This window comes from Symphodus melops (genome assembly GCF_947650265.1).
Source record: "Symphodus melops genome assembly, chromosome: 10".
Taxonomy (NCBI): domain Eukaryota; kingdom Metazoa; phylum Chordata; class Actinopteri; order Labriformes; family Labridae; genus Symphodus; species Symphodus melops.
Genome location: NC_136700.1, coordinates 26,913,776 through 26,985,698, shown reverse-complemented (window position 1 = coordinate 26,985,698; position 71,923 = coordinate 26,913,776). Strand labels below are relative to the sequence as shown.

General features: G+C 42.3%; 4 protein-coding genes and 2 long non-coding RNA genes across 6 annotated transcripts in view; all 6 read right to left on the bottom strand.

Moving 5' to 3' along the window:
• LOC306830571 (dynein regulatory complex subunit 4-like) overlaps positions 1-1,283 on the bottom strand; it is a gene marked incomplete at both ends in the record, with an annotated part of 1,332 nt that extends 49 nt beyond the window's left edge. Inside the window, 4 exons of the mRNA XM_079354143.1 lie at positions 1-304; positions 393-447; positions 531-737; positions 1,197-1,283. The exon at positions 1-304 is cut by the window's left edge and continues 49 nt beyond it. Coding sequence (XP_079210269.1) covers positions 1-304; positions 393-447; positions 531-737; positions 1,197-1,283 — 653 coding nt within the window. The remainder of the gene's footprint in view (positions 305-392; positions 448-530; positions 738-1,196) is intronic.
• Positions 1,284-1,299: 16 nt separating this feature from the next.
• Positions 1,300-2,344, bottom strand: LOC306830961. The gene is made up of 3 exons (XR_013780040.1): positions 2,302-2,344; positions 2,103-2,198; positions 1,300-1,394 (listed from the first exon to the last, which is right to left on the bottom strand). It is a non-coding gene; the product is annotated as an uncharacterized lncRNA (long non-coding RNA).
• Positions 2,345-23,642: 21,298 nt separating this feature from the next.
• LOC306830833 (dynein regulatory complex subunit 4-like) lies at positions 23,643-24,634 on the bottom strand. Its single transcript, XM_079354537.1, has 3 exons — positions 24,410-24,634; positions 24,126-24,335; positions 23,643-23,795 (listed from the first exon to the last, which is right to left on the bottom strand). Exons 1-3 carry the CDS (start codon positions 24,470-24,472, stop codon positions 23,748-23,750), a joined length of 321 nt encoding a protein of 106 aa, XP_079210663.1. The 5' UTR covers positions 24,473-24,634; the 3' UTR covers positions 23,643-23,747.
• A 734-nt stretch (positions 24,635-25,368) lies between these two features.
• Positions 25,369-26,700, bottom strand: LOC306830570 (dynein regulatory complex subunit 4-like; the record flags this gene model as incomplete). Its single annotated transcript, XM_079354142.1, has 4 exons — positions 25,369-25,721; positions 25,810-25,864; positions 25,948-26,154; positions 26,614-26,700. 4 exons carry the CDS (start codon positions 26,698-26,700, stop codon positions 25,369-25,371), a joined length of 702 nt encoding a protein of 233 aa, XP_079210268.1.
• A 24,253-nt stretch (positions 26,701-50,953) lies between these two features.
• LOC306830972 (dynein regulatory complex subunit 4-like) lies at positions 50,954-51,993 on the bottom strand. Its single transcript, XM_079354770.1, has 3 exons — positions 51,769-51,993; positions 51,485-51,694; positions 50,954-51,106 (listed from the first exon to the last, which is right to left on the bottom strand). Exons 1-3 carry the CDS (start codon positions 51,829-51,831, stop codon positions 51,059-51,061), a joined length of 321 nt encoding a protein of 106 aa, XP_079210896.1. The 5' UTR covers positions 51,832-51,993; the 3' UTR covers positions 50,954-51,058.
• Positions 51,994-54,107: 2,114 nt separating this feature from the next.
• Positions 54,108-55,177, bottom strand: LOC306830847. The gene is made up of 3 exons (XR_013780021.1): positions 55,135-55,177; positions 54,936-55,031; positions 54,108-54,227 (listed from the first exon to the last, which is right to left on the bottom strand). It is a non-coding gene; the product is annotated as an uncharacterized lncRNA (long non-coding RNA).
• Positions 55,178-71,923: the final 16,746 nt, after the last annotated feature.

Genomic DNA, 71,923 nt, shown 5'->3' with positions numbered 1-71,923 from the left:
ATGCTGCTGGATTCTAATAGATAAGAGTCCGTGGTGGATTGTGGGAGATGAGAGCGTGTGGCGTGGGCGGCGTGTTGGGCGGCGTGATGCCTTTGTGTCACCTTGTGTTGCAGCAGCAGGCGCCGTTTCTCCTGAATCTCGGAGAAGATGAGGACGGCCTGTTTACGCTCTCGGTCCTGATCCTCCACCTGAGTGGCGACGCGACTTTTCCATCGCTCGTCCACCTCCTGGATCTCCTCGCTCTTCTCTTTCTCGTGCTCGTCCAGCGCACGCTGCCTTTTCTCGTGAAAGTTCACCGCCATGTCTGTTTGGAGAAAAACACGGGGACGGTTTGACGAGACAGGCCGGGGTTTTTGTTCCCAGCTCAGAAAACAGGATGTGTGCTGGTTCACCTGTGATCCTCCGCTGGTAGTCGTTGTTCAGCTCCATCAGCTCCACCTGATGCTTCTGTCCGGACACGGAGAGACGACACCTTCAGAAATACAACACGCCGCAGGAACCAAAGCGTGACAAACAAAACGCCGCCTCACCAGTTTGAGCTCCTTGATGCGGTTTTCGTCGTCTAACTGCTTCTTCCTGTCGCTGGCCCGCAGGCCGCTCAGCTCCCCCCGCAGACCCACCTCCGTCTGCGTGTTCTGGTTCTGGATCAGCGAGGCGGCCGTGACGGCGTCCACCTTCAGGCCTGACACGATGGCGTGCTGTTCGGCCCGGACGTGCTTCAGCTTCTGCTTGTGCACCTGAAGGGGGCGGCGTTCAGGTGTGACGTTAAGGACTCACCTCTTTGAAAGGAGCGGTAACAAGAGACCATGCTGCGTAAACAGCTGTTTGGATTCGAACCTGCAGCCATCGCCTCTGTTCACGTGGCGTGCATCATAACCGAGGCAATCAGGCTCTGTCAAATTATTCATTTCCCCCCCCCCGCTGAATTTCAACAATTAATCCTGAATAATTCCATTGTTAGTGATTTTATTTTGAAAGGTTGTGCTTTCTTGCTTCACTTTGCTGTCTGATTCAACCCTGCTTTTATTTTGAAATTAAGTAAGGATCTCCTGGTGGAATGAACTGAAAACAGCGACTTTGATGTGACGTTACTTCCTGTTTAAAGAAATGTACTGGTTGCCTGTTCAGACTCCAAACACACTCAAAGATGGTGGAATCACATGTAGCTCAACTGTGTGTCGGTCTGTGCAGCTCACATTGATCTCCACCCGGTGGCGCTCCTTCGCCTCCTCCTTCTCCCTCCGTCTGACCCTCAGCCTCGCCTCCACCTCCTCCAGTCTCATCTTGGAGATTTCCCAGGATGCCTGCATCTTGTCCCTCTCCAGCTGGCAGTAGCTCCTCTCCTCCCGCTCTCTGTCCAGCTCCTCCCGGAGGCGAATGATGTGCTCCTCCAGCTGCCGGGGGGGGGGGGGGAGAGAGAGAGAGAGAGGCGGCCAATCAGAGCAGACTACAAATACTGAGAGTGTGAAGCTCAGAGGGAAGTTCTGGGATCTGTTCACAATGAACCGTGGAGCTGCAGAAGTTCACATCTGCACGGGTTCAATAAAGACAAATAATCAAGTTCTCTTCTCCCCACATGAACCTTCCACTATCACAGCTGCATCTAACCCTAACTGCTGAGGTGCCCTCGAGCAAGGCACCAGAGTGTGTGTGTGTGTGTGTGTGTGTGTGTGTGTGTGTGTAAACAGAATTACCCTCAGGAGTTAAATGAAGTATATCCAAATCTAATCTGCTGTATTTTCTACAAAGACACAGGATGGTTCCTGTTTCTGTCAGGACATCATCAGCGTTCTTTGCTCAGCTTACAAGGAGCTGAATTCAGTTCAGTCTGGTCATTCTAACTTGTGACTGTGACCAACAAATGATAGATACCTAAATTCCTCAAGGTGTCTGCTTTCTTTAAGTGAAGATTTCAAGTGTGCGTGATACTTTTACAAAGTGTGACTTAAAGCATCTTTAGAAGCTGCAGAGAGATGAAGTCAGTGTGAAAGGACTGAAAGAAGCTGCAGAGAGAGGAGTTTGGCGTTTCATGCAACTCTTTAAAACCTAACTCTGAAGAAGATGCTAACGTTAGCTTAGCATGCAGCAGCAGCAGCTCTGACCTGATCTTTGGACATCTCTTTGGTTGAAAGTCCGTCCACCACCGCGGGCTGTTTTCCCTTGGAGGCTTTCTTCTTGCGTTCAGCTTTCTTCGGTGGCTGCAAAATGAAACACAGAGCAGCTAACCGTTAGCTGACTCTGACTGATGCTAAGCTAGCACATTGTAAACGCTATTTCTGTAACTTCTCGAGTTTTTCTCACCATCCTGCGGCTTCGTGGATCCTTGTTGTCACTTTAAATCACGGTATTTAAATCAGCGGAAAGTACGAGCTGCAGCTTCACGACTCTGTTAACTGCAATAAACGAATGGGCGTTGTCATGGCAACGGCGTCTCTTGAAAAATGCTTCTTCTTTATTTTAAACAAAATTAAAGGGAACTATATTGTATAATAATATAATACGATTATGGTAAATAGAAAATAAATAACAATAAGGAATCATTCTGAAATGTAAATTGAAATGAGATTCACGTGTGTAGGAGCAGATTATTAACACAATATGCAGGGTGTGTGTGTGTGTGTGTGTGTGTGTGTGTGTGTGTGTGTGTGTGTGTGTGTGTGTGTGTGTGTGTGTGTGTGTGTGTGTGTGTGTGTGTGTGTGTGTGTGTGTGTGTGTGTGTGTGTGTGTGTGTGTGTGTGTGTGTGTGTGTGTGTGTGTATGTGTGTGCGTCAATTAACGGGTGTCCCACATTTCTATATAAGGTAGGAAGCTTTGTTACTGGTCAGGTGTTCCACCCGGAAGGGCAAAACAGTTTTGGACCGCTAACGCTCAGGGAAAGCACGGTTGCCTGTGGTGATGTTGATCTGTGAAACAAGTGAATGGAGAACTAAATGGATGAAAATAAATCAATGGCATGATCAACAACAATGAATCAAGTGGACTTTAATTCATGAAACAAGGTAACAAAGCAAGCGAGTCAATTAGTAACCCAGGTGCAACACCTCAGTGGCTTAAAGCGTCGGCTTAGCCTCTACAATCAAAGTCAAAAACTGTTAAAACATATTGGGAAGATCTATTATTGCTGGAGCCAAAGACAATTCGTTTCGTGCTATTGGGGCACGCGACAAGGTTGGGAGCTTCAGTGAAAGTTGAATGTTTGGAGCGGTGCATCAGCTGATTGTCAAACTGCACGCCTGAGTTGAGGCCTGCCGAAGAGGAGAGGCTGTGCCGGTAAAGACGTGGAAGAGCTCGTGGCTGTGCCGGTGAGAAGAGCTCGTGGCTGTGCCGGTGAGAAGAGCTCGTGGCTGTGCCGGTGAGAAGAGCTCGTGGCTGTGCCGGTGAGAAGAGCTCGTGGCTGTGCTGGTGAGGACGCGGAGCTGCTCTTGGCTGCCGGTGAGAAGAGCTCGTGGCTGTGCTGGTGAGAAGAGCTCGTGGCTGTGCTGGTGAGGACGCGGAGCTGCTCGTGGCTGCCGGTGAGGACGCGGAGCTGCTCGTGGCTGCCGGTGAGGACGCGGAGCTGCTCTTGGCTGCCGGTGAGGACGCGGAGCTGCTCTTGGCTGCCGGTGAGAACGCGGAGCTGAAGGTGGCTGTGCCAGTGAGGACGCGGAAGAGCTGATCGTGGCTGTTTTGGTTTGATCTTCGGAAATAGGTATGTGTAGCGCTACCAACAATATAGATGGCCATCTGAGTTATAAATGTGTGCACACATAATTGCGTAATTCCAATGCATTGGTCGCGGAAGAGGATAAACATTTAACTTTGTATCAATTGACTTTTTGCGAACTGTCGGACTATTAAATATGGATGAATGTGCGGAGAATGTTGACACACCGACTGGTGTCAATGCGCCGCCTGGTGCCGGCGAACCGGGCCCTGCGGTCAGCTGCAGTGACACACGAACAAGCAAGCGGGTTGTCAAACTTTCTGCTAAAGCTCTTGCTGATAGATTAGACAGATTGCAAACTAGTAGAAAGTCTAAACTTAATAAAGCAAACGGTTTAAAGAAAACGATTCAAGGTTATATGCAATATTATAAAACATCCGAGGTACAAAAATCTATTGTTGGGTTTATTGAATTGTGTGATGAAATACGGTGTGTACATGATTCTATTTTATGTTTATTGCCACTGGAGGAAAAGGAAAGACATGAAACTTGGTTTAAGGCGAAAATGATGTTCAATGATGAATTTATTGACAATGTGGAAGAGGGGGTGAAAACAAGTGGAACATATGTGTCTGAAAATGGTGTTGAAAATGATGATATTGGCCCAAATGATAGTGTGTCTAATGTGGGTAAATATTCAAACAAAAGTTACACCAGTAATAAGTCAAGTACCACTTCTTCTACACAAATAAAAGCAGCAGCAGAAAGAGCTGCACTTGTTGCCCGAATGGAAGCTTTAAAGGAACGACATTCATTGGAGGAACAGGAACAAGAAATAAAAAGGAAAAAGGAAAGGCTTGAGATGGAGACTGAACTGGCTGCATCTAATGCGAAGTTATCAGTTTTGGAAGCTTCGGCTGGACAAGGTCTCTCTCATGCACCAACAGATGGCATGAATTCTTATTTTGAAAAGGAAAAAAGAAGAGTGCAACCAGTCAACACGCTCAACCCTTTGGCCAAAGAATATGAGCATGACGTATGTAAGAGAACACAGAAAAGGGATTGGTCATTACCACAAAGTAAAAAAGAACCATTGGATGCTCGAGCAAAACGACCTGAAAAATGGATGTCAATCTCAAAGCAACATCATGACTCTCATCACTTAAAGCCTTTGGAAAAATCAGAAGTTTGGAAGCCTAATACAACTGTTTGGGCTAATCAAAATAGCATGGATCATCAACAATGTGATCAGATTCCTTCTGGAGATGTTTTAACTATTATGCGTAAACAAAATGAAATAACAGCTGCACTTGTGCACCAACAGTGTTTACTATCTTTGCCACCACGAGAAATTCCTGTGTTTGAAGGAGATCCATTTCAATATAAAGCTTTTGTTAAGGCATTTCAACAAGGAGTAGAGGACAAAGCTTGTAAAGCTGACTGTTTGTACTACCTGGAGCAGTTCACAAGTGGGCAGCCAAAGGAGCTGGTTCTTAGTTGCCAACACATGGACCCTGAACGTGGCTACATTGTGGCAAAGGGACTTCTTCAGGAACACTTTGGGAATGAGTACAAGATTGCAAATGCATATATAGAGAAAGCTTTAGCTTGGCCAACAGTAAAGACAGAGGATGTGAAGTCTTTACAAGCCTATGCTTTATTTCTACGTGGATGCTGTAATGTGATGGAAGAGCTTCATCATATGCAAGAATTGGATATGCCAAGCAACATGAAAGTGGTTGTTTCCAAGTTGCCCTACAAGCTCAGGGAAAGATGGCGAACTATTGCTCATGATATCATGGAAACTAACAATCGAAGAGCTTATTTTGTTGATGTTGTTGTATTTCTGGAGAAACATGTCAGGATTGTGTCTGATCCAATCTTTGGAGATATTGAAGTACATGCACCACAAAATACAAATGCCTTTAGATATCCTAACAAAATCAAGTTACAGGCAAATACATCCAGAGAGAAAAGAAGTAGTTTTGCTACTACAGTAACATCTGATGATTCCTCTGAAATAAAAACTATGACAAACGACTCAAAGAGACCGGAGACTTTGTACTGTCATTGCTGTCAACGTGCGCATTATTTGGAAAAGTGCCAACTATTCCAACGAAAGAAACACAGAGAAAAAATCCGCTTTCTTAAGGAGAAAGGGATGTGCTTCGGATGCTTAGGCATTGGACACATGAGCCGGGATTGCAACAAACGTTTGATCTGTGAGGTATGCAATCAACAACATCCTACAGCACTTCATATCATAAAGGAACATACTGAATCAGAACAAAAAAGTGGGCCACCAGGAGCTAGATTATCAACTTGGTCTCAGACATGTGGGCGTACAGGGGCCGGAAAAGATCGCTGCATTCTCTCCATTGTTCCTGTGCAGGTCAAATCCACAAAAGGAAATGAGGTCATACAGACGTATGCATTTTTGGATCCTGGTAGCACGGCTACTTTTTGTTCAGAACAACTGATGAAAAAATTAAATATTCCAGGTAAAAGAACAAATTTTCTTTTGAAAACAATGGGACAGGAAAAGGTTGTACCAGCACACTCTCTATTTGGTATTGAGGTTTCAGAGCTGCATAGAAATAACTTTTATCCTCTGCCAGAGGTACTCACACAGAAGGAGATGCCAGTCTCTCCAGATGACATTGTCACTGCTGCAGAGTTGGAAAGGTGGCCTTATTTGTCAAAGGTTCATATCCCAACCACAAAGGCCAGTGTAGACTTGCTGATAGGAACCAACGCACCGAGGTTATTGGAACCCTGGGATGTGGTTAACAGCTGTGGAGATGGCCCATACGCTATTAGGACAGTGTTGGGTTGGGTCATCAATGGTCCTTTAAATGGAAGTGGCAGCACTTGTGACGTGGGGATTCCTTCTGTTGCTGTAAATCGAATTTCTGTGTCTAACTTGGAACAAATGCTAATCAATCAGTATAATCATGACTTTAATGAAAGGCCCTCGGAGAACAAAGAGATGTCTAAAGACGACGTCAGATTCATGGAGATCATGGAATCCTCTGCAACTCTACAGGACGGGAGGTATAGCCTTATGTTGCCCTTTAAAAAACCGGATGTAAACCTGCCAAACAGCTTCACAGTGGCAAAGCAGCGGATAATTGGACTGAGGAAAAGACTTGTTAACAACCCACAGTTCCACAAGGAATATTCACAGTGTCTCAATGATGTAATTGAAAAAGGTTACGCAGAGAAAGTTCCACAGGAGTGTTTGCAAGGGAAAAAAGGAAAAGTGTGGTACATACCTCACCACGGTGTCTATCATCCCAGAAAGGGTTCCCTCAGAGTGGTGTTTGACTGTGGAGCAAAGTTTCAAGGCACATCTTTAAACAGTGAATTGTTGCAGGGACCTAATCTCACTAGTTCCCTTCTTGGAGTTCTTACTCGTTTCAGACAGGAGCCTGTGGCTTGCATGGGAGACATACAGGCTATGTTTCACCAGGTGAAGGTTGCAGACCAAGACAGAGACTTTCTGCGCTTTCTCTGGTGGCCAGAAGGAGACCTCAGCAAAGAACTTGCAGAGTACAGGATGACAGTGCACTTGTTTGGAGCAGTTTCATCACCAAGTTGTGCCAGCTACGCACTTAGAAAAACTGCTGATGACAACAAATCAAACTTCTCTGTCGAGTCTGTTCAAGCTGTGAAACAAAACTTTTACGTGGATGACTGTTTGTTAAGTTTAGGCTCTGAAAAGGCGGCCATGCAGCAAGCAAAGGAACTGGGTGCTCTATGTAAAAAAGGTGGTTTCATTTTGGAGAAATGGGTGAGCAGCAGTCGGGCAGTGTTGCAGACAATTGCAGAAGAGCAGCGGGCAAAGAACATTAAGGAGCTTGATCTGGATAGTGAGGATCTTCCAATGGAAAGAGCTTTAGGTCTGCTTTGGTGTGTCGAGTCAGACTCCTTTAAATTCAAAATGGAAGTAAAGCAGCAGTCACTAACCAGACGCGGGATGTTATCCACAACTAGCTCAGTGTATGATCCTTTAGGATTTTTGTCACCAGTTACTCTGACTGCTAAGATGTTGCAACAGGAGCTGTGCAGAAGAAACTGCGAGTGGGATGATGCAATACCAGCAGACATATTAAGTAAATGGGAAATGTGGTTTCAGGAGATCAAGCTGCTGTCTTCATTCAAGGTTGAAAGATGTGTAAAACCAAAAAACTTTGGTACACCCATACACAGCCAACTACATCATTTTGCAGATGCTAGCCAGGATGGCTATGGAACTGTAACGTACATCAGGCTGAAGAACATCAGAAACAGTGTTCACGTGGCTTTCTTTTTGGGTAAAGCCAGAGTTACACCTCTCAAATCTATAACAATTCCACGACTGGAACTAACTGCTGCTGCTCTAGCTGCCAGAGTGGATGTTATGCTGAAAGCAGAACTTCAAATGAAGTTGGAAGAATCTGTATTTTGGACAGATAGCACATCAGTCTTGAAATATATCAATAATGATGACAAGCGTTTCCACACATTTGTGGCCAATAGGATATCAGCCATAACAGAAGTTTCAAGCCCTTCTCAATGGAGACACATTGGCTCCAAGAACAATCCAGCCGATGTTGCGTCCAGAGGGATGAGAGTGTCAGACTTTCTAAAAAATCATGGTTGGCTTGAGGGTCCCAGTTTTCTTTGGAAGTCGGAGGAAGAATGGCCAGTAAATGATGTTGATGTGAAAGTGGGTTCTGATGATACAGAGGTCAGAAAGAACGCCTTGGTGAATTCCACAATATGTTCAATCAATGCTTCTGATCGCTTCATGAGCTATTTTTCTGACTGTAGGAAATTAAAGGTGTCAGTAGCCTGGTTTCTTAGACTGAAAAAACTTTTGTTGGAGCTCAGTTGTTGTAGAAAGGGTTTGAAGGATTCACAAACAAGTCAAAGACAAAGGGCCTCCATCAAACCAAAATGTAGTGTTTTGACGCCAAAGGATCTGCTGGAAGCTGAGTTAGCAATCCTTCGCTATTGTCAGCAGCAAAGGTTTGCAGAGGAAATTTCTTCCCTGCTGTCTGAAAGGGGTACAGTAAGCAGAAAAAGTTCCATCTACAAACTGGATCCCATTTGGGAAAATGGACTCCTAAGAGTTGGAGGGAGATTAAGCAAAGGAGCAATGCCATTGGAAGAAAAACATCCCCTCATCCTCTCAAAGGATCAACATATCTCCAAGCTTCTTCTCAAATATACTCATCAATTATTGGGGCACAGTGGACGGAATCATACATTGTCTGTACTGAGGAGGAAATATTGGATAATAAATGCCAATGCGGCTGTGAGGAGGATCATATCTGATTGCAGCTATTGCAGACGCCTTAATGGAAGGGCCATGGAGCAAAAGATGGCAGATCTTCCCAAGGAGAGAATTGTCCCAGACCTGCCTCCATTTACAAACACTGGAGTAAATTATTTTGGACCTGTGGAGATAAAGAGAGGCAGAACAACTTGCAAACGATATGGAGTAATATTTACCTGCATGACTAGCCGAGCAGTTCATCTAGAGGTGGCAAACTCTTTGGAAACGGATGCCTGCATAAATGCAATCCGTCGATTCATTAGCAGGAGAGGTCAAGTGGCTCATATCAGATCAGACAACGGAACGAACTTTGTCGGGGCTGAAAGAGAAATGAGAGAGGCTCTCGCTGCACTGAACCATGAGCGTATACAAGGAGCTCTGATTCCAGCTGGAGTTGAATGGAGTTTCAATCCTCCAGCAGGGTCTCATCATGGTGGTGTTTGGGAGCGTATGATACGCATGGTTAGACGCTGCCTCAAGTCAGTTTTGCACCAGCAGATATTGGATGATGAGGGACTTCACACCGTTATGTGTGAAGTCGAAGCCATTCTTAATGATCGTCCAATAACTAAACTGTCAGAAGACCCAAATGACTTGGAAGCTCTTACTCCAAACCATCTCCTTCTCTTAAAAGGAAAACCAGCATTACCTCCTGGCCTGTTTGAATCTTCTGACCTTTACGTGAAGCGTCGCTGGAGACAAATTCAATTCATCTCAGACTTGTTTTGGAGGCGATGGATCCGGGAGTACCTGCCATTGTTACAAGAAAGGCAAAAGTGGAATCAAAGGAAACAAAGTTTAGCTGTTGGAAACATCGTTGTAATTATGGATTCTTCACTGCCACGTGGATCCTGGCCCCTAGGCAGAGTACTAGAGATTTTCTCTGATGCAAAGGGCATGGTGCGTTCAGTGAAACTACAAACCAAAAGCAGTATTATAGGGAGACCTGTAACTAAACTTTGTCTGGTACAAGAGGTTTAAAATTAGTCATAAAGGTGCTTGTTGTATTGAAAGTGAGGTGTTCACGGCCTGCTCCTATTTGTTTTATATTAAATTGTTATGTTTGTTTGCCATAACAATTAGGGGCCGGTGTGTAGGAGCAGATTATTAACACAATATGCAGGGTGTGTGTGTGTGTGTGTGTGTGTGTGCGTCAATTAACGGGTGTCCCACATTTCTATATAAGGTAGGAAGCTTTGTTACTGGTCAGGTGTTCCACATTTCTATATAAGGTAGGAAGCTTTGTTACTGGTCAGGTGTTCCACCCGGAAGGGCAAAACAGTTTTGGACCGCTAACGCTCAGGGAAAGCACGGTTGCCTGTGGTGATGTTGATCTGTGAAACAAGTGAATGGAGAACTAAATGGATGAAAATAAATCAATGGCATGATCAACAACAATGAATCAAGTGGACTTTAATTCATGAAACAAGGTAACAAAGCAAGCGAGTCAATTAGTAACCCAGGTGCAACACCTCAGTGGCTTAAAGCGTCGGCTTAGCCTCTACAACGTGGTTCATGATTCTGCCAGTTAAAGGGACGTTTGATTCAGCTGGGCTCTTCAGTAAGGTCATTAATAGTAAACACAACGATGAGCCTGCTCCTTTGTAATCAGACGAACAGCAGGGTCATTCTCAGGAAACCATTGCAATACCATGTCCATAGTGATTCTGTAGGAGCCATTTTGTGTTTATTGTTATTGGCATGTTATTTAGTTTAAATATTTCTTGTATATTATTTTCCACTAGGGACACTGAAGGCACGGGGGTGTTTATATAGGACCATAGGTGACAGGAAGGGGAGGGAACAGGTAGGGGGAGCACAAACAGTTCTCACCAGACCAGCAATCACGTCAGACCAGCAATCACGTCAGACCAGCAATCACGTCAGACCAGCAATCACGTCAGACCAGCAATCACGTCAGACCAGCAATCACCACAGACCAGCAATCACCACAGACCAGCAACACGTCAGACCAGCAATCACGTCAGACCAGCACTCATGTTACCACCAGCACTAAGAAAAACCAATGGAAAATGGTATGTTTTGTTCTCATTTTATCATCAAATCACTACAATAAACCGTCAAGTCAACAATAATTACAACTGGACTGTCATGATTTGCATCTGCGTTAGAACTTCATCCCTGCCTGCCTGTTAATGGCAATCTAATAAAAGGACGGACAAATTGGAAAATTGCCATTACAACTAAGTGAGAACTACGCTCTATGAGTGAAATTCAAACGATATGAGACGATTGAGATGTTGACAAAGATTGTTTTGTTTTACAAACCTGATGGCCATCACCGATCAACTGGAATTGACACCGGCCCTACACTAATTGCTGCGGGAGGATTGGAAACCACCGGAGCTCTAAGGACTGGGTATGTGTGCAATCATTAAGCTTTATTGGATAAGCTACAAGAAGCGCTGTATTGGACAGCGGCTACGGTGGAGTCAGCTAACTGAAAGCTACAGTCTTTAAACACATCAGCTGTTTGAAACATTGTATCGTTGACGCACGGCGTTTTCATTCAAAAAAAAATGTCTGCTGTCAATTCCGATGTTCCGCCACAGGATGGCGATGTTGAGAAGGATTCTGAGAAGGAAAAACGAGTTATCAGACCAACTGCAAAAGGCATGCTTTTATTCATTGAAACATGTCAGAAGTCAAGAAACTCAAAATTTAAACAAGCTAAAAAATCAATGGAAGTGCTAAAAGAGCTCATGAAAGTAAATGAAAATACAACTGATGTCAAATCTACCTTGGAACAATTAATAAAGATCTGTCATGAAGCCAAAGAAAACCACGAGTCATTGATGAATTTACCACTGCCTGAAAATGAATATGAAAAAGCAAAATCAATGGTTTAATCAAAAAATGGAAAAATATGATGGCTTTGTACAAGATGCTAAACTGTGGTTATCTGAAGTTGGACACACACCACACATCAGTGTTGAAGGTCAAATTGCAACACAAGTTGAGGTAAACTCAGATATTATTGGACCTGATGACAGTGTATCAAACGCCTCAAAACCAAAATCAAGCCACAAATCTCGCTCTTCATCACGTGCATCTTCAACATCATCTGCCTACAGGCGGAAAAGGCTGCACTCATGGAAAGAGCTGACGCCTTGAGGAAAAAACATGAACTTGAAGCCCAAGAGGAGCAATTGAAAAGAATGAAGGAACAACTGGAACTGGAGACTGAGCTGGCAGCAACAAATGCAAAAATCAATGTGTTAAAAGGGAGAGACGGTTCCAGAACATCTGATGGAATGAACTCTTACTTGATAAAAGCAACGACTCAAAAGGAAGGATCAACTCAGTGGAAAGCACCTACAAGTGAACATCAAATACAACAAGGACAGGATCAATGGAAGGAAACTGAATCTTTCTCTCAGCAGCAGGTTGTTAAACCAAAGCAAACAACTTATGGACCATTAATAAAAACTCATATGACCCATATAACCCAACACTCTCTTCCCATGCATAAAGAACAGACCTATATGAAAGAAGGTGAGCAAGAGTATGTTCATCATTCACAACCTATATTTAATCCAAACAACCAAGGTGATATCTGTGACATCATTCAGAGACAAAATGACCTTACTGCTCTTCTGGTTCAGCAAAATCTCTCTTCCACCCTGCCATCAAGAGAAATTCCTGTCTACGACGGCGATCCATTGCTGTATGAAACTTTTATCAGGGCGTTTGAAAGAGGAGTGGAACAAAAGACACAAGATCACAGTGACTGCTTACATTTCCTAGGGCAATACACAAGAGGGAATGCAAAAGACTTAGTCCACAGCTGCCAACATATGCCTCCAGCCCAAGGCTATCAAAGAGCAAAACATCTTCTTAAAGAACATTTTGGAAATGAATATAAAATTGCCACTGCATACATAGACAAAGCATTTGCCTGGTCAGCAATCAAATCGGAGGATTTAAAAACATTACATGCATTCTCGTTGTTTCTCAGAGGATGTTGTAATGCAATGACACATCTCAGCTACATGGAAGAAATGAATGTTGTTTCCAATATGAAGACCATTCTTCTGAAACTGCCTTATAAGTTGAGAGACAAGTGGAGAAATAGGGCATGTCAAATACAAGACCAGCAGGGACATCGAGCACAATTTTCAGACCTGGTAGACTTCATAGAGAAAGAAGTAAAGGTGCTGTCAGACCCACTTTTCGGAAACATCCAGGATCCAAAGCCAGTTATAACTGTGAAAAGCTCTGCTTCATTTAAATCAAGAGGAACGTCAGGACCAAGAGGAAGTAGTTTTGCAACAACTGTAACACCTATAGAACCACAAGAAAATGTGACAACAAATGGAAAGGAAAGAAATGCTTCAAACCCCAATTATCAATGTTTATTCTGCAATAGGAGTGGTCACACATTGGTGCAGTGTCCACAGATGAAGAGGAAAACGCACAGAGAAAAAATAGACTTCCTAAAGGGAAAGGGAATCTGTTTTGGATGTTTGAAAATAGGACACATGAGCAAAGACTGCAAGAGTCGATTGACATGTGACGTGTGCAAACAAAATCATCCTCAAATACTTCATATTGAACAAAGGCAAAAGGAGAAGAAACTTGAACGTTCAGAAATGAATGAGAAACCAACCGTGGGTAATGCTGTTCTCTCACCTCATACATGTGGGCATATTGGGGCCGGTGACGAAAACTGCATCTTCTCCATTGTACCAGTACAAGTAAAAAGCCAAAAGGGAGATACAGTGCTACAAACATATGCATTTTTGGACAATGGGAGTACATCTACCTTTTGCACAGAAAGTTTAATGAGAAAACTAAATATAACGGGACAAAGAACCAATATTCTTTTGCAGACCATGAACCAAGTGAAACAAGTTACCAGTTATCATATCTCAGGTTTGGAAATATCTAGTCTGGAAAAAGACAATTTCATTCTATTACCTGATGTGTTCACACATAGGACTATGCCTGTTTCTCAGCTCAGCATTCCCAGGCAAGAAGACCTCATAAAATGGCCTTATTTGAAGGATATCACAATTCATGAAATAAACTCTGGCATTGATCTTCTTATTGGGACAAATAATACAAAGGTATCAGAACCTTGGGAGCTGGTTAACAGCGAAGGAGATGGACCATACGCAGCAAGGACCCTACTGGGGTGGGTCATTTATGGTCCACTGAGAGGAGACATCATTAGAGACACAAATGGCCATGCTGCTGCTGTCAATCGAATATCCATTGTAAAGCTAGAGGAGTTGTTAATTAAACAGTACAACCATGACTTCAGTGAAACCAACAAGGAAACAGAGGAAATTTCTAGAGAGGAAGTAAAATTCTTGGATACTGTGAATCACTCTGCAAAAATGACGGACGGACACTACTGTATAGACTTGCCTTTCAAACAAGAAAATCCCAGCATGCCGAATAACCGTTGCATTGCAGAACAACGCATCCAGAGTCTGAAACGCAAATTTGCCAAAAACAAGAACTTTCATGACGAGTACACATCTTTCCTCACAGAAATGATAAACAATGGTTACGCTGAAAAGGTACCACTAGATCAGCTGAAGGGAGGTGATGGGGAGCTCTGGTACATACCACATCATGGGGTGTATCACTCAAAGAAAGGAACCTTGAGGGTGGTCTTTGACTGTGGTGCAGTCTTCAAAGGAACATCACTGAACTGCCAACTGCTGAAAGGTCCAGATCTCACCAACTCACTCATTGGAATTCTCATCAGATTCAGACAAGAACCGATTGCTTTGCTGGCTGACATCAAAGCAATGTTTCACCAAGTTAAAGTACCAGAGAAACATACAGACTATCTAAGATTCCTCTGGTGGCCTGACGGTGATGTGCAGCAAGATCTTGTTGAATACCGGATGAATGTACATCTCTTTGGAGCCGTGTCATCACCAAGTTGTGCAAACTTTGCATTGAGAAAGACTGCTGAAGACAATAAAACTCACTTTCCAGCAGAGGTAATAAACACTGTACTCAACCACTTCTATGTTGATGATTGTTTGAAATCCACATCCTCAGAACAGGAAGCAATTAAAATGGTAGGAGACTTGACAGCCCTTTGCAGAAAAGGAGGATTCATACTGTCAAAGTGGATCAGCAACAATCGTGCTGTATTAGCATCCATCCCACAAGAACACAGAACAAAAGAAACCAAGGAGTTGGACTTGGACAAGGATCATCTGCCACTGGAAAGGGCATTGGGATTGCAATGGTGTGTTGAAACAGATGTGTTTAAATTCCAAATTACTGCACAGGAACGACCATACACAAGACGTGGCATCTTATCTGTGGTAGGCTCTATATATGACCCTTTAGGTTTTCTATCACCATTTACTTTGCCAGCCAAACTGTTTATGCAAGAACTCTGTAAGAAAGCCCTTGGATGGGATGAAACCATACCCCAAACCTTCTGTCAACAGTGGACAGGGTGGCTTGCAGATCTTAAAAAGATGGCAGAGTTCAAAGTGGATCGATGTATGAAACCGACAAACTTTGGTCAAATCAAATACGCACAGCTGCACCATTTTTCAGACGCCAGTGAATGTGGGTACGGCACAGTGTCATATCTAAGACTGGAAAACAATAAAGATGAAGTACATGTTGCATTCATATCAGGAAAATCCCGAGTTGCACCTTTAAGACAGATAACAATTCCCAGAATGGAGCTCACAGCTGCAGTCCTCGCTGTTCGAGTTGACATGATGTTGCAAAGAGAATTACATCTTAAATTGGACGAATCCATCTTCTGGACAGATAGCACAACAGTGTTAAAGTACATAAACAACGAGACAAAACGCTTCCAAACATTTGTAGCAAACAGGATTTCCGTTGTCAGGGATGCTACTGAAGTTACACAATGGAGGTATGTTAACACAAAGGAAAACCCTGCAGATGAAGCCTCCAGAGGACTAACAGCAGAGCGCTTCTTAAACTGCAGGCGATGGATCAAAGGACCAGAGTTTCTCTGGAAACAACAACAACAATGGCCAAACCCTTACCTGGAAACTGCAATCTCTATTCATGATCCAGAAATCAAACAGGACATTACAGTAAATACCATTGTCACCAATCCATTGAATCCCACAAACACTCTGATCAACTATTTCTCATCATGGAGAAATCTCACAACTGCTGTAGCTTGGTTTCTTAAAGTAAAGACAACCCTCTTACAGCTGACTCAAAAAAGAAAGGAGGTTCAGACCATGGTGAGTGGCTTTGAAAGTAACCCCTGCAAAATAAAGGAGAAAGTGGAGAAGGAAATGAAAGTCTTTAAAACAACGCTCCATGGACAGTGTCTATGTCCTGAAGATCTGGCACAAGCTGAAAATGCAGTAATTTCTTTCAGTCAAAAAACAAAATTCAAGGAAGAACTTTCTGTCCTAAAATCTGGTAAAAATGGTGTCAAAAGAGGCAGTAATTTGTACAAACTGGATCCTGTGCTGGATAATGGACTTTTAAGGGTAGGTGGTCGACTGAACAAACTAGCGATGCCTGAGGAGTCAAAACATCCAATTATCCTCACAAAAGACCTTCACATATCCACTCTGTTGTTGAGACATATCCATGAACAACTAGGCCATGCAGGAAGAAATCATATGTTGGCTCGCCTCCACAAAAAATACTGGATTATCAAAGCAAACTCTGCTGCAAGAAAAATCATAACAGATTGTGTTGTGTGTAAAAGACAGCGAGGAAGAATTGGACAACAAAAAATGGCAGATTTGCCCCTCGAGAGGATTCTGCCAGATAAGCCTCCATTCACAGATGTAGGAGTGGACTACTTTGGTCCAATAGAAATCAAAAGAGGACGAAGTCTTGTGAAACGGTATGGTGTGATCTTCACCTGCATGGCAAGCAGGGCAGTACACCTTGAAGTTGCACATACACTTGACACAGATTCTTGTATCCATGCATTAAGAAGATTCATCTGTCGACGAGGTCAAATTTCAACATTAAGATCAGACAATGGCACAAATTTTGTGGGAGCAGAAAGAGAATTGAGGGAAGCATTGAATGGCTTGAACCAGGACAAGATCCATAGTGCTATGCTTCAGCGTGGGATAAGGTGGTGCTTTAATCCCCCAGCAGGATCCCATCACGGCGGTGTTTGGGAAAGACTGATCCGCATGGTTCGACATGTGATGCGCTCTGTTCTTAATCAACAAATTCTTGACGATGAAGGACTGCAGACTTTCATTTGTGAAGTTGAAGCGATATTAAATGATAGACCCATAACCAAAATTTCTGACGATCCAATGGACCTGGAAGCACTCACCCCAAATCATCTTCTTCTGTTGAAAACCAAGCCAGTACTACCACCTGGACTCTTCGTAAAGCAGGATCTATACATTAAGCGCAGATGGAGGCAGGTGCAGTATATGGCAGATCTCTTCTGGAAACGGTGGATACAGGAATACTTGCCATTAATTCAAGAAAGACAACGATGGTCTAAAGAAAGAAGAAGCTTCTCTCCAGGTGACATAGTTGTGGTGGTTGATTCCACTGCACCACGAGGTTCCTGGTTACTGGGCAGAATCCTGGAGACTAAATCAGATGCACATGGTTTGGTGCGCACAGTTAAATTACAGACAAAGAGCAGCATATTGGAAAGACCAATAACAAAGATTTGTCTGCTCCAAGAAGCTGTAACAACAAGGACTGGTGGTAAAGACCAGATCCCAACAGGTGCTATGTTCTAGAACCTCTGGCCCTAAAAGATGAAAACACTAAAAGGAAGAAATGTACGGTGAAGAATCACTGCAGAAGATTACATGCCAACACATAGTACATGCTTGTTTGAAAAGATGTTAAAAAAAAAAGAAAGGAAAAATGTACTGTTTATAGCTCCTTTAACTTTTTGTTATTGTAATTGTTTATTTATTTAAAACAATTAGGGGCCGGTGTGTAGGAGCCATTTTGTGTTTATTGTTATTGGCATGTTATTTAGTTTAAATATTTCTTGTATATTATTTTCCACTAGGGACACTGAAGGCACGGGGGTGTTTATATAGGAGCATAGGTGACAGGAAGGGGAGGGAACAGGTAGGGGGAGCACAAACAGTTCTCACCAGACCAGCAATCACCACAGACCAGCACTCATGTCAGACCAGCACTCACGTCAGACCAGCAATCACCACAGACCAGCAATCACGTCAGACCAGCACTCACGTCAGACCAGCAATCACCACAGACCAGCAATCACGTCAGACCAGCACTCATGTTACCACCAGCACTAAGAAAAACCAATGGAAAATGGTATGTTTTGTTCTCATTTTATCATCATCAATTCCCTACAATAAACCGTCAAGTCAACAATAATTACAACTGGACTGTCATGATTTGCATCTGCGTCAGAACTTCATCCCTGCCTGCCTGTTAATGGCAATCTAATAAAAGGACGGACAAATTGGAAAATTGCCATTACAGATTCTAAATGTGCATTGTGACATTTAGTTATATAACTACATTTTATAATGAAGAAAACAATCTTCTCTACCTTGCACACATTTCAACATAAGAATGAATTTTAGTATTTTATTGCATTTTCTGCTGAAATTCTCACGACCACAACTCGTCCAGTTCTGACTGAATGTATGTTCTGATTTAAACAGAGTAAAATGAAAATATTCAGGAAAACTTACTTACTCGCTTACTTACTGTCAGAAAAACGTGCTGTGTGCTTTTATTTTGAAATACAGTAAGGCCCTTCTAGTTGATGTACAAAGTTAGGCACAGAAACAGGAAGTGGTTAGGGATCCCAAAGTGAGGTCAAACAGCTCAAAGGAACGGTAACAGAGGTCGATGTGTGACGTCATCAGGTGGATCTGACTTTGTTCAAGTGAATAAAGATTCACAAATACAAGTAGAAACAACAACATGTTATTTAAGAAGCCGGCTTTATTCAGTCACACTCACGAGTGCCTCCCCGCGAGGTTTTTTTAACTGACGTCATTACAGCACGCAATCCTGATTTTCGCTGCTGCCGAGGAGACGGGAAAAATTGTGTAGTACCGAGTCTGACCTTCACCCTATATGGAAATTTAATAACAGTCTTCTTGATAATCAAGTTTTTTGCAATGAGGTCATAAAGTTAGCTCAAGACATTTCTGAAATGGAAATGTCATCTGTTAGTAAATGGGAGTGGTTTAAATTTAAAACTAAAGAGTCTGCAATCAAAACAAGTAAATATATCTCAAAACTTAAGAAAGAAAAACAACAGGTGTTGATAAGTGAAATAAACAATTTATGTCAGAAAAAAGATCAATCAATGGAAGAACATGTCAAGTTAAATAGCCTCCAATCTGACTTGGATAATTTATACTTGGAAAAAGCAAAAGGGGCTTTTGTACGTTCTAGAGCTCGTTGGTTCGAGGAAGGTGAAAAAAATTCTTCATATTTTTTTAATCTGGAAAAGCACAGACAAGCAAAAAAGAAAATTCGGAAGTTAAACATCAATGATGTCATTATAGACACTAAAGACCGAGTTGAGAAAGAAATAGGAGATTTTTACAGTAATTTATACAAATCCAATTTTTCAGAAGAAAGCTGTGCTCCACTTTTTCAAAGAATAAATGAACATAAGAAAGTGATGGATGCCGATTTTAAGTTTGCGTTGGAGGATGATCTCAAAATAGAAGAATTAGATGATGCAATTTTGCGGATGTCTAAAGGGAAGTCACCAGGTGTTGATGGTTTAACCGTTGAATTTTATATATTGTTTTGGAAAGATATCAGAGAGATGTTGTACAATGCTTTTATAGACTGTATATCATCTGGGCATCTGTCACCAACTATGAAGCAGGGGCTTATCACCCTCATCCCAAAACCTAATAAGAATACACTTCTACTGGACAACTGGAGGCCAATAACCTTGTTATGCAATGATTATAAATTATTAGCACATGTATACTCTAACCGTTTAGATGGGGTTTTAACTGAGTTAGTCGATGAATGTCAGTCCGCTTTTGTAAAGGGTAGAAATATTCATAACCACACCAGACTGATACTTGATATGTTAGACTACAACCATTTTATTAGTACAGAAAGTTATGTGTTATTTCTAGATTTCTACAAGGCCTTTGATAGCATTGAACAGCCCTTTCTGTTGAAAGCGTTAAACTTTTTAGGTTTTGAAGACAAGTTCTGTAGCATCATTAAGATGCTCTATACTGACATATACAGCTGTGTTTCCCTGAACCCTGGGATGACCCCGAGATTTAAGGTTCTTCGAGGCATAAGACAGGGCTGCCCTATCTCTCCTAAGCTTTTCATTTTAGCAACTCAGCTTTTAACTATTCTTATTCAATTTTCTCCCGAAATACAAGGTATTTCAATCTTCGACAAAGAATTTAAAATAAGTCAATTTGCAGACGACACATCTATTTTTCTAAAAGATAAATCAATGGTTGATAAAACACTCAATACAATCTCAGATTTTTCAAATGCTTCAGGCTTATCCCTTAACATAAATAAATGTGAACTACTTCCCATACATACAAGTTCTGAAACGACAATTGCTTCCATTAAAGTGGTATCAGAAGTAAAATACCTGGGAATAACATTAACAAAGAACCTTCTTAGAAGAGAAGACATGAATGTGTCCAACCGGATATCAGATACAAGAAAGTCTCTTAGTCATTGGCTGTCCAGAGACCTTACTATTTTTGGCAGGGTTATTTTATCTAAAGCAGAAGGTATCTCGAAACTTATTTATCCATGCCACTCCCTGTATATTTCCTCCAACAATATTAATAAAGCTAATTCAGTGATTTTTCAGTTCATATGGAGAAACAAGACTCACTACATTAAAAGGTCCCAGCTTGTTAAAGACTATGATAAGGGTGGTGTCAATGCTCTTGATTTTCAATCACTAGTTGGCACGTTTAAAATCAATTGGATTAAGTCCTTTTTGTCCCAACCAAACTCTATGTGGTTTCATATTCCTAGATCTTTGTTTAGTAAAATAGGCGCTTTAGACTTTCTTTTAAAATGTGATTTTGAAGTGTTCAAAATTCCACTAAAACTGTCTAATTTCCACCGTCAGGTTCTCCATTTTTGGAAAAAGATATTTACTCATAACTTTTCTCCTCACTGTTCAACTCTGTGGAACAATAGGGTAATCACGATCAATAGAAAATCCGTATTCAAGAATGATTGGGTTGAGAGAAATATTATGTTTGTTACTGATTTATTGAATTCAAATGGTGACTTAATAGACTATACATCCTTTGTTAACAAGTTTAACTTTACTTGCGGTCTTCGTATATTTAGTAAAATTTCTAAAGCGATTCCCTTACCATTAATCCAGATAATCAAGAACACCTTAATGTACGCTAATGTTAAGGCTGTGTTACCAAAATTGATGATTGATGGGTGTGACTTGTGTGATAGAAAATGTAATAACAAAGTTATTCGGAATATCCTAAAATCTCGTTTTTTCCATGATTGCCACAGAGGGCCGCTTACTAGGTTTCCAGAGAAAATTGAACTTTCTGTTCTGTCTAAAGCACATTCCAAATATATTAAGATGCCTGTTCTCCCTAAAGTGAAAGAAACCCATTTTAAATTAATTCACCAGATCTATCCAACTGCTACTTTTCTTCAAAAAAGGTTTAATTTGGAGGTGAACCCTTCCTGTGCTTTCTGTGGTGAATCTGAAGAGACCTTAGAACACTTGTTTGTACTCTGTCCTGTGTCTCAAATATTTTGGGTCAACATTAGAAGCTGGTTATCGCTAAAAATTGACGATATTCCTTCTTTTGATTTTTTCAGTATTGTTTATTTCATGGATAATCTAAAGCCTTCTGTTACTGACATGGTAAACGTTATTTTACTCATGTGTAAATATCATATTCACTGTAGTAAGTGGAGAAATAGCAAACCCTCCTTTGACTGGTTTATGAATGATTTCAAATATTTTTACTTGTCCCTGAAAAAAGTTAAATCTAGCAGGATTGCTAGGAAGATTGGAGCTGATTTGTCTAAATTCTGTTTGTTTTGATTCCTGGCCCTCCTCGTTGTTGCTGTTTGTAATTTGTTTTCCTTTTTACATTGCTCCAGTTTTGTTGTCTGCTCCTTTAATTAATTTGCACTTAATCCCCCCTAGTCTTGACTGACGTTTTTGAATGTACTTGTTCTGTATATTTAGCTATTGTTGCTCATCCTTTTAAGAGTTTGTTGTGTCTTTTTGTGTATGTTGAAATTTTCAATAAAGTTGAAGGAAAAAAAAAAAAAAAAAAGAGGAAACGGGAAAAAACTATGGGAAAAACCATACACATAATATATGTATAGGATCTATGGTTTTTCCCGTCTCCTCGGCGGCAGCAAAAATCTGTTTTGTATTGGAGTTTCAAAAGATTTTGTCAGATTTTTTTTTAATGACAATTTCCAATAAATGCCATAAAATGCCTTTTTTTTATTTTTTATTTAATTGTCATGTTTATTGTTATTGTTTCGTGCTTTTTTTAATGCACTGCAGGTTTGCACTGTGGGTTGATGGGATTTCATCTGTGCTGTATGTTTAACATGTTCTTGTGAAATCCTCCTGTTTTGATTGGGTTTCTTCCCGACGGCCCGTGAGCCTCGGAGGTCAGCACTGACCCATCGCACTACGGCACACTGAACAAAGAAACAGATGTTCACAGCTCATAGCACGAAGCAGCGACAGTAGAGGGGGAGCTGTTAAGGGCTTGGTACCTAATTATCCTAGGGGACGGGTATTTAGATCATCCTGGCAGCGCTCAGATGGACCCTTCCTCCTTGGCTGGGTGTTAGATGATTTTATTTTGAGCTGCGATCTTATAAGAAATATTAGACTAGAGGTGGGAAAGGAGGTCGCCCTCTGAGTTCTAGGAAATAGTAGACTAGTTAACTACAGCAGGTGATGAACTTCTCTTACCTGCAATAGGACCTTCATGCCCGTGGAGGACGCCCAACACTTTGTAGAGTATTTGACATTTTTGATAGATATAGTAACTCTAAAAAGGTCAAATATGGGACCTTTAATGTCCTATAAATATGAAGAGAAAACACCGTGCTACAAAGTACTTTACTTTAAATGTCATTGAACACACTCAGAGCAAATATGTTCCAACAGTTTCTGTGATCACTCCTAACGTTTGACTCCTGAATGAAATTTACATTTTCACTACAAGTTCAATGAAATAGAATTTTATTTAATTAATGGATTTATTCAAATAAAATGACATTTATGAAATCAATTTAAAAATCAATACTTTGATATAATTTAATAATACCGATAAAAAAAATGTAATCAAAATAAAAAATATGAAATGTATTTTATGTTTGTATGGACTTTCTGAGTGTCTGAGTGGCACGGAAAAACAGGAAGTGACATCAGCGCAACAGACTACAAAAATAAAACAAGCTCTAAAATAAAATATAAAAAAGGAAAATATAATAAACATGTAACACGTATCAAAAAATGTAAATAAAAGGATGGATATTTTGGTGAAGTATGTCAATAAAGTATTTTAACACACCTGTTAAACTTATTTAGTTTTATTTTATTAAATTCTGTGTTTATATTTTTGTTCTAAATAAAAGGCAATAATAATAATAATAGTTATGGCACTTAAATTAGTATGTATTTATTATTTAGAGTAAAATATTTTACAATAATAGACAAATATATTTAAATCATATTTATATCTCAGACTTTATTTTCATTCTTCCTCTTTGTGTAAAACTGCTGAGTCATCGTTAAACGTAGAGTAATAAAATAATGAAACGAAGAAATCAGTCATCCATTAAAGCTGAGCCTGGATCAACAGCGCCCCCGTGTGGCTGAAAGGAGAATCAGAAACATGACAGGTTAGGGTTAGGATGTTCACAAACATCCAGAGAACTTCAAACATCCCAGAAGAGATTCAGGATCCTTCTCGGAGCGACTCGGAGCCAGGAAGAGACGCAGACCTTATCTTTCGTTTACACCTCAACCGATTCATTCACCAACCCAAACAATCTTCCAATATTAGCACATCCAGTGACTCAGAGCCTTGGACCGTACAGGAGGCTCGTCCTCTGAAACCTTCAGACTCAGAGCCTTGGACCATACGGGAGGCTCGTCCTCTGAAACCTTCAGGCTCAGAGTCAAATGGAGCTTTGAACTCGTACCTTGAGTGTGTCTGCAGCATGGCTGGCTGCAGTTGGCTCGATGTTGGGGACGGAGAGTATGGCGCACAGCTGAGCCTTCTTCTTCTCCAGAGTGTTCCTCAGCACCTCCACCTTCCTCTCCAGCAACATCGTCTTCAGCCCGGCTTGCTGCTGTGCATCCAGTAAGGCCGCCGTCTGCTTCCTCTTCAGCTCGTCGCGCTCCTGCTCAACCTGCCGGAAAACAAAAGGCTCCTTTACAGAGAGCTGGCAGGCGGCGTGAAGGGAAAAGTGGTGAGTGTGGTTACCTTCTGGACGGTCAGCTCTAGCTCCAGCTTCTCCATGTCCAGCTCATCCAGCTCCTTTTCCATGACCTTCACTCGCCCTCTACTTTTCTGTCACACACATCAGCAGCCTTACTTTGAAACCACTTCATGACATCACAAAGGGCAGTAGCCCCTCCCCTTCATGACATCACAAAGGGCAGTAGCCCCTCCCCTTCATGACATCACAAAGGGCAGTAGCCCCTCCCCCAGGTGGCTGTTGGTTGGTGCAGTGAACGTACCATGATCTGGCTCCAGTCCTTGTCCAGTTTTTCCAGATGCTTCTGGAGCTGTGGGAGCTTCTGCTGGGACTCCTGCAGAGCCGTCTGCAGACCATCCTTCTCCTGCCTGTCTGCTGCCAGCTCCCTCTCCTCTCTGTGCACCTCCTTCTTCAGCTGCTCCTGCTCCTCCTAAAGGACCACACACACACACACACACACAGTGTCTTCTCCTGCAGGACCACACACACACACACACACTCTCCTCTCTGTGCACCTCCTTCTTCAGCTGCTCCTGCTCCTCCTAAAGGACCACACACACACACACACACACACACACACACACACACACACACACACACGGTGTCTCCTCCTAAAGGACCACACACACACACACACACACACGGTGTCTCCTCCTGCAGGACCACACACACACACACACACACACACGGTGTCTCCTCCTGCAGGACCACACACACACACACACACACACACACACACACACACACACACACACACACACACACACACACACACACACACACACAGTGTCTCCTCCTGCAGGACCACACACTCTGTCCCACAGCTTCTCAGATTATCAGGGGGCGGGGCCTCCTCGTCGATACAAAGTGGAGGCTTACTACAACACTACTGCAGTGTCCAATCAGAATGATCCTCAGTGGAAAAGGGGGCGTGTCTGTAAGTAGAAAGCCTTCTGTGCTAAAATCAGAGACTTGAGACAGGAGGAGCACCCTGACCCGCTGCTCCTGGTCCCATGCTGCTGGATTCTAATAGATAAGAGTCCGTGGTGGATTGTGGGAGATGAGAGCGTGTGGCGTGGGCGGCGTGTTGGGCGGCGTGATGCCTTTGTGTCACCTTGTGTTGCAGCAGCAGGCGCCGTTTCTCCTGAATCTCGGAGAAGATGAGGACGGCCTGTTTACGCTCTCGGTCCTGATCCTCCACCTGAGTGGCGACGCGACTTTTCCATCGCTCGTCCACCTCCTGGATCTCCTCGCTCTTCTCTTTCTCGTGCTCGTCCAGCGCACGCTGCCTTTTCTCGTGAAAGTTCACCGCCATGTCTGTTTGGAGAAAAACACGGGGACGGTTTGACGAGACAGGCCGGGGTTTTTGTTCCCAGCTCAGAAAACAGGATGTGTGCTGGTTCACCTGTGATCCTCCGCTGGTAGTCGTTGTTCAGCTCCATCAGCTCCACCTGATGCTTCTGTCCGGACACGGAGAGACGACACCTTCAGAAATACAACACGCCGCAGGAACCAAAGCGTGACAAACAAAACGCCGCCTCACCAGTTTGAGCTCCTTGATGCGGTTTTCGTCGTCTAACTGCTTCTTCCTGTCGCTGGCCCGCAGGCCGCTCAGCTCCCCCCGCAGACCCACCTCCGTCTGCGTGTTCTGGTTCTGGATCAGCGAGGCGGCCGTGACGGCGTCCACCTTCAGGCCTGACACGATGGCGTGCTGTTCGGCCCGGACGTGCTTCAGCTTCTGCTTGTGCACCTGAAGGGGGCGGCGTTCAGGTGTGACGTTAAGGACTCACCTCTTTGAAAGGAGCGGTAACAAGAGACCATGCTGCGTAAACAGCTGTTTGGATTCAAACCTGCAGCCATCGCCTCTGTTCACGTGGCGTGCATCATAACCGAGGCAATCAGGCTCTGTCAAATTATTCATCCCCCCCCCCCCGCTGAATTTCAACAATTAATCCTGAATAATTCCATTGTTAGTGATTTTATTTTGAAAGGTTGTGCTTTCTTGCTTCACTTTGCTGTCTGATTCAACCCTGCTTTTATTTTGAAATTAAGTAAGGATCTCCTGGTGGAATGAACTGAAAACAGCGACTTTGATGTGACGTTACTTCCTGTTTAAAGAAATGTACTGGTTGCCTGTTCAGACTCCAAACACACTCAAAGATGGTGGAATCACATGTAGCTCAACTGTGTGTCGGTCTGTGCAGCTCACATTGATCTCCACCCGGTGGCGCTCCTTCGCCTCCTCCTTCTCCCTCCGTCTGACCCTCAGCCTCGCCTCCACCTCCTCCAGTCTCATCTTGGAGATTTCCCAGGATGCCTGTTCCTTGTCCCTCTCCAGCTGGGAGTAGATCCTCTCCTCCCGCTCTCTGTCCAGCTCCTCCCGGAGGCGAATGATGTGCTCCTCCAGCTGGGGGGGGGGGGGGGGGGGGGGGGGGGGGGGGGGAGAGAGAGAGAGGCGGCCAATCAGAGCAGACTACAAATACTGAGAGTGTGAAGCTCAGAGGGAAGTTCTGGGATCTGTTCACAATGAACCGTGGAGCTGCAGAAGTTCACATCTGCACGGGTTCAATAAAGACAAATAATCAAGTTCTCTTCTCCCCACATGAACCTTCCACTATCACAGCTGCATCTAACCCTAACTGCTGAGGTGCCCTCGAGCAAGGCACCAGAGAGTGTGTGTGTGTGTGTGTGTAAACAGAATTACCCTCAGGAGTGAAATGAAGTATATCCAAATCTAATCTGCTGTATTTTCTACAAAGACACAGGATGGTTCCTGTTTCTGTCAGGACATCATCAGCGTTCTTTGCTCAGCTTACAAGGAGCTGAATTCAGTTCAGTCTGCTCATTCTAACTTGTGACTGTGACCAACAAATGATAGATACCTAAATTCCTCAAGGTGTCTGCTTTCTTTAAGTGAAGATTTCAAGTGTGCGTGATACTTTTACAAAGTGTGACTTAAAGCATCTTTAGAAGCTGCAGAGAGATGAAGTCAGTGTGAAAGGACTGAAAGAAGCTGCAGAGAGAGGAGTTTGGCGTTTCATGCAACTCTTTAAAACCTAACTCTGAAGAAGATGCTAACGTTAGCTTAGCATGCAGCAGCAGCAGCAGCTCTGACCTGATCTTTGGACATCTCTTTGGTTGAAAGTCCGTCCACCACCGCGGGCTGTTTTCCCTTGGAGGCTTTCTTCTTGCGTTCAGCTTTCTTCGGTGGCTGCAAAATGAAACACAGAGCAGCTAACCGTTAGCTGACTCTGACTGATGCTAAGCTAGCACATTGTAAACGCTATTTCTGTAACTTCTCGAGTTTTTCTCACCATCCTGCGGCTTCGTGGATCCTTGTTGTCACTTTAAATCACGGTATTTAAATCAGCAGAAAGTACGAGCTGCAGCTTCACGACTCTGTTAACTGCAATAAACGAATGGGCGTTGTCATGGCAACGGCGTCTCTTGAAAAATGCTATTTTAAACAAAATTAAAGGGAACTATATTGTATAATAATATAATACGATTATGGTAAATAGAAAATAAATAACAATAAGGAATCATTCTGAAATGTAAATTGAAATGAGATTCACGTGTGTAGGAGCAGATTATTAACACAATATGCAGGGTGTGTGTGTGTGTGTGTGTGTGTGTGTGTGTGTGTGTGTGTGCGTCAATTAACGGGTGTCCCACATTTCTATATAAGGTAGGAAGCTTTGTTACTGGTCAGGTGTTCCACCCGGAAGGGCAAAACAGTTTTGGACCGCTAACGCTCAGGGAAAGCACGGTTGCCTGTGGTGATGTTGATCTGTGAAACAAGTGAATGGAGAACTAAATGGATGAAAATAAATCAATGGCATGATCAACAACAATGAATCAAGTGGACTTTAATTCATGAAACAAGGTAACAAAGCAAGCGAGTCAATTAGTAACCCAGGTGCAACACCTCAGTGACTTAAAGCGTCGGCTTAGCCTCTACAATCAAAGTCAAAAACTGTTAAAACATATTGGGAAGATCTATTATTGCTGGAGCCAAAGACAATTCGTTTCGTGCTATTGGGGCACGCGACAAGGTTGGGAGCTTCAGTGAAAGTTGAATGTTTGGAGCGGTGCATCAGCTGATTGTCAAACTGCACGCCTGAGTTGAGGCCTGCCGAAGAGGAGAGGCTGTGCCGGTAAAGACGTGGAAGAGCTCGTGGCTGTGCCGGTGAGAAGAGCTCGTGGCTGTGCCGGTGAGAAGAGCTCGTGGCTGTGCCGGTGAGAAGAGCTCGTGGCTGTGCCGGTGAGAAGAGCTCGTGGCTGTGCCGGTGAGGACGCGGAGGAGCTCGTGGCGGTGCTGGTGAGGACGCGGAGGAGCTCGTGGCTGCCGGTGAGGACGCGGAGCTGCTCGTGGCTGCCGGTGAGGACGCGGAGCTGCTCGTGGCTGCCGGTGAGGACGCGGAGGAGCTCGTGGCGGTGCTGGTGAGGACGCGGAGCTGCTCTTGGCTGCCGGTGAGGACGCGGAGCTGCTCTTGGCTGCCGGTGAGAACGCGGAGCTGAAGGTGGCTGTGCCAGTGAGGACGCGGAAGAGCTGATCGTGGCTGTTTTGGTTTGATCTTCGGAAATAGGTATGTGTAGCGCTACCAACAATATAGATGGCCATCTGAGTTATAAATGTGTGCACACATAATTGCGTAATTCCAATGCATTGGTCGCGGAAGAGGATAAACATTTAACTTTGTATCAATTGACTTTTTGCGAACTGTCGGACTATTAAATATGGATGAATGTGCGGAGAATGTTGACACACCGACTGGTGTCAATGCGCCGCCTGGTGCCGGCGAACCGGGCCCTGCGGTCAGCTGCAGTGACACACGAACAAGCAAGCGGGTTGTCAAACTTTCTGCTAAAGCTCTTGCTGATAGATTAGACAGATTGCAAACTAGTAGAAAGTCTTAACTTAATGAAGCAAACGGTTTAACCCTTTAAAGTCCTCACCAAGAAAAAAGCAATGAAAAAATTTTTTCTTTACATTTTCTATTTCCTTGGGGCACTAATAACAACAATTAAAAAAATTTTTTTGAACACACCCCACAGTTTTTGAAATATTGACCTCTACCAAACGGTTGAGATGTCGCTTCATGGTAAACGTGCATTTTCAATAATCTGCATAGATTTTTATGCATTTAACTGAAATAAAAGATATTTCTATGCATAGATAACTCTTTCTATGAACATGACTACACATAAAACTGAAAATTATAACATACTTTCAAAATTGAATAACTTAAAACAGCCAATGTATCAAAATACATTCACAAATACAGAAAATGTAGAAAAAATAAAATAAACTGTAGACAACAGTAGAAATAAATCAAAATTGCTCAGCTATCTGCTGGTGCAACTGCACAAATGTTTTTGGATCCATTCATTTCTGGTGGTATGCTACGAAGCATTGCTGGTTTGCATTCAAACACAGGAAAACCATGGATTTCTGGCACTTCCACCTGGACAGAGGTTGCACCGTCCCCGCTTGTCACAGTGAAGTGGCAAATGCCCACAGTTGTCATACCGCACATCTGGTTGTGATTGTGAGGGTCTTGGGCTGTAGCGTTTCTTCTGAGATGGCTCGTGTGGTGGGGAGGAGGTAGATGGTCGGCCAACTTTGGATGCAGGCTTGTTGACTTGCTTCAAACTGTGCACAACTGCCAGTCGAAACCTTTTGAGAGGGATCGGCTTCTCTTTCAGTAGGCCACAGTCCCTCTTGTAGACCAGCCAGGAATTTGAGATGCACAGGTCAAGGATGTAACCAAACAGAGGAATGTACCATCGCCTTGACTTGGCTGGAGTCTTGTACAGGTGCACCAGCATGTCAGAAAGATCAATGCATCCAATATGCTCATTGTAGGCAAGAATGAATGATGGGCATGGGATGGAGATCTTTGCATGGGCCTCCTTGCTCCACCATTTGACAGTTGAAAGAGGCTTGATCCCACATGCATTGCTGAGAAGGTTGACACATTTGTTGTCAGACCATTTCACCCCTTCAGCTGAGCGGTAATCAAAAGCTCCACGACCTTTCTTCATCAGTTCTTTGTCTGTCATCAAGGAAGCAGTGCCAATGCACTTGACACCCAGACATCCAGAACTAGGGTCAGGGCTGTCCTTTATCTCTTCCAAGGAAATGGTTTTGAGGACATTTTTCCCTCTTCTCTTCTTATGGGGCGTTGGTTTGGTTGGTGTGCTTGTTGAAGCAACTTCCTCCTCATCCAGAGAGTCAAAAGAAGAATCCCCAGTCTCTTCTACTTGTGTGGGCTGATAATCAGGATCCTCTGTACAGTCATCATCATCATCATCACTTAGATCAGCATCAGAGTCTTGAGGATTTTCTGGTATAAGGGCCAGAAAGCTGCGTGGCCTAGCACCATAAAATGTTTTCGCATCCATCTACTATTTCCAAAAATGAAAGTGAAATACCATACTGATATATTTCATGATGAAATCACATGAAATCAACAGTAATAGTGTTTTAATTTCACAGAAATTGTAAATTATCTTTATTTTACAAAAAATTTAAATGTACCCAGTCTTACAACTAAAGGACAATTGAAACATTTGGTCAAGCATGTTTTTAGACAACTTTCTAAAGTCATTTCATCATATATAATGATATTATATCAAAATGTATCATATGAACATCAATTAATGATCAGAAGTTTTATTATTTTTAGCAAATAGTCCATTTTAATTACATTTGCTTAGCTTCACTACCTTTACCATAAAGCGCCAAATGAACCGTTTGGTCGAGCACTTTTTGCAAAAATTATTTGACCCTTTTTCGTCTTTCTTTTTATCATTCAATTTACACAGTTATGTTCAGTAACTCCGCAGGCATGATAATATGTCAGAAAACATGAGCATACATTTGAAAATTATGGCAAAAAGAGGCCTCATGTCAGGAGTGGTTTTGCTCTAGCTAACTTCCTGTGAGGAGGCTAACTTCCTCTGCATGCTATTTCAAAACGCAGTGACATCTAGTGGACCTTTTTGGTATAACGTACCTCGACAACTGGTAGAGATGGCTGAAACAGGTGGAATTAAGTAAAACATGTTTTTCAGTAAGATATAGTGATTCAAAATGTGCTCTACCATATGGTCGACCAGAACGTTAAAGGGTTAAAGAAAACGATTCAAGGTTATATGCAATATTATAAAACATCCGAGGTACAAAAATCTATTGTTGGGTTTATTGAATTGTGTGATGAAATACGGTGTGTACATGATTCTATTTTATGTTTATTGCCACTGGAGGAAAAGGAAAGACATGAAACTTGGTTTAAGGCGAAAATGATGTTCAATGATGAATTTATTGACAATGTGGAAGAGGGGGTGAAAACAAGTGGAACATATGTGTCTGAAAATGGTGTTGAAAATGATGATATTGGCCCAAATGATAGTGCGTCTAATGTGGGTAAATATTCAAACAAAAGTTACACCAGTAATAAGTCAAGTACCACTTCTTCTACACAAATAAAAGCAGCAGCAGAAAGAGCTGCACTTGTTGCCCGAATGGAAGCTTTAAAGGAACGACATTCATTGGAGGAACAGGAACAAGAAATAAAAAGGAAAAAGGAAAGGCTTGAGATGGAGACTGAACTGGCTGCATCTAATGCGAAGTTATCAGTTTTGGAAGCTTCGGCTGGACAAGGTCTCTCTCATGCACCAACAGATGGCATGAATTCTTATTTTGAAAAGGAAAAAAGAAGAGTGCAACCAGTCAACACGCTCAACCCTTTGGCCAAAGAATATGAGCATGACGTATGTAAGAGAACACAGAAAAGGGATTGGTCAATACCACAAAGTAAAAAAGAACCATTGGATGCTCGAGCAAAACGACCTGAAAAATGGATGTCAATCTCAAAGCAACATCATGACTCTCATCACTTAAAGCCTTTGGAAAAATCAGAAGTTTGGAAGCCTAATACAACTGTTTGGGCTAATCAAAATAGCATGGATCATCAACAATGTGATCAGATTCCTTCTGGAGATGTTTTAACTATTATGCGTAAACAAAATGAAATAACAGCTGCACTTGTGCACCAACAGTGTTTACTATCTTTGCCACCACGAGAAATTCCTGTGTTTGAAGGAGATCCATTTCAATATAAAGCTTTTGTTAAGGCATTTCAACAAGGAGTAGAGGACAAAGCTTGTAAAGCTGACTGTTTGTACTACCTGGAGCAGTTCACAAGTGGGCAGCCAAAGGAGCTGGTTCTTAGTTGCCAACACATGGACCCTGAACGTGGCTACATTGTGGCAAAGGGACTTCTTCAGGAACACTTTGGGAATGAGTACAAGATTGCAAATGCATATATAGAGAAAGCTTTAGCTTGGCCAACAGTAAAGACAGAGGATGTGAAGTCTTTACAAGCCTATGCTTTATTTCTACGTGGATGCTGTAATGTGATGGAAGAGCTTCATCATATGCAAGAATTGGATATGCCAAGCAACATGAAAGTGGTTGTTTCCAAGTTGCCCTACAAGCTCAGGGAAAGATGGCGAACTATTGCTCATGATATCATGGAAACTAACAATCGAAGAGCTTATTTTGTTGATGTTGTTGTATTTCTGGAGAAACATGTCAGGATTGTGTCTGATCCAATCTTTGGAGATATTGAAGTACATGCACCACAAAATACAAATGCCTTTAGATATCCTAACAAAATCAAGTTACAGGCAAATACATCCAGAGAGAAAAGAAGTAGTTTTGCTACTACAGTAACATCTGATGATTCCTCTGAAATAAAAACTATGACAAACGACTCAAAGAGACCGGAGACTTTGTACTGTCATTGCTGTCAACGTGCGCATTATTTGGAAAAGTGCCAACTATTCCAACGAAAGAAACACAGAGAAAAAATCCGCTTTCTTAAGGAGAAAGGGATGTGCTTCGGATGCTTAGGCATTGGACACATGAGCCGGGATTGCAACAAACGTTTGATCTGTGAGGTATGCAATCAACAACATCCTACAGCACTTCATATCATAAAGGAACATACTGAATCAGAACAAAAAAGTGGGCCACCAGGAGCTAGATTATCAACTTGGTCTCAGACATGTGGGCGTACAGGGGCCGGAAAAGATCGCTGCATTCTCTCCATTGTTCCTGTGCAGGTCAAATCCACAAAAGGAAATGAGGTCATACAGACGTATGCATTTTTGGATCCTGGTAGCACGGCTACTTTTTGTTCAGAACAACTGATGAAAAAATTAAATATTCCAGGTAAAAGAACAAATTTTCTTTTGAAAACAATGGGACAGGAAAAGGTTGTACCAGCACACTCTCTATTTGGTATTGAGGTTTCAGAGCTGCATAGAAATAACTTTTATCCTCTGCCAGAGGTACTCACACAGAAGGAGATGCCAGTCTCTCCAGATGACATTGTCACTGCTGCAGAGTTGGAAAGGTGGCCTTATTTGTCAAAGGTTCATATCCCAACCACAAAGGCCAGTGTAGACTTGCTGATAGGAACCAACGCACCGAGGTTATTGGAACCCTGGGATGTGGTTAACAGCTGTGGAGATGGCCCATACGCTATTAGGACAGTGTTGGGTTGGGTCATCAATGGTCCTTTAAATGGAAGTGGCAGCACTTGTGACGTGGGGATTCCTTCTGTTGCTGTAAATCGAATTTCTGTGTCTAACTTGGAACAAATGCTAATCAATCAGTATAATCATGACTTTAATGAAAGGCCCTCGGAGAACAAAGAGATGTCTAAAGACGACGTCAGATTCATGGAGATCATGGAATCCTCTGCAACTCTACAGGACGGAAGGTATAGCCTTATGTTGCCCTTTAAAAAACCGGATGTAAACCTGCCAAACAGCTTCACAGTGGCAAAGCAGCGGATAATTGGACTGAGGAAAAGACTTGTTAACAACCCACAGTTCCACAAGGAATATTCACAGTGTCTCAATGATGTAATTGAAAAAGGTTACGCAGAGAAAGTTCCACAGGAGTGTTTGCAAGGGAAAAAAGGAAAAGTGTGGTACATACCTCACCACGGTGTCTATCATCCCAGAAAGGGTTCCCTCAGAGTGGTGTTTGACTGTGGAGCAAAGTTTCAAGGCACATCTTTAAACAGTGAATTGTTGCAGGGACCTAATCTCACTAGTTCCCTTCTTGGAGTTCTTACTCGTTTCAGACAGGAGCCTGTGGCTTGCATGGGAGACATACAGGCTATGTTTCACCAGGTGAAGGTTGCAGACCAAGACAGAGACTTTCTGCGCTTTCTCTGGTGGCCAGAAGGAGACCTCAGCAAAGAACTTGCAGAGTACAGGATGACAGTGCACTTGTTTGGAGCAGTTTCATCACCAAGTTGTGCCAGCTACGCACTTAGAAAAACTGCTGATGACAACAAATCAAACTTCTCTGTCGAGTCTGTTCAAGCTGTGAAACAAAACTTTTACGTGGATGACTGTTTGTTAAGTTTAGGCTCTGAAAAGGCGGCCATGCAGCAAGCAAAGGAACTGGGTGCTCTATGTAAAAAAGGTGGTTTCATTTTGGAGAAATGGGTGAGCAGCAGTCGGGCAGTGTTGCAGACAATTGCAGAAGAGCAGCGGGCAAAGAACATTAAGGAGCTTGATCTGGATAGTGAGGATCTTCCAATGGAAAGAGCTTTAGGTCTGCTTTGGTGTGTCGAGTCAGACTCCTTTAAATTCAAAATGGAAGTAAAGCAGCAGTCCAGACGCGGGATGTTATCCACAACTAGCTCAGTGTATGATCCTTTAGGATTTTTGTCACCAGTTACTCTGACTGCTAAGATGTTGCAACAGGAGCTGTGCAGAAGAAACTGCGAGTGGGATGATGCAATACCAGCAGACATATTAAGTAAATGGGAAATGTGGTTTCAGGAGATCAAGCTGCTGTCTTCATTCAAGGTTGAAAGATGTGTAAAACCAAAAAACTTTGGTACACCCATACACAGCCAACTACATCATTTTGCAGATGCTAGCCAGGATGGCTATGGAACTGTAACGTACATCAGGCTGAAGAACATCAGAAACAGTGTTCACGTGGCTTTCTTTTTGGGTAAAGCCAGAGTTACACCTCTCAAATCTATAACAATTCCACGACTGGAACTAACTGCTGCTGCTCTAGCTGCCAGAGTGGATGTTATGCTGAAAGCAGAACTTCAAATGAAGTTGGAAGAATCTGTATTTTGGACAGATAGCACATCAGTCTTGAAATATATCAATAATGATGACAAGCGTTTCCACACATTTGTGGCCAATAGGATATCAGCCATAACAGAAGTTTCAAGCCCTTCTCAATGGAGACACATTGGCTCCAAGAACAATCCAGCCGATGTTGCGTCCAGAGGGATGAGAGTGTCAGACTTTCTAAAAAATCATGGTTGGCTTGAGGGTCCCAGTTTTCTTTGGAAGTCGGAGGAAGAATGGCCAGTAAATGATGTTGATGTGAAAGTGGGTTCTGATGATACAGAGGTCAGAAAGAACGCCTTGGTGAATTCCACAATATGTTCAATCAATGCTTCTGATCGCTTCATGAGCTATTTTTCTGACTGTAGGAAATTAAAGGTGTCAGTAGCCTGGTTTCTTAGACTGAAAAAACTTTTGTTGGAGCTCAGTTGTTGTAGAAAGGGTTTGAAGGATTCACAAACAAGTCAAAGACAAAGGGCCTCCATCAAACCAAAATGTAGTGTTTTGACGCCAAAGGATCTGCTGGAAGCTGAGTTAGCAATCCTTCGCTATTGTCAGCAGCAAAGGTTTGCAGAGGAAATTTCTTCCCTGCTGTCTGAAAGGGGTACAGTAAGCAGAAAAAGTTCCATCTACAAACTGGATCCCATTTGGGAAAATGGACTCCTAAGAGTTGGAGGGAGATTAAGCAAAGGAGCAATGCCATTGGAAGAAAAACATCCCCTCATCCTCTCAAAGGATCAACATATCTCCAAGCTTCTTCTCAAATATACTCATCAATTATTGGGGCACAGTGGACGGAATCATACATTGTCTGTACTGAGGAGGAAATATTGGATAATAAATGCCAATGCGGCTGTGAGGAGGATCATATCTGATTGCAGCTATTGCAGACGCCTTAATGGAAGGGCCATGGAGCAAAAGATGGCAGATCTTCCCAAGGAGAGAATTGTCCCAGACCTGCCTCCATTTACAAACACTGGAGTAAATTATTTTGGACCTGTGGAGATAAAGAGAGGCAGAACAACTTGCAAACGATATGGAGTAATATTTACCTGCATGACTAGCCGAGCAGTTCATCTAGAGGTGGCAAACTCTTTGGAAACGGATGCCTGCATAAATGCAATCCGTCGATTCATTAGCAGGAGAGGTCAAGTGGCTCATATCAGATCAGACAACGGAACGAACTTTGTCGGGGCTGAAAGAGAAATGAGAGAGGCTCTCGCTGCACTGAACCATGAGCGTATACAAGGAGCTCTGATTCCAGCTGGAGTTGAATGGAGTTTCAATCCTCCAGCAGGGTCTCATCATGGTGGTGTTTGGGAGCGTATGATACGCATGGTTAGACGCTGCCTCAAGTCAGTTTTGCACCAGCAGATATTGGATGATGAGGGACTTCACACCGTTATGTGTGAAGTCGAAGCCATTCTTAATGATCGTCCAATAACTAAACTGTCAGAAGACCCAAATGACTTGGAAGCTCTTACTCCAAACCATCTCCTTCTCTTAAAAGGAAAACCAGCATTACCTCCTGGCCTGTTTGAATCTTCTGACCTTTACGTGAAGCGTCGCTGGAGACAAATTCAATTCATCTCAGACTTGTTTTGGAGGCGATGGATCCGGGAGTACCTGCCATTGTTACAAGAAAGGCAAAAGTGGAATCAAAGGAAACAAAGTTTAGCTGTTGGAAACATCGTTGTAATTATGGATTCTTCACTGCCACGTGGATCCTGGCCCCTAGGCAGAGTACTAGAGATTTTCTCTGATGCAAAGGGCATGGTGCGTTCAGTGAAACTACAAACCAAAAGCAGTATTATAGGGAGACCTGTAACTAAACTTTGTCTGGTACAAGAGGTTTAAAATTAGTCATAAAGGTGCTTGTTGTATTGAAAGTGAGGTGTTCACGGCCTGCTCCTATTTGTTTTATATTAAATTGTTATGTTTGTTTGCCATAACAATTAGGGGCCGGTGTGTAGGAGCAGATTATTAACACAATATGCAGGGTGTGTGTGTGTGTGTGTGTGTGTGTGTGTGTGTGTGCGTCAATTAACGGGTGTCCCACATTTCTATATAAGGTAGGAAGCTTTGTTACTGGTCAGGTGTTCCACCCGGAAGGGCAAAACAGTTTTGGACCGCTAACGCTCAGGGAAAGCACGGTTGCCTGTGGTGATGTTGATCTGTGAAACAAGTGAATGGAGAACTAAATGGATGAAAATAAATCAATGGCATGATCAACAACAATGAATCAAGTGGACTTTAATTCATGAAACAAGGTAACAAAGCAAGCGAGTCAATTAGTAACCCAGGTGCAACACCTCAGTGGCTTAAAGCGTCGGCTTAGCCTCTACAACGTGGTTCATGATTCTGCCAGTTAAAGGGACGTTTGATTCAGCTGGGCTCTTCAGTAAGGTCATTAATAGTAAACACAACGATGAGCCTGCTCCTTTGTAATCAGACAAACAGCAGGGTCATTCTCAGGAAACCATTGCAATACCATGTCCATAGTGATTCTGTAGGAGCCATTTTGTGTTTATTGTTATTGGCATGTTATTTAGTTTAAATATTTCTTGAATATTATTTTCCACTAGGGACACTGAAGGCACGGGGGTGTTTATATAGGACCATAGGTGACAGGAAGGGGAGGGAACAGGTAGGGGGAGCACAAACAGTTCTCACCAGACCAGCAATCACCACAGACCAGCAATCACGTCAGACCAGCACTCATGTTACCAACAGCACTAAGAAAAACCAATGGAAAATGGTATGTTTTGTTCTCATTTTATCATCAAATCACTACAATAAACCGTCAAGTCAACAATAATTACAACTGGACTGTCATGATTCACCTCTGCGTTAGAACTTCATCCCTGCCTGCCTGTTAATGGCAATCTAATAAAAGGACGGACAAATTGGAAAATTGCCATTACAACTAAGTGAGAACTCCGCTCTATGAGTGAAATTCAAACGATATGAGACGATTGAGATGTTGACAAAGATTGTTTTGTTTTACAAACCTGATGGCCATCACCGATCAACTGGAATTGACACCGGCCCTACACTAATTGCTGCGGGAGGATTGGAAACCACCGGAGCTCTAAGGACTGGGTATGTGTGCAATCATTAAGCTTTATTGGATAAGCTACAAGAAGCTCTGTATTGGACAGCGGCTACGGTGGAGTCAGCTAACTGAAAGCTACAGTCTTTAAACACATCAGCTGTTTGAAACATTGTATCGTTGACGCACGGCGTTTTCATTCAAAAAAAAATGTCTGCTGTCAATTCCGATGTTCCGCCACAGGATGGCGATGTTGAGAAGGATTCTGAGAAGGAAAAACGAGTTATCAGACCAACTGCAAAAGGCATGCTTTTATTCATTGAAACATGTCAGAAGTCAAGAAACTCAAAATTTAAACAAGCTAAAAAATCAATGGAAGTGCTAAAAGAGCTCATGAAAGTAAATGAAAATACAACTGATGTCAAATCTACCTTGGAACAATTAATAAAGATCTGTCATGAAGCCAAAGAAAACCACGAGTCATTGATGAATTTACCACTGCCTGAAAATGAATATGAAAAGCAAAATCAATGGTTTAATCAAAAAATGGAAAAATATGATGGCTTTGTACAAGATGCTAAACTGTGGTTATCTGAAGTTGGACACACACCACACATCAGTGTTGAAGGTCAAATTGCAACACAAGATGAGGTAAACTCAGATATTATTGGACCTGATGACAGTGTATCAAACGCCTCAAAACCAAAATCAAGCCACAAATCTCGCTCTTCATCACGTGCATCTTCAACATCATCTGCCTACATTAAAGCACAGGCGGAAAAGGCTGCACTCATGGAAAGAGCTGACGCCTTGAGGAAAAAACATGAACTTGAAGCCCAAGAGGAGCAATTGAAAAGAATGAAGGAACAACTGGAACTGGAGACTGAGCTGGCAGCAACAAATGCAAAAATCAATGTGTTAAAAGGGAGAGACGGTTCCAGAACATCTGATGGAATGAACTCTTACTTGATAAAAGCAACGACTCAAAAGGAAGGATCAACTCAGTGGAAAGCACCTACAAGTGAACATCAAATACAACAAGGACAGGATCAATGGAAGGAAACTGAATCTTTCTCTCAGCAGCAGGTTGTTAAACCAAAGCAAACAACTTATGGACCATTAATAAAAACTCATATGACCCATATAACCCAACACTCTCTTCCCATGCATAAAGAACAGACCTATATGAAAGAAGGTGAGCAAGAGTATGTTCATCATTCACAACCTATATTTAATCCAAACAACCAAGGTGATATCTGTGACATCATTCAGAGACAAAATGACCTTACTGCTCTTCTGGTTCAGCAAAATCTCTCTTCCACCCTGCCATCAAGAGAAATTCCTGTCTACGACGGCGATCCATTGCTGTATGAAACTTTTATCAGGGCATTTGAAAGAGGAGTGGAACAAAAGACACAAGATCACAGTGACTGCTTACATTTCCTAGGGCAATACACAAGAGGGAATGCAAAAGACTTAGTCCACAGCTGCCAACATATGCCTCCAGCCCAAGGCTATCAAAGAGCAAAACATCTTCTTAAAGAACATTTTGGAAATGAATATAAAATTGCCACTGCATACATGGACAAAGCATTTGCCTGGTCAGCAATCAAATCGGAGGATTTAAAAACATTACATGCATTCTCGTTGTTTCTCAGAGGATGTTGTAATGCAATGACACATCTCAGCTACATGGAAGAAATGAATGTTGTTTCCAATATGAAGACCATTCTTCTGAAACTGCCTTATAAGTTGAGAGACAAGTGGAGAAATAGGGCATGTCAAATACAAGACCAGCAGGGACATCGAGCACAATTTTCAGACCTGGTAGACTTCATAGAGAAAGAAGTAAAGGTGCTGTCAGACCCACTTTTCGGAAACATCCAGGATCCAAAGCCAGTTATAACTGTGAAAAGCTCTGCTTCATTTAAATCAAGAGGAACGTCAGGACCAAGAGGAAGTAGTTTTGCAACAACTGTAACACCTATAGAACCACAAGAAAATGTGACAACAAATGGAAAGGAAAGAAATGCTTCAAACCCCAATTATCAATGTTTATTCTGCAATAGGAGTGGTCACACATTGGTGCAGTGTCCACAGATGAAGAGGAAAACGCACAGAGAAAAAATCTGTTTTGGATGTTTGAAAATAGGACACATGAGCAAAGACTGCAAGAGTCGATTGACATGTGACGTGTGCAAACAAAATCATCCTCAAATACTTCATATTGAACAAAGGCAAAAGGAGAAGAAACTTGAACGTTCAGAAATGAATGAGAAACCAACCGTGGGTAATGCTGTTCTCTCACCTCATACATGTGGGCATATTGGGGCCGGTGACGAAAACTGCATCTTCTCCATTGTACCAGTACAAGTAAAAAGCCAAAAGGGAGATACAGTGCTACAAACATATGCATTTTTGGACAATGGGAGTACATCTACCTTTTGCACAGAAAGTTTAATGAGAAAACTAAATATAACGGGACAAAGAACCAATATTCTTTTGCAGACCATGAACCAAGTGAAACAAGTTACCAGTTATCATATCTCAGGTTTGGAAATATCTAGTCTGGAAAAAGACAATTTCATTCTATTACCTGATGTGTTCACACATAGGACTATGCCTGTTTCTCAGCTCAGCATTCCCAGACAAGAAGACCTCATAAAATGGCCTTATTTGAAGGATATCACAATTCATGAAATACACTCTGGCATTGATCTTCTTATTGGGACAAATAATACAAAGGTATCAGAACCTTGGGAGCTGGTTAACAGCGAAGGAGATGGACCATACGCAGCAAGGACCCTACTGGGGTGGGTCATTTATGGTCCACTGAGAGGAGACATCATTAGAGACACAAATGGCCATGCTGCTGCTGTCAATCGAATATCCATTGTAAAGCTAGAGGAGTTGTTAATTAAACAGTACAACCATGACTTCAGTGAAACCAACAAGGAAACAGAGGAAATTTCTAGAGAGGAAGTAAAATTCTTGGATACTGTGAATCACTCTGCAAAAATGACGGACGGACACTACTGTATAGACTTACCTTTCAAACAAGAAAATCCCAGCATGCCGAATAACCGTTGCATTGCAGAACAACGCATCCAGAGTCTGAAACGCAAATTTGCCAAAAACAAGAACTTTCATGACGAGTACACATCTTTCCTCACAGAAATGATAAACAATGGTTACGCTGAAAAGGTACCACTAGATCAGCTGAAGGGAGGTGATGGGGAGCTCTGGTACATACCACATCATGGGGTGTATCACTCAAAGAAAGGAACCTTGAGGGTGGTCTTTGACTGTGGTGCAGTCTTCAAAGGAACATCACTGAACTGCCAACTGCTGAAAGGTCCAGATCTCACCAACTCACTCATTGGAATTCTCATCAGATTCAGACAAGAACCGATTGCTTTGCTGGCTGACATCAAAGCAATGTTTCACCAAGTTAAAGTACCAGAGAAACATACAGACTATCTAAGATTCCTCTGGTGGCCTGACGGTGATGTGCAGCAAGATCTTGTTGAATACCGGATGAATGTACATCTCTTTGGAGCCGTGTCATCACCAAGTTGTGCAAACTTTGCATTGAGAAAGACTGCTGAAGACAATAAAACTCACTTTCCAGCAGAGGTAATAAACACTGTACTCAACCACTTCTATGTTGATGATTGTTTGAAATCCACATCCTCAGAACAGGAAGCAATTAAAATGGTAGGAGACTTGACAGCCCTTTGCAGAAAAGGAGGATTCATACTGTCAAAGTGGATCAGCAACAATCGTGCTGTATTAGCATCCATCCCACAAGAACACAGAACAAAAGAAACCAAGGAGTTGGACTTGGACAAGGATCATCTGCCACTGGAAAGGGCATTGGGATTGCAATGGTGTGTTGAAACAGATGTGTTTAAATTCCAAATTACTGCACAGGAACGACCATACACAAGACGTGGCATCTTATCTGTGGTAGGCTCTATATATGACCCTTTAGGTTTTCTATCACCATTTACTTTGCCAGCCAAACTGTTTATGCAAGAACTCTGTAAGAAAGCCCTTGGATGGGATGAAACCATACCCCAAACCTTCTGTCAACAGTGGACAGGGTGGCTTGCAGATCTTAAAAAGATGGCAGAGTTCAAAGTGGATCGATGTATGAAACCGACAAACTTTGGTCAAATCAAATACGCACAGCTGCACCATTTTTCAGACGCCAGTGAATGTGGGTACGGCACAGTGTCATATCTAAGACTGGAAAACAATAAAGATGAAGTACATGTTGCATTCATATCAGGAAAATCCCGAGTTGCACCTTTAAGACAGATAACAATTCCCAGAATGGAGCTCACAGCTGCAGTCCTCGCTGTTCGAGTTGACATGATGTTGCAAAGAGAATTACATCTTAAATTGGACGAATCCATCTTCTGGACAGATAGCACAACAGTGTTAAAGTACATAAACAACGAGACAAAACGCTTCCAAACATTTGTAGCAAACAGGATTTCCGTTGTCAGGGATGCTACTGAAGTTACACAATGGAGGTATGTTAACACAAAGGAAAACCCTGCAGATGAAGCCTCCAGAGGACTAACAGCAGAGCGCTTCTTAAACTGCAGGCGATGGATCAAAGGACCAGAGTTTCTCTGGAAACAACAACAACAATGGCCAAACCCTTACCTGGAAACTGCAATCTCTATTCATGATCCAGAAATCAAACAGGACATTACAGTAAATACCATTGTCACCAATCCATTGAATCCCACAAACACTCTGATCAACTATTTCTCATCATGGAGAAATCTCACAACTGCTGTAGCTTGGTTTCTTAAAGTAAAGACAACCCTCTTACAGCTGACTCAAAAAAGAAAGGAGGTTCAGACCATGGTGAGTGGCTTTGAAAGTAACCCCTGCAAAATAAAGGAGAAAGTGGAGAAGGAAATGAAAGTCTTTAAAACAACGCTCCATGGACAGTGTCTATGTCCTGAAGATCTGGCACAAGCTGAAAATGCAGTAATTTCTTTCAGTCAAAAAACAAAATTCAAGGAAGAACTTTCTGTCCTAAAATCTGGTAAAAATGGTGTCAAAAGAGGCAGTAATTTGTACAAACTGGATCCTGTGCTGGATAATGGACTTTTAAGGGTAGGTGGTCGACTGAACAAACTAGCGATGCCTGAGGAGTCAAAACATCCAATTATCCTCACAAAAGACCTTCACATATCCACTCTGTTGTTGAGACATATCCATGAACAACTAGGCCATGCAGGAAGAAATCATATGTTGGCTCGCCTCCACAAAAAATACTGGATTATCAAAGCAAACTCTGCTGCAAGAAAAATCATAACAGATTGTGTTGTGTGTAAAAGACAGCGAGGAAGAATTGGACAACAAAAAATGGCAGATTTGCCCCTCGAGAGGATTCTGCCAGATAAGCCTCCATTCACAGATGTAGGAGTGGACTACTTTGGTCCAATAGAAATCAAAAGAGGACGAAGTCTTGTGAAACGGTATGGTGTGATCTTCACCTGCATGGCAAGCAGGGCAGTACACCTTGAAGTTGCACATACACTTGACACAGATTCTTGTATCCATGCATTAAGAAGATTCATCTGTCGACGAGGTCAAATTTCAACATTAAGATCAGACAATGGCACAAATTTTGTGGGAGCAGAAAGAGAATTGAGGGAAGCATTGAATGGCTTGAACCAGGACAAGATCCATAGTGCTATGCTTCAGCGTGGGATAAGGTGGTGCTTTAATCCCCCAGCAGGATCCCATCACGGCGGTGTTTGGGAAAGACTGATCCGCATGGTTCGACATGTGATGCGCTCTGTTCTTAATCAACAAATTCTTGACGATGAAGGACTGCAGACTTTCATTTGTGAAGTTGAAGCGATATTAAATGATAGACCCATAACCAAAATTTCTGACGATCCAATGGACCTGGAAGCACTCACCCCAAATCATCTTCTTCTGTTGAAAACCAAGCCAGTACTACCACCTGGACTCTTCGTAAAGCAGGATCTATACATTAAGCGCAGATGGAGGCAGGTGCAGTATATGGCAGATCTCTTCTGGAAACGGTGGATACAGGAATACTTGCCATTAATTCAAGAAAGACAACGATGGTCTAAAGAAAGAAGAAGCTTCTCTCCAGGTGACATAGTTGTGGTGGTTGATTCCACTGCACCACGAGGTTCCTGGTTACTGGGCAGAATCCTGGAGACTAAATCAGATGCACATGGTTTGGTGCACACAGTTAAATTACAGACAAAGAGCAGCATATTGGAAAGACCAATAACAAAGATTTGTCTGCTCCAAGAAGCTGTAACAACAAGGACTGGTGGTAAAGACCAGATCCCAACAGGTGCTATGTTCTAGAACCTCTGGCCCTAAAAGATGAAAACACTAAAAGGAAGAAATGTACGGTGAAGAATCACTGCAGAAGATTACATGCCAACACATAGTACATGCTTGTTTGAAAAGATGTTAAAAAAAAAAAAAGGAAAAATGTACTGTTTATAGCTCCTTTAACTTTTTGTTATTGTAATTGTTTATTTATTTAAAACAATTAGGGGCCGGTGTGTAGGAGCCATTTTGTGTTTATTGTTATTGGCATGTTATTTAGTTTAAATATTTCTTGTATATTATTTTCCACTAGGGACACTGAAGGCACGGGGGTGTTTATATAGGAGCATAGGTGACAGGAAGGGGAGGGAACAGGTAGGGGGAGCACAAACAGTTCTCACCAGACCAGCAATCACCACAGACCAGCAATCACCACAGACCAGCAATCACGTCAGACCAGCACTCACGTCAGACCAGCAATCACCACAGACCAGCAATCACGTCAGACCAGCAATCACGTCAGACCAGCACTCATGTTACCACCAGCACTAAGAAAAACCAATGGAAAATGGTTTGTTTTGTTCTCATTTTATCATCATCAATTCCCTACAATAAACCGTCAAGTCAACAATAATTACAACTGGACTGTCATGATTTGCATCTGCGTCAGAACTTCATCCCTGCCTGCCTGTTAATGGCAATCAAATAAAAGGACGGACAAATTGGAAAATTGCCATTACAGATTCTAAATGTGCATTGTGACATTTAGTTATATAACTACATTTTATAATGAAGACAACAATCTTCTCTACCTTGCACACATTTCAACATAAGAATGAATTTTAGTATTTTATTGCATTTTCTGCTGAAATTCTCACGACCACAACTCGTCCAGTTCTGACTGAATGTATGTTCTGATTTAAACAGAGTAAAATGAAAATATTCAGGAAAACTTACTTACTCGCTTACTTACTGTCAGAAAAACGTGCTGTGTGCTTTTATTTTGAAATACAGTAAGGCCCTTCTAGTAGATGTACAAAGTTAGGCACAGAAACAGGAAGTGGTTAGGGATCCCAAAGTGAGGTCAAACAGCTCAAAGGAACGGTAACAGAGGTCGATGTGTGACGTCATCAGGTGGATCTGACTTTGTTCAAGTGAATAAAGATTCACAAATACAAGTAGAAACAACAACATGTTCTTTAAGAAGCCGGCTTTATTCAGTCACACTCACGAGTGCCTCCCCGCGAGGTTTTTTTAACTGACGTCATTACAGCACGCAATCCTGATTTTCGCTGCTGCCGAGGAGACGGGAAAAATTGTGTAGTACCGAGTCTGACCTTCACCCTATATGGAAATTTAATAACAGTCTTCTTGATGATCAAGTTTTTTGCAATGAGGTCATAAAGTTAGCTCAAGACATTTCTGAAATGGAAATGTCCTCTGTTAGTAAATGGGAGTGGTTTAAATTTAAAACTAAAGAGTCTGCAATCAAAACAAGTAAATATATCTCAAAACTTAAGAAAGAAAAACAACAGGTGTTGATAAGTGAAATAAACAATTTATGTCAGAAAAAAGATCTATCAATGGAAGAACGTGTCAAGTTAAATAGCCTCCAATCTGACTTGGATAATTTATACTTGGAAAAAGCAAAAGGGGCTTTTGTACGTTCTAGAGCTCGTTGGTTCGAGGAAGGTGAAAAAAATTCTTCATATTTTTTTAATCTGGAAAAGCACAGACAAGCAAAAAAGAAAATTCGGAAGTTAAACATCAATGATGTCATTATAGACACTAAAGACCAAGTTGAGAAAGAAATAGGAGATTTTTACAGTAATTTATACAAATCCAATTTTTCAGAAGAAAGCTGTGCTCCACTTTTTCAAAGAATAAATGAACATAAGAAAGTGATGGATGCCGATTTTAAGTTTGCGTTGGAGGATGATCTCAAAATAGAAGAATTAGATGATGCAATTTTGCGGATGTCTAAAGGGAAGTCACCAGGTGTTGATGGTTTAACCGTTGAATTTTATATATTGTTTTGGAAAGATATCAGAGAGATGTTGTACAATGCTTTTATAGACTGTATATCATCTGGGCATCTGTCACCAACTATGAAGCAGGGGCTTATCACCCTCATCCCAAAACCTAATAAGAATACACTTCTACTGGACAACTGGAGGCCAATAACCTTGTTATGCAATGATTATAAATTATTAGCACATGTATACTCTAACCGTTTAGATGGGGTTTTAACTGAGTTAGTCGATGAATGTCAGTCCGCTTTTGTAAAGGGTAGAAATATTCATAACCACACCAGACTGATACTTGATATGTTAGACTACAACCATTTTATTAGTACAGAAAGTTATGTGTTATTTCTAGATTTCTACAAGGCCTTTGATAGCATTGAACAGCCCTTTCTGTTGAAAGCGTTAAACTTTTTAGGTTTTGAAGACAAGTTCTGTAGCATCATTAAGATGCTCTATACTGACATATACAGCTGTGTTTCCCTGAACCCTGGGATGACCCCGAGATTTAAGGTTCTTCGAGGCATAAGACAGGGCTGCCCTATCTCTCCTAAGCTTTTCATTTTAGCAACTCAGCTTTTAACTATTCTTATTCAATTTTCTCCCGAAATACAAGCTATTTCAATCTTCGACAAAGAATTTAAAATAAGTCAATTTGCAGACGACACATCTATTTTTCTAAAAGATAAATCAATGGTTGATAAAACACTCAATACAATCTCAGATTTTTCAAATGCTTCAGGCTTATCCCTTAACATAAATAAATGTGAACTACTTCCCATACATACAAGTTCTGAAACGACAATTGCTTCCATTAAAGTGGTATCAGAAGTAAAATACCTGGGAATAACATTAACAAAGAACCTTCTTAGAAGAGAAGACATGAATGTGTCCAACCGGATATCAGATACAAGAAAGTCTCTTAGTCATTGGCTGTCCAGAGACCTTACTATTTTTGGCAGGGTTATTTTATCTAAAGCAGAAGGTATCTCGAAACTTATTTATCCATGCCACTCCCTGTATATTTCCTCCAACAATATTAATAAAGCTAATTCAGTGATTTTTCAGTTCATATGGAGAAACAAGACTCACTACATTAAAAGGTCCCAGCTTGTTAAAGACTATGATAAGGGTGGTGTCAATGCTCTTGATTTTCAATCACTAGTTGGCACGTTTAAAATCAATTGGATTAAGTCCTTTTTGTCCCAACCAAACTCTATGTGGTTTCATATTCCTAGATCTTTGTTTAGTAAAATAGGCGCTTTAGACTTTCTTTTAAAATGTGATTTTGAAGTGTTCAAAATTCCACTAAAACTGTCTAATTTCCACCGTCAGGTTCTCCATTTTTGGAAAAAGATATTTACTCATAACTTTTCTCCTCACTGTTCAACTCTGTGGAACAATAGGGTAATCACGATCAATAGAAAATCCGTATTCAAGAATGATTGGGTTGAGAGAAATATTATGTTTGTTACTGATTTATTGAATTCAAATGGTGACTTAATAGACCACACATCCTTTGTTAACAAGTTTAACTTTACTTGCGGTCTTCGTATATTTAGTAAAATTTCTAAAGCGATTCCCTTACCATTAATCCAGATAATCAAGAACACCTTAATGTACGCTAATGTTAAGGCTGTGTTACCAAAATTGATGATTGATGGGTGTGACTTGTGTGATAGAAAATGTAATAACAAAGTTATTCGGAATATCCTAAAATCTCGTTTTTTCCATGATTGCCACAGAGGGCCGCTTACTAGGTTTCCAGAGAAAATTGAACTTTCTGTTCTGTCTAAAGCACATTCCAAATATATTAAGATGCCTGTTCTCCCTAAAGTGAAAGAAACCCATTTTAAATTAATTCACCAGATCTATCCAACTGCTACTTTTCTTCAAAAAAGGTTTAATTTGGAGGTGAACCCTTCCTGTGCTTTCTGTGGTGAATCTGAAGAGACCTTAGAACACTTGTTTGTACTCTGTCCTGTGTCTCAAATATTTTGGGTCAACATTAGAAGCTGGTTATCGCTAAAAATTGACGATATTCCTTCTTTTGATTTTTTCAGTATTGTTTATTTCATGGATAATCTAAAGCCTTCTGTTACTGACATGGTAAACGTTATTTTACTCATGTGTAAATATCATATTCACTGTAGTAAGTGGAGAAATAGCAAACCCTCCTTTGACTGGTTTATGAATGATTTCAAATATTTTTACTTGTCCCTGAAAAAAGTTAAATCTAGCAGGATTGCTAGGAAGATTGGAGCTGATTTGTCTAAATTCTGTTTGTTTTGATTCCTGGCCCTCCTCGTTGTTGCTGTTTGTAATTTGTTTTCCTTTTTACATTGCTCCAGTTTTGTTGTCTGCTCCTTTAATTAATTTGCACTTAATCCCCCCTAGTCTTGACTGACGTTTTTGAATGTACTTGTTCTGTATATTTAGCTATTGTTGCTCATCCTTTTAAGAGTTTGTTGTGTCTTTTTGTGTATGTTGAAATTTTCAATAAAGTTGAAGGAAAAAAAAAAAAAAAAAAAAAGAGGAGACGGGAAAAAACTATGGGAAAAACCATACACATAATATATGTATAGGATCTATGGTTTTTCCCGTCTCCTCGGCGGCAGCAAAAATCTGTTTTGTATTGGAGTTTCAAAAGATTTTGTCAGATTTTTTTTTAATGACAATTTCCAATAAATGCCATAAAATGCCTTTTTTTTATTTTTTATTTAATTGTCATGTTTATTGTTATTGTTTCGTGCTTTTTTTAATGCACTGCAGGTTTGCACTGTGGGTTGATGGGATTTCATCTGTGCTGTATGTTTAACATGTTCTTGTGAAATCCTCCTGTTTTGATTGGGTTTCTTCCCGACGGCCCGTGAGCCTCGGAGGTCAGCACTGACCCATCGCACTACGGCACACTGAACAAAGAAACAGATGTTCACAGCTCATAGCACGAAGCAGCGACAGTAGAGGGGGAGCTGTTAAGGGCTTGGTACCTAATTATCCTAGGGGACGGGTATTTAGATCATCCTGGCAGCGCTCAGATGGACCCTTCCTCCTTGGCTGGGTGTTAGATGATTTTATTTTGAGCTGCGATCTTATAAGAAATATTAGACTAGAGGTGGGAAAGGAGGTCGCCCTCTGAGTTCTAGGAAATAGTAGACTAGTTAACTACAGCAGGTGATGAACTTCTCTTACCTGCAATAGGACCTTCATGCCCGTGGAGGACGCCCAACACTTTGTAGAGTATTTGACATCTTTGATAGATATAGTAACTCTAAAAAGATCAAATATGGGACCTTTAATGTCCTATAAATATGAAGAGAAAACACCGTGCTACAAAGTACTTTACTTTAAATGTCATTGAACACACTCAGAGCAAATATGTTCCAACAGTTTCTGTGATCACTCCTAACGTTTGACTCCTGAATGAAATTTACATTTTCACTACAAGTTCAATGAAATAGAATTTTATTTAATTAATGGATTTATTCAAATAAAATGACATTTATGAAATCAATTTAAAAATCAATACTTTGATATAATTTAATAATACCGATAAAAAAAATGTAATCAAAATAAAAAATATGAAATGTATTTTATGTTTGTATGGACTTTCTGAGTGTCTGAGTGGCACGGAAAAACAGGAAGTGACATCAGCGCAACAGACTACAAAAATAAAACAAGCTCTAAAATAAAATATAAAAAAGGAAAATATAATAAACATGTAACACGTATCAAAAAATGTAAATAAAAGGATGGATATTTTGGTGAAGTATGTCAAAGTATTTTAACACACCTGTTAAACTTATTTAGTTTTATTTTATTAAATTCTGTGTTTATATTTTTGTTCTAAATAAAAGGCAATAATAATAATAATAGTTATGGCACTTAAATTAGTATGTATTTATTATTTAGAGTAAAATATTTTACAATAATAGACAAATATATTTAAATCATATTTATATCTCAGACTTTATTTTCATTCTTCCTCTTTGTGTAAAACTGCTGAGTCATCGTTAAACGTAGAGTAATAAAATAATGAAACGAAGAAATCAGTCATCCATTAAAGCTGAGCCTGGATCAACAGCGCCCCCGTGTGGCTGAAAGGAGAATCAGAAACATGACAGGTTAGGGTTCGGATGTTCACAAACATCCAGAGAACTTCAAACATCCCAGAAGAGATTCAGGATCCTTCTCGGAGCGACTCGGAGCCAGGAAGAGACGCAGACCTTATCTTTCGTTTACACCTCAACCGATTCATTCACCAACCCAAACAATCTTCCAATATTAGCACATCCAGTGACTCAGAGCCTTGGACCGTACAGGAAGCTCGTCCTCTGAAACCTTCAGACTCAGAGCCTTGGACCGTACAGGAGGCTCGTCCTCTGAAACCTTCAGGCTCAGAGCCTTGGACCGTACAGGAGGCTCGTCCTCTGAAACCTTCAGGCTCAGAGTCAAATGGAGCTTTGAACTCGTACCTTGAGTGTGTCTGCAGCATGGCTGGCTGCAGTTGGCTCGATGTTGGGGACGGAGAGTATGGCGCACAGCTGAGCCTTCTTCTTCTCCAGAGTGTTCCTCAGCACCTCCACCTTCCTCTCCAGCAACATCGTCTTCAGCCCGGCCTGCTGCTGTGCATCCAGTAAGGCCGCCGTCTGCTTCCTCTTCAGCTCGTCGCGCTCCTGCTCAACCTGCCGGAAAACAAAAGGCTCCTTTACAGAGAGCTGGCAGGCGGCGTGAAGGGAAAAGTGGTGAGTGTGGTTACCTTCTGGACGGTCAGCTCTAGCTCCAGCTTCTCCATGTCCAGCTCATCCAGCTCCTTTTCCATGACCTTCACTCGCCCTCTACTTTTCTGTCACACACATCAGCAGCCTTACTTTGAAACCACTTCATGACATCACAAAGGGCAGTAGCCCCTCCCCTTCATGACATCACAAAGGGCAGTAGCCCCTCCCCTTCATGACATCACAAAGGGCAGTAGCCCCTCCCCCAGGTGGCTGTTGGTTGGTGCAGTGAACGTACCATGATCTGGCTCCAGTCCTTGTCCAGTTTTTCCAGATGCTTCTGGAGCTGTGGGAGCTTCTGCTGGGACTCCTGCAGAGCCGTCTGCAGACCATCCTTCTCCTGCCTGTCTGCTGCCAGCTCCCTCTCCTCTCTGTGCACCTCCTTCTTCAGCTGCTCCTGCTCCTCCTAAAGGACCACACACACACACACACACACACAGTGTCTTCTCCTGCAGGACCACACACACACACACACTCTCCTCTCTGTGCACCTCCTTCTTCAGCTGCTCCTGCTCCTCCTAAAGGACCACACACACACACACACACACACACACACACACACACACACACACACGGTGTCTCCTCCTAAAGGACCACACACACACACACACACACACGGTGTCTCCTCCTGCAGGACCACACACACACACACACACACACACGGTGTCTCCTCCTGCAGGACCACACACACACACACACACACACACACACACACACACACACACACACACACACACACACACACACACACACACACACACACACACACACACACACACACACACACACACACACACACACACACACACACACACACACACAGTGTCTCCTCCTGCAGGACCACACACTCTGTCCCACAGCTTCTCAGATTATCAGGGGGCGGGGCCTCCTCGTCGATACAAAGTGGAGGCTTACTACAACACTACTGCAGTGTCCAATCAGAATGATCCTCAGTGGAAAAGGGGGCGTGTCTGTAAGTAGAAAGCCTTCTGTGCTAAAATCAGAGACTTGAGACAGGAGGAGCACCCTGACCCGCTGCTCCTGGTCCCATGCTGCTGGATTCTAATAGATAAGAGTCCGTGGTGGATTGTGGGAGATGAGAGCGTGTGGCGTGGGCGGCGTGTTGGGCGGCGTGATGCCTTTGTGTCACCTTGTGTTGCAGCAGCAGGCGCCGTTTCTCCTGAATCTCGGAGAAGATGAGGACGGCCTGTTTACGCTCTCGGTCCTGATCCTCCACCTGAGTGGCGACGCGACTTTTCCATCGCTCGTCCACCTCCTGGATCTCCTCGCTCTTCTCTTTCTCGTGCTCGTCCAGCGCACGCTGCCTTTTCTCGTGAAAGTTCACCGCCATGTCTGTTTGGAGAAAAACACGGGGACGGTTTGACGAGACAGGCCGGGGTTTTTGTTCCCAGCTCAGAAAACAGGATGTGTGCTGGTTCACCTGTGATCCTCCGCTGGTAGTCGTTGTTCAGCTCCATCAGCTCCACCTGATGCTTCTGTCCGGACACGGAGAGACGACACCTTCAGAAATACAACACGCCGCAGGAACCAAAGCGTGACAAACAAAACGCCGCCTCACCAGTTTGAGCTCCTTGATGCGGTTTTCGTCGTCTAACTGCTTCTTCCTGTCGCTGGCCCGCAGGCCGCTCAGCTCCCCCCGCAGACCCACCTCCGTCTGCGTGTTCTGGTTCTGGATCAGCGAGGCGGCCGTGACGGCGTCCACCTTCAGGCCTGACACGATGGCGTGCTGTTCGGCCCGGACGTGCTTCAGCTTCTGCTTGTGCACCTGAAGGGGGCGGCGTTCAGGTGTGACGTTAAGGACTCACCTCTTTGAAAGGAGCGGTAACAAGAGACCATGCTGCGTAAACAGCTGTTTGGATTCGAACCTGCAGCCATCGCCTCTGTTCACGTGGCGTGCATCATAACCGAGGCAATCAGGCTCTGTCAAATTATTCATCCCCCCCCCGCTGAATTTCAACAATTAATCCTGAATAATTCCATTGTTAGTGATTTTATTTTGAAAGGTTGTGCTTTCTTGCTTCACTTTGCTGTCTGATTCAACCCTGCTTTTATTTTGAAATTAAGTAAGGATCTCCTGGTGGAATGAACTGAAAACAGCGACTTTGATGTGACGTTACTTCCTGTTTAAAGAAATGTACTGGTTGCCTGTTCAGACTCCAAACACACTCAAAGATGGTGGAATCACATGTAGCTCAACTGTGTGTCGGTCTGTGCAGCTCACATTGATCTCCACCCGGTGGCGCTCCTTCGCCTCCTCCTTCTCCCTCCGTCTGACCCTCAGCCTCGCCTCCACCTCCTCCAGTCTCCTCTTGGAGATTTCCCAGGATGCCTGTTCCTTGTCCCTCTCCAGCTGGGAGTAGATCCTCTCCTCCCGCTCTCTGTCCAGCTCCTCCCGGAGGCGAATGATGTGCTCCTCCAGCTGCGGGGGGGGGGGGGGGGGGGGGGGGGGAGAGAGAGAGAGAGAGGCGGCCAATCAGAGCAGACTACAAATACTGAGAGTGTGAAGCTCAGAGGGAAGTTCTGGGATCTGTTCACAATGAACCGTGGAGCTGCAGAAGTTCACATCTGCACGGGTTCAATAAAGACAAATAATCAAGTTCTCTTCTCCCCACATGAACCTTCCACTATCACAGCTGCATCTAACCCTAACTGCTGAGGTGCCCTCGAGCAAGGCACCAGAGAGTGTGTGTGTGTGTGTGTGTGTAAACAGAATTACCCTCAGGAGTGAAATGAAGTATATCCAAATCTAATCTGCTGTATTTTCTACAAAGACACAGGATGGTTCCTGTTTCTGTCAGGACATCATCAGCGTTCTTTGCTCAGCTTACAAGGAGCTGAATTCAGTTCAGTCTGCTCATTCTAACTTGTGACTGTGACCAACAAATGATAGATACCTAAATTCCTCAAGGTGTCTGCTTTCTTTAAGTGAAGATTTCAAGTGTGCGTGATACTTTTACAAAGTGTGACTTAAAGCATCTTTAGAAGCTGCAGAGAGATGAAGTCAGTGTGAAAGGACTGAAAGAAGCTGCAGAGAGAGGAGTTTGGCGTTTCATGCAACTCTTTAAAACCTAACTCTGAAGAAGATGCTAACGTTAGCTTAGCATGCAGCAGCAGCAACAGCTCTGACCTGATCTTTGGACATCTCTTTGGTTGAAAGTCCGTCCACCACCGCGGACTGTTTTCCCTTGGAGGCTTTCTTCTTGCGTTCAGCTTTCTTCGGTGGCTGCAAAATGAAACACAGAGCAGCTAACCGTTAGCTGACTCTGACTGATGCTAAGCTAGCACATTGTAAACGCTATTTCTGTAACTTCTCGAGTTTTTCTCACCATCCTGCGGCTTCGTGGATCCTTGTTGTCACTTTAAATCACGGTATTTAAATCAGCGGAAAGTACGAGCTGCAGCTTCACGACTCTGTTAACTGCGATAAACGAATGGGCGTTGTCATGGCAACGGCGTCTCTTGAAAAATGCTTCTTCTTTATTTTAAACAAAATTAAAGGGAACTATATTGTATAATAATATAATACGATTATGGTAAATAGAAAATAAATAACAATAAGGAATCATTCTGAAATGTAAATTGAAATGAGATTCACGTGTGTAGGAGCAGATTATTAACACAATATGCAGGGTGTGTGTGTGTGTGTGTGTGTGTGTGTGTGTGTGTGTGTGTATGTGTATGTGTGTGCGTCAATTAACGGGTGTCCCACATTTCTATATAAGGTAGGAAGCTTTGTTACTGGTCAGGTGTTCCACCCGGAAGGGCAAAACAGTTTTGGACCGCTAACGCTCAGGGAAAGCACGGTTGCCTGTGGTGATGTTGATCTGTGAAACAAGTGAATGGAGAACTAAATGGATGAAAATAAATCAATGGCATGATCAACAACAATGAATCAAGTGGACTTTAATTCATGAAACAAGGTAACAAAGCAAGCGAGTCAATTAGTAACCCAGGTGCAACACCTCAGTGGCTTAAAGCGTCGGCTTAGCCTCTACAATCAAAGTCAAAAACTGTTAAAACATATTGGGAAGATCTATTATTGCTGGAGCCAAAGACAATTCGTTTCGTGCTATTGGGGCACGCGACAAGGTTGGGAGCTTCAGTGAAAGTTGAATGTTTGGAGCGGTGCATCAGCTGATTGTCAAACTGCACGCCTGAGTTGAGGCCTGCCGAAGAGGAGAGGCTGTGCCGGTAAAGACGTGGAAGAGCTCGTGGCTGTGCCGGTGAGAAGAGCTCGTGGCTGTGCCGGTGAGAAGAGCTCGTGGCTGTGCCGGTGAGAAGAGCTCGTGGCGGTGCTGGTGAGGACGCGGAGGAGCTCGTGGCGGTGCTGGTGAGGACGCGGAGCTGCTCGTGGCTGCCGGTGAGAAGAGCTCGTGGCGGTGCTGGTGAGGACGCGGAGCTGCTCGTGGCTGCCGGTGAGAAGAGCTCGTGGCTGTGCTGGTGAGGACGCGGAGCTGCTCGTGGCTGCCGGTGAGGACGCGGAGCTGCTCTTGGCTGCCGGTGAGAACGCGGAGCTGAAGGTGGCTGTGCCAGTGAGGACGCGGAAGAGCTGATCGTGGCTGTTTTGGTTTGATCTTCGGAAATAGGTATGTGTAGCGCTACCAACAATATAGATGGCCATCTGAGTTATAAATGTGTGCACACATAATTGCGTAATTCCAATGCATTGGTCGCGGAAGAGGATAAACATTTAACTTTGTATCAATTGACTTTTTGCGAACTGTCGGACTATTAAATATGGATGAATGTGCGGAGAATGTTGACACACCGACTGGTGTCAATGCGCCGCCTGGTGCCGGCGAACCGGGCCCTGCGGTCAGCTGCAGTGACACACGAACAAGCAAGCGGGTTGTCAAACTTTCTGCTAAAGCTCTTGCTGATAGATTAGACAGATTGCAAACTAGTAGAAAGTCTAAACTTAATAAAGCAAACGGTTTAAAGAAAACGATTCAAGGTTATATGCAATATTATAAAACATCCGAGGTACAAAAATCTATTGTTGGGTTTATTGAATTGTGTGATGAAATACGGTGTGTACATGATTCTATTTTATGTTTATTGCCACTGGAGGAAAAGGAAAGACATGAAACTTGGTTTAAGGCGAAAATGATGTTCAATGATGAATTTATTGACAATGTGGAAGAGGGGGTGAAAACAAGTGGAACATATGTGTCTGAAAATGGTGTTGAAAATGATGATATTGGCCCAAATGATAGTGTGTCTAATGTGGGTAAATATTCAAACAAAAGTTACACCAGTAATAAGTCAAGTACCACTTCTTCTACACAAATAAAAGCAGCAGCAGAAAGAGCTGCACTTGTTGCCCGAATGGAAGCTTTAAAGGAACGACATTCATTGGAGGAACAGGAACAAGAAATAAAAAGGAAAAAGGAAAGGCTTGAGATGGAGACTGAACTGGCTGCATCTAATGCGAAGTTATCAGTTTTGGAAGCTTCGGCTGGACAAGGTCTCTCTCATGCACCAACAGATGGCATGAATTCTTATTTTGAAAAGGAAAAAAGAAGAGTGCAACCAGTCAACACGCTCAACCCTTTGGCCAAAGAATATGAGCATGACGTATGTAAGAGAACACAGAAAAGGGATTGGTCATTACCACAAAGTAAAAAAGAACCATTGGATGCTCGAGCAAAACGACCTGAAAAATGGATGTCAATCTCAAAGCAACATCATGACTCTCATCACTTAAAGCCTTTGGAAAAATCAGAAGTTTGGAAGCCTAATACAACTGTTTGGGCTAATCAAAATAGCATGGATCATCAACAATGTGATCAGATTCCTTCTGGAGATGTTTTAACTATTATGCGTAAACAAAATGAAATAACAGCTGCACTTGTGCACCAACAGTGTTTACTATCTTTGCCACCACGAGAAATTCCTGTGTTTGAAGGAGATCCATTTCAATATAAAGCTTTTGTTAAGGCATTTCAACAAGGAGTAGAGGACAAAGCTTGTAAAGCTGACTGTTTGTACTACCTGGAGCAGTTCACAAGTGGGCAGCCAAAGGAGCTGGTTCTTAGTTGCCAACACATGGACCCTGAACGTGGCTACATTGTGGCAAAGGGACTTCTTCAGGAACACTTTGGGAATGAGTACAAGATTGCAAATGCATATATAGAGAAAGCTTTAGCTTGGCCAACAGTAAAGACAGAGGATGTGAAGTCTTTACAAGCCTATGCTTTATTTCTACGTGGATGCTGTAATGTGATGGAAGAGCTTCATCATATGCAAGAATTGGATATGCCAAGCAACATGAAAGTGGTTGTTTCCAAGTTGCCCTACAAGCTCAGGGAAAGATGGCGAACTATTGCTCATGATATCATGGAAACTAACAATCGAAGAGCTTATTTTGTTGATGTTGTTGTATTTCTGGAGAAACATGTCAGGATTGTGTCTGATCCAATCTTTGGAGATATTGAAGTACATGCACCACAAAATACAAATGCCTTTAGATATCCTAACAAAATCAAGTTACAGGCAAATACATCCAGAGAGAAAAGAAGTAGTTTTGCTACTACAGTAACATCTGATGATTCCTCTGAAATAAAAACTATGACAAACGACTCAAAGAGACCGGAGACTTTGTACTGTCATTGCTGTCAACGTGCGCATTATTTGGAAAAGTGCCAACTATTCCAACGAAAGAAACACAGAGAAAAAATCCGCTTTCTTAAGGAGAAAGGGATGTGCTTCGGATGCTTAGGCATTGGACACATGAGCCGGGATTGCAACAAACGTTTGATCTGTGAGGTATGCAATCAACAACATCCTACAGCACTTCATATCATAAAGGAACATACTGAATCAGAACAAAAAAGTGGGCCACCAGGAGCTAGATTATCAACTTGGTCTCAGACATGTGGGCGTACAGGGGCCGGAAAAGATCGCTGCATTCTCTCCATTGTTCCTGTGCAGGTCAAATCCACAAAAGGAAATGAGGTCATACAAACGTATGCATTTTTGGATCCTGGTAGCACGGCTACTTTTTGTTCAGAACAACTGATGAAAAAATTAAATATTCCAGGTAAAAGAACAAATTTTCTTTTGAAAACAATGGGACAGGAAAAGGTTGTACCAGCACACTCTCTATTTGGTATTGAGGTTTCAGAGCTGCATAGAAATAACTTTTATCCTCTGCCAGAGGTACTCACACAGAAGGAGATGCCAGTCTCTCCAGATGACATTGTCACTGCTGCAGAGTTGGAAAGGTGGCCTTATTTGTCAAAGGTTCATATCCCAACCACAAAGGCCAGTGTAGACTTGCTGATAGGAACCAACGCACCGAGGTTATTGGAACCCTGGGATGTGGTTAACAGCTGTGGAGATGGCCCATACGCTATTAGGACAGTGTTGGGTTGGGTCATCAATGGTCCTTTAAATGGAAGTGGCAGCACTTGTGACGTGGGGATTCCTTCTGTTGCTGTAAATCGAATTTCTGTGTCTAACTTGGAACAAATGCTAATCAATCAGTATAATCATGACTTTAATGAAAGGCCCTCGGAGAACAAAGAGATGTCTAAAGACGACGTCAGATTCATGGAGATCATGGAATCCTCTGCAACTCTACAGGACGGAAGGTATAGCCTTATGTTGCCCTTTAAAAAACCGGATGTAAACCTGCCAAACAGCTTCACAGTGGCAAAGCAGCGGATAATTGGACTGAGGAAAAGACTTGTTAACAACCCACAGTTCCACAAGGAATATTCACAGTGTCTCAATGATGTAATTGAAAAAGGTTACGCAGAGAAAGTTCCACAGGAGTGTTTGCAAGGGAAAAAAGGAAAAGTGTGGTACATACCTCACCACGGTGTCTATCATCCCAGAAAGGGTTCCCTCAGAGTGGTGTTTGACTGTGGAGCAAAGTTTCAAGGCACATCTTTAAACAGTGAATTGTTGCAGGGACCTAATCTCACTAGTTCCCTTCTTGGAGTTCTTACTCGTTTCAGACAGGAGCCTGTGGCTTGCATGGGAGACATACAGGCTATGTTTCACCAGGTGAAGGTTGCAGACCAAGACAGAGACTTTCTGCGCTTTCTCTGGTGGCCAGAAGGAGACCTCAGCAAAGAACTTGCAGAGTACAGGATGACAGTGCACTTGTTTGGAGCAGTTTCATCACCAAGTTGTGCCAGCTACGCACTTAGAAAAACTGCTGATGACAACAAATCAAACTTCTCTGTCGAGTCTGTTCAAGCTGTGAAACAAAACTTTTACGTGGATGACTGTTTGTTAAGTTTAGGCTCTGAAAAGGCGGCCATGCAGCAAGCAAAGGAACTGGGTGCTCTATGTAAAAAAGGTGGTTTCATTTTGGAGAAATGGGTGAGCAGCAGTCGGGCAGTGTTGCAGACAATTGCAGAAGAGCAGCGGGCAAAGAACATTAAGGAGCTTGATCTGGATAGTGAGGATCTTCCAATGGAAAGAGCTTTAGGTCTGCTTTGGTGTGTCGAGTCAGACTCCTTTAAATTCAAAATGGAAGTAAAGCAGCAGTCCAGACGCGGGATGTTATCCACAACTAGCTCAGTGTATGATCCTTTAGGATTTTTGTCACCAGTTACTCTGACTGCTAAGATGTTGCAACAGGAGCTGTGCAGAAGAAACTGCGAGTGGGATGATGCAATACCAGCAGACATATTAAGTAAATGGGAAATGTGGTTTCAGGAGATCAAGCTGCTGTCTTCATTCAAGGTTGAAAGATGTGTAAAACCAAAAAACTTTGGTACACCCATACACAGCCAACTACATCATTTTGCAGATGCTAGCCAGGATGGCTATGGAACTGTAACGTACATCAGGCTGAAGAACATCAGAAACAGTGTTCACGTGGCTTTCTTTTTGGGTAAAGCCAGAGTTACACCTCTCAAATCTATAACAATTCCACGACTGGAACTAACTGCTGCTGCTCTAGCTGCCAGAGTGGATGTTATGCTGAAAGCAGAACTTCAAATGAAGTTGGAAGAATCTGTATTTTGGACAGATAGCACATCAGTCTTGAAATATATCAATAATGATGACAAGCGTTTCCACACATTTGTGGCCAATAGGATATCAGCCATAACAGAAGTTTCAAGCCCTTCTCAATGGAGACACATTGGCTCCAAGAACAATCCAGCCGATGTTGCGTCCAGAGGGATGAGAGTGTCAGACTTTCTAAAAAATCATGGTTGGCTTGAGGGTCCCAGTTTTCTTTGGAAGTCGGAGGAAGAATGGCCAGTAAATGATGTTGATGTGAAAGTGGGTTCTGATGATACAGAGGTCAGAAAGAACGCCTTGGTGAATTCCACAATATGTTCAATCAATGCTTCTGATCGCTTCATGAGCTATTTTTCTGACTGTAGGAAATTAAAGGTGTCAGTAGCCTGGTTTCTTAGACTGAAAAAACTTTTGTTGGAGCTCAGTTGTTGTAGAAAGGGTTTGAAGGATTCACAAACAAGTCAAAGACAAAGGGCCTCCATCAAACCAAAATGTAGTGTTTTGACGCCAAAGGATCTGCTGGAAGCTGAGTTAGCAATCCTTCGCTATTGTCAGCAGCAAAGGTTTGCAGAGGAAATTTCTTCCCTGCTGTCTGAAAGGGGTACAGTAAGCAGAAAAAGTTCCATCTACAAACTGGATCCCATTTGGGAAAATGGACTCCTAAGAGTTGGAGGGAGATTAAGCAAAGGAGCAATGCCATTGGAAGAAAAACATCCCCTCATCCTCTCAAAGGATCAACATATCTCCAAGCTTCTTCTCAAATATACTCATCAATTATTGGGGCACAGTGGACGGAATCATACATTGTCTGTACTGAGGAGGAAATATTGGATAATAAATGCCAATGCGGCTGTGAGGAGGATCATATCTGATTGCAGCTATTGCAGACGCCTTAATGGAAGGGCCATGGAGCAAAAGATGGCAGATCTTCCCAAGGAGAGAATTGTCCCAGACCTGCCTCCATTTACAAACACTGGAGTAAATTATTTTGGACCTGTGGAGATAAAGAGAGGCAGAACAACTTGCAAACGATATGGAGTAATATTTACCTGCATGACTAGCCGAGCAGTTCATCTAGAGGTGGCAAACTCTTTGGAAACGGATGCCTGCATAAATGCAATCCGTCGATTCATTAGCAGGAGAGGTCAAGTGGCTCATATCAGATCAGACAACGGAACGAACTTTGTCGGGGCTGAAAGAGAAATGAGAGAGGCTCTCGCTGCACTGAACCATGAGCGTATACAAGGAGCTCTGATTCCAGCTGGAGTTGAATGGAGTTTCAATCCTCCAGCAGGGTCTCATCATGGTGGTGTTTGGGAGCGTATGATACGCATGGTTAGACGCTGCCTCAAGTCAGTTTTGCACCAGCAGATATTGGATGATGAGGGACTTCACACCGTTATGTGTGAAGTCGAAGCCATTCTTAATGATCGTCCAATAACTAAACTGTCAGAAGACCCAAATGACTTGGAAGCTCTTACTCCAAACCATCTCCTTCTCTTAAAAGGAAAACCAGCATTACCTCCTGGCCTGTTTGAATCTTCTGACCTTTACGTGAAGCGTCGCTGGAGACAAATTCAATTCATCTCAGACTTGTTTTGGAGGCGATGGATCCGGGAGTACCTGCCATTGTTACAAGAAAGGCAAAAGTGGAATCAAAGGAAACAAAGTTTAGCTGTTGGAAACATCGTTGTAATTATGGATTCTTCACTGCCACGTGGATCCTGGCCCCTAGGCAGAGTACTAGAGATTTTCTCTGATGCAAAGGGCATGGTGCGTTCAGTGAAACTACAAACCAAAAGCAGTATTATAGGGAGACCTGTAACTAAACTTTGTCTGGTACAAGAGGTTTAAAATTAGTCATAAAGGTGCTTGTTGTATTGAAAGTGAGGTGTTCACGGCCTGCTCCTATTTGTTTTATATTAAATTGTTATGTTTGTTTGCCATAACAATTAGGGGCCGGTGTGTAGGAGCAGATTATTAACACAATATGCAGGGTGTGTGTGTGTGTGTGTGTGTGTGTGCGTCAATTAACGGGTGTCCCACATTTCTATATAAGGTAGGAAGCTTTGTTACTGGTCAGGTGTTCCACCCGGAAGGGCAAAACAGTTTTGGACCGCTAACGCTCAGGGAAAGCACGGTTGCCTGTGGTGATGTTGATCTGTGAAACAAGTGAATGGAGAACTAAATGGATGAAAATAAATCAATGGCATGATCAACAACAATGAATCAAGTGGACTTTAATTCATGAAACAAGGTAACAAAGCAAGCGAGTCAATTAGTAACCCAGGTGCAACACCTCAGTGGCTTAAAGCGTCGGCTTAGCCTCTACAACGTGGTTCATGATTCTGCCAGTTAAAGGGACGTTTGATTCAGCTGGGCTCTTCAGTAAGGTCATTGATAGTAAACACAACGATGAGCCTGCTCCTTTGTAATCAGACAAACAGCAGGGTCATTCTCAGGAAACCATTGCAATACCATGTCCATAGTGATTCTGTAGGAGCCATTTTGTGTTTATTGTTATTGGCATGTTATTTAGTTTAAATATTTCTTGTATATTATTTTCCACTAGGGACACTGAAGGCACGGGGGTGTTTATATAGGACCATAGGTGACAGGAAGGGGAGGGAACAGGTAGGGGGAGCACAAACAGTTCTCACCAGACCAGCAATCACGTCAGACCAGCACTCACCACAGACCAGCAACACGTCAGACCAGCACTCATGTTACCAACAGCACTAAGAAAAACCAATGGAAAATGGTACGTTTTGTTCTCATTTTATCATCAAATCACTACAATAAACCGTCAAGTCAACAATAATTACAACTGGACTGTCATGATTCACCTCTGCGTTAGAACTTCATCCCTGCCTGCCTGTTAATGGCAATCTAATAAAAGGACGGACAAATTGGAAAATTGCCATTACAACTAAGTGAGAACTACGCTCTATGAGTGAAATTCAAACGATATGAGACGATTGAGATGTTGACAAAGATTGTTTTGTTTTACAAACCTGATGGCCATCACCGATCAACTGGAATTGACACCGGCCCTACACTAATTGCTGCGGGAGGATTGGAAACCACCGGAGCTCTAAGGACTGGGTATGTGTGCAATCATTAAGCTTTATTGGATAAGCTACAAGAAGCTCTGTATTGGACAGCGGCTACGGTGGAGTCAGCTAACTGAAAGCTACAGTCTTTAAACACATCAGCTGTTTGAAACATTGTATCGTTGACGCACGGCGTTTTCATTCAAAAAAAAATGTCTGCTGTCAATTCCGATGTTCCGCCACAGGATGGCGATGTTGAGAAGGATTCTGAGAAGGAAAAACGAGTTATCAGACCAACTGCAAAAGGCATGCTTTTATTCATTGAAACATGTCAGAAGTCAAGAAACTCAAAATTTAAACAAGCTAAAAAATCAATGGAAGTGCTAAAAGAGCTCATGAAAGTAAATGAAAATACAACTGATGTCAAATCTACCTTGGAACAATTAATAAAGATCTGTCATGAAGCCAAAGAAAACCACGAGTCATTGATGAATTTACCACTGCCTGAAAATGAATATGAAAAGCAAAATCAATGGTTTAATCAAAAAATGGAAAAATATGATGGCTTTGTACAAGATGCTAAACTGTGGTTATCTGAAGTTGGACACACACCACACATCAGTGTTGAAGGTCAAATTGCAACACAAGTTGAGGTAAACTCAGATATTATTGGACCTGATGACAGTGTATCAAACGCCTCAAAACCAAAATCAAGCCACAAATCTCGCTCTTCATCACGTGCATCTTCAACATCATCTGCCTACATTAAAGCACAGGCGGAAAAGGCTGCACTCATGGAAAGAGCTGACGCCTTGAGGAAAAAACATGAACTTGAAGCCCAAGAGGAGCAATTGAAAAGAATGAAGGAACAACTGGAACTGGAGACTGAGCTGGCAGCAACAAATGCAAAAATCAATGTGTTAAAAGGGAGAGACGGTTCCAGAACATCTGATGGAATGAACTCTTACTTGATAAAAGCAACGACTCAAAAGGAAGGATCAACTCAGTGGAAAGCACCTACAAGTGAACATCAAATACAACAAGGACAGGATCAATGGAAGGAAACTGAATCTTTCTCTCAGCAGCAGGTTGTTAAACCAAAGCAAACAACTTATGGACCATTAATAAAAACTCATATGACCCATATAACCCAACACTCTCTTCCCATGCATAAAGAACAGACCTATATGAAAGAAGGTGAGCAAGAGTATGTTCATCATTCACAACCTATATTTAATCCAAACAACCAAGGTGATATCTGTGACATCATTCAGAGACAAAATGACCTTACTGCTCTTCTGGTTCAGCAAAATCTCTCTTCCACCCTGCCATCAAGAGAAATTCCTGTCTACGACGGCGATCCATTGCTGTATGAAACTTTTATCAGGGCATTTGAAAGAGGAGTGGAACAAAAGACACAAGATCACAGTGACTGCTTACATTTCCTAGGGCAATACACAAGAGGGAATGCAAAAGACTTAGTCCACAGCTGCCAACATATGCCTCCAGCCCAAGGCTATCAAAGAGCAAAACATCTTCTTAAAGAACATTTTGGAAATGAATATAAAATTGCCACTGCATACATGGACAAAGCATTTGCCTGGTCAGCAATCAAATCGGAGGATTTAAAAACATTACATGCATTCTCGTTGTTTCTCAGAGGATGTTGTAATGCAATGACACATCTCAGCTACATGGAAGAAATGAATGTTGTTTCCAATATGAAGACCATTCTTCTGAAACTGCCTTATAAGTTGAGAGACAAGTGGAGAAATAGGGCATGTCAAATACAAGACCAGCAGGGACATCGAGCACAATTTTCAGACCTGGTAGACTTCATAGAGAAAGAAGTAAAGGTGCTGTCAGACCCACTTTTCGGAAACATCCAGGATCCAAAGCCAGTTATAACTGTGAAAAGCTCTGCTTCATTTAAATCAAGAGGAACGTCAGGACCAAGAGGAAGTAGTTTTGCAACAACTGTAACACCTATAGAACCACAAGAAAATGTGACAACAAATGGAAAGGAAAGAAATGCTTCAAACCCCAATTATCAATGTTTATTCTGCAATAGGAGTGGTCACACATTGGTGCAGTGTCCACAGATGAAGAGGAAAACGCACAGAGAAAAAATAGACTTCCTAAAGGGAAAGGGAATCTGTTTTGGATGTTTGAAAATAGGACACATGAGCAAAGACTGCAAGAGTCGATTGACATGTGACGTGTGCAAACAAAATCATCCTCAAATACTTCATATTGAACAAAGGCAAAAGGAGAAGAAACTTGAACGTTCAGAAATGAATGAGAAACCAACCGTGGGTAATGCTGTTCTCTCACCTCATACATGTGGGCATATTGGGGCCGGTGACGAAAACTGCATCTTCTCCATTGTACCAGTACAAGTAAAAAGCCAAAAGGGAGATACAGTGCTACAAACATATGCATTTTTGGACAATGGGAGTACATCTACCTTTTGCACAGAAAGTTTAATGAGAAAACTAAATATAACGGGACAAAGAACCAATATTCTTTTGCAGACCATGAACCAAGTGAAACAAGTTACCAGTTATCATATCTCAGGTTTGGAAATATCTAGTCTGGAAAAAGACAATTTCATTCTATTACCTGATGTGTTCACACATAGGACTATGCCTGTTTCTCAGCTCAGCATTCCCAGACAAGAAGACCTCATAAAATGGCCTTATTTGAAGGATATCACAATTCATGAAATAAACTCTGGCATTGATCTTCTTATTGGGACAAATAATACAAAGGTATCAGAACCTTGGGAGCTGGTTAACAGCGAAGGAGATGGACCATACGCAGCAAGGACCCTACTGGGGTGGGTCATTTATGGTCCACTGAGAGGAGACATCATTAGAGACACAAATGGCCATGCTGCTGCTGTCAATCGAATATCCATTGTAAAGCTAGAGGAGTTGTTAATTAAACAGTACAACCATGACTTCAGTGAAACCAACAAGGAAACAGAGGAAATTTCTAGAGAGGAAGTAAAATTCTTGGATACTGTGAATCACTCTGCAAAAATGACGGACGGACACTACTGTATAGACTTACCTTTCAAACAAGAAAATCCCAGCATGCCGAATAACCGTTGCATTGCAGAACAACGCATCCAGAGTCTGAAACGCAAATTTGCCAAAAACAAGAACTTTCATGACGAGTACACATCTTTCCTCACAGAAATGATAAACAATGGTTACGCTGAAAAGGTACCACTAGATCAGCTGAAGGGAGGTGATGGGGAGCTCTGGTACATACCACATCATGGGGTGTATCACTCAAAGAAAGGAACCTTGAGGGTGGTCTTTGACTGTGGTGCAGTCTTCAAAGGAACATCACTGAACTGCCAACTGCTGAAAGGTCCAGATCTCACCAACTCACTCATTGGAATTCTCATCAGATTCAGACAAGAACCGATTGCTTTGCTGGCTGACATCAAAGCAATGTTTCACCAAGTTAAAGTACCAGAGAAACATACAGACTATCTAAGATTCCTCTGGTGGCCTGACGGTGATGTGCAGCAAGATCTTGTTGAATACCGGATGAATGTACATCTCTTTGGAGCCGTGTCATCACCAAGTTGTGCAAACTTTGCATTGAGAAAGACTGCTGAAGACAATAAAACTCACTTTCCAGCAGAGGTAATAAACACTGTACTCAACCACTTCTATGTTGATGATTGTTTGAAATCCACATCCTCAGAACAGGAAGCAATTAAAATGGTAGGAGACTTGACAGCCCTTTGCAGAAAAGGAGGATTCATACTGTCAAAGTGGATCAGCAACAATCGTGCTGTATTAGCATCCATCCCACAAGAACACAGAACAAAAGAAACCAAGGAGTTGGACTTGGACAAGGATCATCTGCCACTGGAAAGGGCATTGGGATTGCAATGGTGTGTTGAAACAGATGTGTTTAAATTCCAAATTACTGCACAGGAACGACCATACACAAGACGTGGCATCTTATCTGTGGTAGGCTCTATATATGACCCTTTAGGTTTTCTATCACCATTTACTTTGCCAGCCAAACTGTTTATGCAAGAACTCTGTAAGAAAGCCCTTGGATGGGATGAAACCATACCCCAAACCTTCTGTCAACAGTGGACAGGGTGGCTTGCAGATCTTAAAAAGATGGCAGAGTTCAAAGTGGATCGATGTATGAAACCGACAAACTTTGGTCAAATCAAATACGCACAGCTGCACCATTTTTCAGACGCCAGTGAATGTGGGTACGGCACAGTGTCATATCTAAGACTGGAAAACAATAAAGATGAAGTACATGTTGCATTCATATCAGGAAAATCCCGAGTTGCACCTTTAAGACAGATAACAATTCCCAGAATGGAGCTCACAGCTGCAGTCCTCGCTGTTCGAGTTGACATGATGTTGCAAAGAGAATTACATCTTAAATTGGACGAATCCATCTTCTGGACAGATCGCACAAGAGTGTTAAAGTACATAAACAACGAGACAAAACGCTTCCAAACATTTGTAGCAAACAGGATTTCCGTTGTCAGGGATGCTACTGAAGTTACACAATGGAGGTATGTTAACACAAAGGAAAACCCTGCAGATGAAGCCTCCAGAGGACTAACAGCAGAGCGCTTCTTAAACTGCAGGCGATGGATCAAAGGACCAGAGTTTCTCTGGAAACAACAACAACAATGGCCAAACCCTTACCTGGAAACTGCAATCTCTATTCATGATCCAGAAATCAAACAGGACATTACAGTAAATACCATTGTCACCAATCCATTGAATCCCACAAACACTCTGATCAACTATTTCTCATCATGGAGAAATCTCACAACTGCTGTAGCTTGGTTTCTTAAAGTAAAGACAACCCTCTTACAGCTGACTCAAAAAAGAAAGGAGGTTCAGACCATGGTGAGTGGCTTTGAAAGTAACCCCTGCAAAATAAAGGAGAAAGTGGAGAAGGAAATGAAAGTCTTTAAAACAACGCTCCATGGACAGTGTCTATGTCCTGAAGATCTGGCACAAGCTGAAAATGCAGTAATTTCTTTCAGTCAAAAAACAAGATTCAAGGAAGAACTTTCTGTCCTAAAATCTGGTAAAAATGGTGTCAAAAGAGGCAGTAATTTGTACAAACTGGATCCTGTGCTGGATAATGGACTTTTAAGGGTAGGTGGTCGACTGAACAAACTAGCGATGCCTGAGGAGTCAAAACATCCAATTATCCTCACAAAAGACCTTCACATATCCACTCTGTTGTTGAGACATATCCATGAACAACTAGGCCATGCAGGAAGAAATCATATGTTGGCTCGCCTCCACAAAAAATACTGGATTATCAAAGCAAACTCTGCTGCAAGAAAAATCATAACAGATTGTGTTGTGTGTAAAAGACAGCGAGGAAGAATTGGACAACAAAAAATGGCAGATTTGCCCCTCGAGAGGATTCTGCCAGATAAGCCTCCATTCACAGATGTAGGAGTGGACTACTTTGGTCCAATAGAAATCAAAAGAGGACGAAGTCTTGTGAAACGGTATGGTGTGATCTTCACCTGCATGGCAAGCAGGGCAGTACACCTTGAAGTTGCACATACACTTGACACAGATTCTTGTATCCATGCATTAAGAAGATTCATCTGTCGACGAGGTCAAATTTCAACATTAAGATCAGACAATGGCACAAATTTTGTGGGAGCAGAAAGAGAATTGAGGGAAGCATTGAATGGCTTGAACCAGGACAAGATCCATAGTGCTATGCTTCAGCGTGGGATAAGGTGGTGCTTTAATTCCCCAGCAGGATCCCATCACGGCGGTGTTTGGGAAAGACTGATCCGCATGGTTCGACATGTGATGCGCTCTGTTCTTAATCAACAAATTCTTGACGATGAAGGACTGCAGACTTTCATTTGTGAAGTTGAAGCGATATTAAATGATAGACCCATAACCAAAATTTCTGACGATCCAATGGACCTGGAAGCACTCACCCCAAATCATCTTCTTCTGTTGAAAACCAAGCCAGTACTACCACCTGGACTCTTCGTAAAGCAGGATCTATACATTAAGCGCAGATGGAGGCAGGTGCAGTATATGGCAGATCTCTTCTGGAAACGGTGGATACAGGAATACTTGCCCTTAATTCAAGAAAGACAACGATGGTCTAAAGAAAGAAGAAGCTTCTCTCCAGGTGACATAGTTGTGGTGGTTGATTCCACTGCACCACGAGGTTCCTGGTTACTGGGCAGAATCCTGGAGACTAAATCAGATGCACATGGTTTGGTGCACACAGTTAAATTACAGACAAAGAGCAGCATATTGGAAAGACCAATAACAAAGATTTGTCTGCTCCAAGAAGCTGTAACAACAAGGACTGGTGGTAAAGACCAGATCCCAACAGGTGCTATGTTCTAGAACCTCTGGCCCTAAAAGATGAAAACACTAAAAGGAAGAAATGTACGGTGAAGAATCACTGCAGAAGATTACATGCCAACACATAGTACATGCTTGTTTGAAAAGATGTTAAAAAAAAAAAAAGGAAAAATGTACTGTTTATAGCTCCTTTAACTTTTTGTTATTGTAATTGTTTATTTATTTAAAACAATTAGGGGCCGGTGTGTAGGAGCCATTTTGTGTTTATTGTTATTGGCATGTTATTTAGTTTAAATATTTCTTGTATATTATTTTCCACTAGGGACACTGAAGGCACGGGGGTGTTTATATAGGAGCATAGGTGACAGGAAGGGGAGGGAACAGGTAGGGGGAGCACAAACAGTTCTCACCAGACCAGCAATCACCACAGACCAGCAATCACCACAGACCAGCAACACGTCAGACCAGCAATCACGTCAGACCAGCACTCATGTTACCACCAGCACTAAGAAAAACCAATGGAAAATGGTATGTTTTGTTCTCATTTTATCATCATCAAATCACTACAATAAACCGTCAAGTCAACAATAATTACAACTGGACTGTCATGATTTGCATCTGCGTCAGAACTTCATCCCTGCCTGCCTGTTAATGGCAATCTAATAAAAGGACGGACAAATTGGAAAATTGCCATTACAGATTCTAAATGTGCATTGTGACATTTAGTTATATAACTACATTTTATAATGAAGACAACAATCTTCTCTACCTTGCACACATTTCAACATAAGAATGAATTTTAGTATTTTATTGCATTTTCTGCTGAAATTCTCACGACCACAACTCGTCCAGTTCTGACTGAATGTATGTTCTGATTTAAACAGAGTAAAATGAAAATATTCAGGAAAACTTACTTACTCGCTTACTTACTGTCAGAAAAACGTGCTGTGTGCTTTTATTTTGAAATACAGTAAGGCCCTTCTAGTAGATGTACAAAGTTAGGCACAGAAACAGGAAGTGGTTAGGGATCCCAAAGTGAGGTCAAACAGCTCAAAGGAACGGTAACAGAGGTCGATGTGTGACGTCATCAGGTGGATCTGACTTTGTTCAAGTGAATAAAGATTCACAAATACAAGTAGAAACAACAACATGTTATTTAAGAAGCCGGCTTTATTCAGTCACACTCACGAGTGCCTCCCCGCGAGGTTTTTTTAACTGACGTCATTACAGCACGCAATCCTGATTTTCGCTGCTGCCGAGGAGACGGGAAAAATTGTGTAGTACCGAGTCTGACCTTCACCCTATATGGAAATTTAATAACAGTCTTCTTGATAATCAAGTTTTTTGCAATGAGGTCATAAAGTTAGCTCAAGACATTTCTGAAATGGAAATGTCATCTGTTAGTAAATGGGAGTGGTTTAAATTTAAAACTAAAGAGTCTGCAATCAAAACAAGTAAATATATCTCAAAACTTAAGAAAGAAAAACAACAGGTGTTGATAAGTGAAATAAACAATTTATGTCAGAAAAAAGATCTATCAATGGAAGAACATGTCAAGTTAAATAGCCTCCAATCTGACTTGGATAATTTATACTTGGAAAAAGCAAAAGGGGCTTTTGTACGTTCTAGAGCTCGTTGGTTCGAGGAAGGTGAAAAAAATTCTTCATATTTTTTTAATCTGGAAAAGCACAGACAAGCAAAAAAGAAAATTCGGA

Excerpts from the sequence above, each read along its gene's own strand:
- LOC306830972 (XM_079354770.1), bottom strand. The coding sequence starts at position 51,831 with ATGGAAAAGGAGCTGGATGAGCTGGACATGGAGAAGCTGGAGCTAGAG. Across the intron at positions 51,695-51,768 it reads TAGAGCTGACCGTCCAGAAG|GTTGAGCAGGAGCGCGACGA; the intron begins GTAACCACACTC and ends GTTTTCCGGCAG. Across the intron at positions 51,107-51,484 it reads ATGCTGCAGACACACTCAAG|CCACACGGGGGCGCTGTTGA; the intron begins GTACGAGTTCAA and ends TTCTCCTTTCAG.
- LOC306830833 (XM_079354537.1), bottom strand. The coding sequence starts at position 24,472 with ATGGAAAAGGAGCTGGATGAGCTGGACATGGAGAAGCTGGAGCTAGAG. Across the intron at positions 24,336-24,409 it reads TAGAGCTGACCGTCCAGAAG|GTTGAGCAGGAGCGCGACGA; the intron begins GTAACCACACTC and ends GTTTTCCGGCAG. Across the intron at positions 23,796-24,125 it reads ATGCTGCAGACACACTCAAG|CCACACGGGGGCGCTGTTGA; the intron begins GTACGAGTTCAA and ends TTCTCCTTTCAG.